Source organism: Quercus lobata, chromosome 4 (genome assembly GCF_001633185.2).
Source record: "Quercus lobata isolate SW786 chromosome 4, ValleyOak3.0 Primary Assembly, whole genome shotgun sequence".
NCBI lineage: Eukaryota > Viridiplantae > Streptophyta > Magnoliopsida > Fagales > Fagaceae > Quercus > Quercus lobata.
The window spans coordinates 85748882-85820970 of NC_044907.1; the positions used below are offsets into that span (position 1 = coordinate 85748882).

At 35.3% G+C, this 72089-nt stretch overlaps 2 protein-coding genes and 1 pseudogene across 2 annotated transcripts in view; all 3 read right to left on the reverse strand.

The window, feature by feature from the left end:
• Positions 1-22214: 22214 nt before the first annotated feature.
• On the reverse strand, positions 22215-31140 carry LOC115986029 (annotated as a pseudogene).
• A 31570-nt stretch (positions 31141-62710) lies between these two features.
• On the reverse strand, positions 62711-63613 carry LOC115987462 (guanine nucleotide exchange factor SPIKE 1-like). Its single transcript, XM_031111005.1, has 2 exons — positions 63219-63613; positions 62711-63029 (listed from the first exon to the last, which is right to left on the reverse strand). The coding sequence occupies exons 1-2, from the start codon at positions 63597-63599 to the stop codon at positions 62775-62777; spliced, it is 636 nt and encodes a 211-aa protein (XP_030966865.1). The 5' UTR covers positions 63600-63613; the 3' UTR covers positions 62711-62774.
• Positions 63614-63643: 30 nt separating this feature from the next.
• The window catches only part of LOC115987463 (guanine nucleotide exchange factor SPIKE 1-like), a 74605-nt gene continuing 66159 nt past the window's right edge, over positions 63644-72089 (reverse strand). The window contains exons 2-5 of the mRNA XM_031111006.1: positions 67704-67877; positions 67280-67566; positions 66875-67207; positions 63644-64587 (exon numbers count right to left, since the gene is read on the reverse strand). Of these exons, the coding sequence (XP_030966866.1) occupies positions 64234-64587; positions 66875-67189 (669 nt within the window). The 5' untranslated portion in view covers positions 67190-67207; positions 67280-67566; positions 67704-67877 and the 3' untranslated portion in view covers positions 63644-64233. The remainder of the gene's footprint in view (positions 64588-66874; positions 67208-67279; positions 67567-67703; positions 67878-72089) is intronic.

Consider the following 72089-nt stretch of genomic DNA (forward strand, 5'->3'; position numbering starts at 1 on the left):
TATAGATTTTTGCATTTTATTATAAAACTACTAAATAAATTTGAATTTGATTGGGAAATATAAAAAGAAAAGATAAACAAAACTCGTCTTTCTTACTTTGCAGATTCAAGGGGATTCTTAGATGAACTCTTTAGCAAGTTCTAGATGTGCATGAATTGTTGGACCCCTTAACACAAATAGATTAACCTAGTTATTTAGCCAAGTGATTACTTAGATAAATTATTCAGATCTAGGTTAACACAATAATATCATATCATGCAAATAATGCGGAAATATAAAGAACACCACGATATGATAATCCAGGAAAACCTTACGGGTAAAAAACTTGCGGAAAATTTAACCTAGCTATCCTCAAAGTAAAACAGATCCACTATGAAAGAATTGAAGTTTTTACAATAAGTTTTTACAATAGAACTTAGACCACTAACATCCTATTGTCACCTCGTGTAGAAAACTTACTACTATGACCACGTGACAACTTCGAGTCCACGGACTACTTCTTTCTTTGATCTACAGCAACCACAAGTTCTCCTACTTGTGACTTTGAGACTCCACTCAAATGTTTCAAATCTTCTTTTAAAATTCTTTATGCAGCAACTGAAGAGATCATCAAGTTCTTGATGTGAATCTTGATCTTGACAACTTTATGTGTGTGTATGAAGGTAAACACCTCTAGATCTCACAGAAGATTCAACACACAACTCTTCACAGACTTCTAAAACATAGATAGGGTTTTTCCTTTTATACTTAAAGTAAAACATTTGACCCTACATGTCATATGGGCTTGGGATGAATTGGAATTCCTGCAGAAAATTAAACCTACATGAGTTTCAATCGATCGAATCTAATATTCGATCGATCGAGCCTTGCAGATTTTGTCCAATAAATCCTGCAATCACTCGATTCCAATTTTACATAAAACCACACTTCGAGCAAGCCTAAACCTAGACTCTATGTTTTGATCATGGTTTACTAACATAATACATATTGAAGTTCTAATACATTAGTTTCTAAAGTCTTAGAACCTAACAATCTCCCCATTTTGCAATCCGTGACAAAACACATTATAAAAATGCAAAATGCTCAAAGTAAAAACAGCTCAATTACAAATTGAAGCCCTAATTACAATTCAACCTAACCACTATCTATCAGTTGCAAAAGTAGACAGCAACCATGACTGAATTAACTTGTAAATTCCTAAAACACGAAACAAACGCATAAATGCATATGTGGAAAATACAAGTAAACCAAAATAAACTTCTTGATCTCACAAAACATAAAATAAAAGAAATATACCATGAATAACCTCATAATATAAATCATAATCAATGTACCATATGTGAAACAAGAAACATAAATAAAACATAAAAGCAAAAAACGCATAATGTCTCCCCCTAACATGTACAACCCATAAGTAAAACAAATACATCAAAGCCAAAAATACATACCATGTGTCTCCTAGATACAATCGACCCAAAAAAAACTCTCCCCCTATCTCTATGTATGAATGCTCTAAAATGTGTGAAAACACAAGAGATATTTAGACCCCCAAATTAAAATTATGGCTTGATAGATTTTACTCTAACTTATACTAAGTGCGGAAAAGAGTAAATGCGAACGTATAAACAAACAAGCTACTCTAACCGATATTCATAATAACACAGCAGTAATATGAAAGGTAAAAGAGTAGGGAAGAAAGATGTAAACACAAGATAACACGCCGGTGTGTTATCAAAGAGGAAACCAAAGAACTCGGTGAAAAACCTCTCCGCCGCCCTCCAAGCGATAATTGATCCAATATACAATCAGTTAGGATACATGGGTTAGCAAGAGACCCTTCAAGCCTAATCTACCCACTGTACCTAAGCCCTCCAAGCTCCTACTCCAACAAGGCTTCTTGGAACCGTGTCTTGTCTAGCTCTCCGGATCCCGCAATACGCCCAATTGCATCTGCCAAAGCCTAGCTTCTTCCAATGCTTCCCAGCAGCACCAAATCCTCACTTGACACTCTGAAAGGGTGTGGTAAGTGTTTTGGTTATCAACCTCTCAATGGTATGGAAATGGATAGGTAGAAGTTAAGGAAAATCCACAAGCAATTGTGTAGAGATATGTGGGTATAACAATCTCTAACTCTCAAGGTTTGTGGCTAGGATTTTCTCTTAGAAGCACTCCTCAACATTTGTGGGTAATGTGGATATATATAGTATGGGTACAAAAAGTGTGTATCAAATTGGACAATCTGGCAAAATAGAATGTTTCGCAAGTGGCTCGCGGGAAGGCCTTACCCGCGAGCTATTCGCGAAACACAACTGTCTCCATCATGTCCTGACTCTTCGCATTCCAGTCATGTGCAGGGCACATGCATCATTTCGTGGGATGCTTAATCGCAAGCTACCCGTGAAAACTCTTCTGTCTTCAATTTGCTTGAGTCTTCACACACTCTCTCTCTCTCACACACAATCCTTACAAGTAAATCCCACAATAAATACAGGATGCAAAAGATTGAATAAAATTACAATCAAATTTGGCACGGAATTAAAGCCAACAAAACAGATAGTTGTAAATTACAAATTTACAATCTCCCCCTTTGGCTATTCCGTGACGAAACTCCTAAAACAGACTCTAAACTTAAACGTGAGTTTGGGAACAGTGGCAAAACTCACTCATACCTAATCTAGAAGCTGTGAAGCACTTGCACATATATACCTGTAACCTAAAACACTCGGACACAAACAAAACTTTCATTAAGTTTATGACAAGTTGAATACATGGTACGTACATGAGCAAGTAAAGTGCGATGAAGTTTGTAAACATTATAAAACATTTAAGCATATCTTGATTAAACAAGGTCAGTCATTAAAGAATGACTACAATGAACATTTAGTAGGTAGATGCTCATCTGGATATGCAATGCAATGAAGACCAATCACAATGATCAATTGCATGTCCAACACACAATCAATGCAAAATACACGAAGTATATGCATTTACTAGGGTACAAGTGTGAGGTACTTAAGATATAATATCAACATCTAAAAGTACTTAAAAAAATGCTACAAAGCATTGAGATAAACACAAATACTGAATATAAAACTGAAATTAAGAACAATGTACTAAAACTTTAAAAGAAAGCAGTAAAAACAACTATCCAAGAGTTATAAACACTAAAACAATTTAAACCAAAACATAAATAATGCTAAACCGTTGTAATGAACCAATGTATGAACCAATGAATCTAAGATCTAAGCTATGCTCCCCCTAAGCTGTGCAAGCTCCCCCTTAAAATTTTCTCCCCCTTTTTGACCGGAATGGCCAAAGAGGCTAGAATTGATCGGACTCTGAATCTGATCCCTAGTCCATGGATCGATCTGTGAGGATAAAGCCGTGATCTAACCCTGGATATAAGCAAACTAGTCCACGATGTGCTGCACATGGGAGTCAAGCATGGTAAACATCTGGTCCATTCTAGCTAGGAGACGATCAAGTCTGTCTGGTCCTCGTGCTGGTGCTAAAGATGATAGCTAAGCTGAAGTCTCTAAAGCAATGGTGAATCTATCAATCTCCTTCTCTATTTCACCACCCTCTTCCTCAACACGATCCCTTGGTATTGAAGACACACCTATTCTGGAGCCTTTGATGTAGGTTGTGCTCTGAGTCACTATATGTGCACCAATGAGATAGTCTCTTTGAACCACAGTGAGACCACTCGAAAGTTTGAGCCTTGACTTTGCAATGAGGCCCATTATGAGTAAGGGGAATGGCATGACTGTTCTGGAGTTCTGCTTCTCAATGCTCTTCTTCAAAAGGTGGAAGATGTGTCCACATATATCAATCTCCTTGTGAGTAAAGAGATCATACAAAAAGATTGTCCTTGGAGCGGACAATGCCGTCAGATTGGTGACCGAATATAAGGTGTGGATCATCACATGTGCAAGGGTCCTCATCTCCAGACTGAATGGAATTGTGTTCATGGAGGTCTTCTTAAGTGTACCACCAAGAGTCATCACCACCTCCTCAATAGAGTCCAAGCGATCCTCATATTGGACTGTGATTAGCTGTGAGGGAGGACGAATCTCCAAATATTCTTGTATGCTTTCCCTTGTAATCAGAAACTCTTTGTGTCTCACCCAGCAATCTATATATCCCCTTCCACATTAGCATTTGAGAAAAATTCCTTTATGATCTCCGAGTATACAACTCCAACTGGATTCAGGAGCTTTGTCCACGTCCTTTCCCTGAACACTACAAGTATGCAAGTGTCCTCAAGGGTATCCAACTTGACAACCTTTTCCATGATAATCATGGCTCTTTTGTAGCAGTCATTTTATTTCAAATCTACCTCAACAGACTTAAAATTATCAGAATTCGTGCGTGCACGCTTTGAGGTTGGTCTCATAGGACCTAAATGTTTGGTAGAAGACATCTACACATAAAAACATAAGACAAAGAAATAGGTGCAAAAACACAAAAATAGAACACAAACATAATTAGCTTCATGTTAGTCCAAAACAAAAGTAAAACAACTTAAAACAGAGCATAACAAACTCAAAATAACATGCTATAAGTGTTAAAACATGTAAACAAAAGCATAATGCAGGAAATAAGTGACTGTGCATGTGTTGTGCATGTGTGTGCAGCAGGTGATGCATAGGGTGTGCCTAGTGGGTGCCTAGGTGGTGCATGCCAAGGCATTGTGAGGCACAACATGAGAAAGTGTGTAAAACACACACTCATTGATCAAAATATGTGAAACATATTCAATCAAAAGTAAACTCAAGCAATGGAACTCATTTGAGTCCAATACACCACAAGAATGTCACATGAACATTCTATCAAACACATAGCATTCAACAGTGAACTACACCAATGAACAATACATGAACATAAGTGAAAATGCCTCAATACATGTTTAGAATGCCACACGGGGCCAACACAAACACACACAAATCAAATGGGACTCAGCCCAATCAAAGATTTGAAAAAAATTTCACAAAATCATGAACCCCAAACCATTTAAAAAAAAAAATCCCCAACTTTTAGAACCCTAACTTAATTTCTGCATAATCTAAGACAAAAATGAAGAAAATGTTTTAGAAAACATACCTTGAAGTTGAAAATGCAAAAAACAAGCTTGAAACTGATGGGGTTTGAGTGAAAAGTGGTCTTGGGTTGAGAGGGGTTCGAGAGAGGCAAGGCGAGGGAAATAGAGAGTTTTTGAAAACCTGTCACATCTGCCTTATAAAACTGAAAACACGCATTTTTCGCAAGTTAGGCACTTGCGAGATTAGTCGCGAAAAGCACCACTAAAGCACAAAAGTTTTCGCGAGAAGCTTCTAGTGGCAAAACAGTCGCGAGACAGTCGTGATAGCCTCTGTATGAAATTGAAAAATTTCCCATTTTTGCCTAAAAAGAATTTCGCGAGAAGGGTTTAGTAGCAAAATACTCGTGAGACAGTAGCGAGACTCTCTATATGAAATCAAAAAAGAAAATTTATTTCCCTTAAACTAGTTTCACGAGAAGCTTTAAGTCGCGAGCTTCTCGCGAAACTAACTCTGAACCAGTTTTTGAAGAAAAACATAAAAATGCATTTTGAACAAAAACTAAAAACACGAAAGTATAAAATTACTTTCAAAAACATATAAAACACTTAAAAATCTTTTTGGGTTTGATCGGCAAGTAATTGTGCATAGACATCACATTTGAACATGTATAATCACACAAATGAGATCAGCATTATTTAAACAAAGTCTTGTGTATTGTGGGTGAGTATCAAATGTGGAATAATCCTTAGACTAGAGTAAAGTTTCAATGATCAATTCAATCAAGTTATACATAACTAGTACTAAGTCAAGTGGTCTATCTCAATTATAGAAATGAACATATATGACCTCCCACAAGAGAATGATTACAAAACTTAGAAGCTTTTTATTTGGCTTCTGCATAAATCATAATATTTGATCCTTTTTGGATAATACATCTCTTTTTAAGATCAGTGCTTGAAATTTTTGGTGTTTCAACATTGAGAGTTAGCCTTTGGCTTTTTGAGCACCATACATTTCAATACAAAAGTCGTTTTCCCTTTTTCCTAGTTAAATACTAGTATGTGTGACAAGCTTTTGCAACTCATAATCTCTTTTTCATTTTGAGATTTACATTTGGTGAGCTCTATTGCAAAAACATAAAAATAAAGGTGGGAAGATATATAAGCACAAGTCTATGCAAGTATCAAGACCATCAAGACTATTAACCAATCATTCATGACAAGCTTGAAGATCTATTTACAACAATTACACATAGTTTTCAAGATATCTCCCATAAAGATATATGTGCATACATAACAAGCTAAGCTCGTAAATGCACTACGCCATTAGTATGAAGGTACTAGGCTAAACTCACATGTGATATACACAACACAAGTGATCAAACTTTTTGAAGATTTTTCAATTTTTTTTGGGTTTTTGAATTTTTGAGCACACTTAAAAAGAGAACAAGTAGAGTAAGATCAACGAAAACAAGTATAAAACAAAACTTGTAAAAGAAACATGCGATAAATCAGAAGCAATGCATGACATGATGCATGAACCTATGACCTAAACATTGGAAGTATTAATGCATGGACATAGGAAGTGATCATGCATGAGTATCCTTCTGCACCCACACTTGACGAGTGTTTTGGGTGAGAGCCTTAGATGGAAGGGTACGACTGACATAACTTTCAAACCTCGGAGTGAAGCTAGCAAGGCATAGAGATATGTTGTTCAGTATTTCCATCACATTGCCAATGAGATGTCCTTCACTATCTCCCTTAGCTTATGCTCCCCTTGGTCTTTTCCTTGAAGTTTCTTGACCATGCATTGAATCAGCCTTTTTAAGTGCATGAAGCTTAAAACAATTTGGCCTTGTGTGTCATTGTGCGCCACAATGATGACACAAATGCTTTACCTGAGGCCCCCTTTGATTTTTGGTTAATGACTTCCCTTTTTCCTTTGGCTTTGCACCAACAGTTCTCTTAACTACAGTAGGGGTCTCAGTCTCAAGCTTCACTTCTTTAAGTTTCTCATCATTCTTGGCTGATACGAATCGTATTTCCTTCTTGGGTTCGCTGCTAGAGCTTCCTTCTCCGATATAGCCCAAATCGGTCTTATCATGTGAAGACTTTTGAGAGGACAGTACATTGTCAAGTTTCTTTATGGAAATGCGTTCAACCTTGACATTAGCTTGGATAATTTCAAGTTCAAGGAACTTGATTTTAGAGTATGCTTCCAGCAACTTTCCCTTGAGTCCTTCTGCTTCACACTTTGCTTCCTTAAGTTGCACAAGTATACCCTTATGCTCTTCTTCAACCTTTTTCATCTTTTCACAGCAAGGTTTGCAACTTTGGCATATTTACCACAATCCTCCAACAAAGAATCATATGCTACTTAAAGATTGTTCTCACCTTCATTTTGGTACACATCTTCATCTTCCGATTCTTCAACCTCCTCATCCTCGGAAATATCACCCAGTTCATCAACCAATTTGTTCAAATCATTCTTTGAGTCAACGGAGGCAATCGTCATGAAGGCTTAGTAGTTTCCCTCACTGTCACACTCTTCTTCCGTGTCTGAATTTGAACTGTCAGAAACACTAAGAGTAGTGGCAAATGCTTTCCCCTTCACTCTCTAGTAGTTAGGACACTCCTTCTTGAGATGCCCATGGCCTTTGCATTCGTAACATACGATTCCTTGAGGGGATTGGATTCCTTTCCATCTTTCTTCTTAAACTCCTTCCTATCACCTTTGGAGGATGAAAACTTTCCTTTGCTAAATGGCATCCCACTGTTTTTCATCTTCAGAAATTTTTGGAAATTCTTTGCAAGGAATGGCACCTCTTTCTACACATTATCTTCTTCGGAAGAATCATCCATTCTCTCGGTGATGGTTTTGAGAGCAAGAGATTTGCTTGACTTATGAGAAGTCAGTCCCAACTCATATGTTTGGAGAGATCCAATGAGTTCTTGGATTCTAATCTCATCCAAATCTTTACTCTCTCCTATAGCTATGACTTTTGCTCTAAAACTCTCCAGTAGAGACGTCAAAATTTTTCTCACCACCTTAGCATCCTCAATCTTCCCACCGAGATTGAGCTTAGCAATTATAATTTCGTTAAGCTTCCCATAGAATGAGTCGAAAGCCTCGTCATCACCCATCTTAAGTTCTTCAAATCTGGTGGTAAGTATTTGAAGTTTTATGTCCTTAACTTTCTTGGTACCCTCATAAGTAGTCTCAAGGATCTTCCAAGCTTCCTTGGCTATCTCCACATGCGATATCTTGTGAAACTCATTAGGGGACACACCACAGAATATAGCATTAATGGCCTTACTATTCGCATTAGCTAAAGCAAGAGCTGCCTTGTCCCATTTGGACTTGGCTGTTGTGGGTTTGACATACCCATTCACAACGGAATCTCATACGGATTCATCTATAGCACACAAGAAAGCCCTCATCCAGACCTTCCAAAAGGCATAATTGCTCCTATCAAAAAATGGTGGGGCATTGAGAGATTATGACTGGTCCATCACAAAGGGTCAAGGATCACACTCAGGTATTTAAACCAAAATAAGTGTACCTGCCATGATACCAATTGAATACTTTAAAATGTGTGAAAACACAAGAGCTATTGAGACCCCCAAATTAAAATTACAGCTCGATAGATTTTACTCTAATTTATACTAAGTGCGGAAAAGAGTAAATGCGAGCGTATAAACAAACAAGCTACTCTAACCCATATTCATAATAACACAACAATAAAATGAAAGGTAAAAGAGTAGGGAAGAAAGATGTAAACACAAGATAACACGCCGATGTGTTATCGAAGAGGAAACCTAAGAACTTAGCAAAAAACCTCTCTGCCGCCTTCCAAGCGGTAATCGATCCACTAGACAATCAGTTAGGATACATAGGTTAGCAAGAGACCCTCCAAGCCTAATCTACCCACTGTACCTAAGCCTTCCAAGCTCCTACTCCAACAAGGCTTATTGGAACCGTGTCTTGTCTAGCTTTCTGGATCCTGTAATACGCCCTATTGCATCCGTTAAATCCTAGCTTCTTCCAATGCTTCCCAGCAACACCAAATCCTTACTTGACACTCTGAAAAGTTGTGGTAAGTGTTTAGGCTATCAACCTCTCAATGGTATGGAAATGGGGAGGTAGGAGTTGAGGAAAATCCACAAGTAATTATGTAGAGATATGTGGGTATAACAATCTCTAGCTCTCAAGGTTTGTGGCTAGGGCTTTCTCTCAGAAGCACTCCTTAACATTTATGAGTAATGTGGGTATATATAGTGTGGGTACAGAAAGTATGTATCATTTGGCAAAACAGAATGTTTCGCGAGTGTCTCGCGAGAAGGCCTTAATCGTGAACTACTCACAAAACACAGCTGTCTCTATCCTGTCCTGACTCTTCGCATTCCAGTCATGTGTAGGGCACATGCATCATTTTGCGGGGTGCTTAGTCACGAGCTACCTGCGAAAACTCTATAGTTGTAAATTACAACTTTACAATGTACTCCCCCTTTTTGTGACTTATTGCCAAAGGGCAATCATGACTCATTAGAGGGTGGAGCAGATGGAGTAGAACCTTTATCATTTTTCAAATCTGCCCGTAAGGTTGCAACCTTATTGAGCAAATCTAACAAAAGTTGTCCATGCGCTGCCTGAACGGTTATAACCTTATCCAACATGGTACGCATAGAAGAGGCGCTCGATGTAGACGATGGAGGATCCACAGCAGTTGTGGGGTCCACATAAGCCTCAGCAGAAGGATCACCTGTAGAAGACTCGACACAAGGGTGCTTAGAGCTTGCTTTCAAATGAGCAGCCCTTTGCCTAAGGAAGGTGGCACCTATAGGATGTACGGGCTCGAATGCTGGAAAGTCATCTAAACCTAAATCTAACAAAATCCTATGAATAAAAACAGGAAAGAACAAACCATGGGATTTGGCACTACTCCTATGAACCTTAACAAGAGAGTGAATGAAAAGGGTGGGTAAACTCATAGGAGCATCAATGATGAGAGTGTAGAGGAATGCACATCTCTCAATAGGAATAGTATGGACATGAGAAATGGGCCAAATACTATGATAGGAAATCCTAAAAAACAAATAATTGAACTCAGAAAGCTCATGGGAGGTAATTCGAGGATCAGTACCCCAACTAATGGAAGTACCGGTAGTGAGGGACATGATATCATCAAGATGAGGAGACTCTGTGTAAGGCTACATAGGCTACTATACCAAAGGTACACCAAAAGCAGATGTCACTACCTCAAGAGTAATGACATACTCTTCACCCCTTATCCAACTCTTCACAAACTGAATGTTAGAAACATCGGAGTGGATAAAGAGGTTCAAATAGAACTCTCTAATCAAACCAACCGGAGGGGGATGCTCAACATCTAAGACAGGTAACCAACCTCTATGCTCAAAATTCCTACGAATCTTGGGATCTACCTCACCTAGGATAACCCTACGCTAAGCCCACACCGGTCTAAACACATTAAGCTTCTCATAATCTTCTCAGTTTTTCCTAAACCTAAAACTATCGCTCTGGAAATTAGAATAGGATGGGGTAGAGGTTTTCTTTGCTCTAGTCTTCCTAACCATGATTCTAAGAGTATAGAAGAAAAGGAAAACAAAAAAACAAAAAAACAAAAACAAAAAACAAAAACCAAGGGCAGACTGCATTGGAGAGGGTTAGAGCACAAAATTTATCAACAAATAACAATCTACATGATGCATGTAATGAATGAAAATTTGATGCATGCTCTAATGCATAAAAATTTGTTCAATTTCTCAACATTTACCAACAATTGACTTGAACAAAGAGTTTTAACCCAAAAACCCCAAATTTTGAAAAATCTAATTTCAAAACCAAATCAAATTGATCAATTAATCATTACACTAGTTAGGAAACATCATATAATGATATAATTTTTCAATTTCACAAGCCAATTTCATCAATTTAAGTCCAATTGAACAAAATCCCCAATTTTCTCAAAATACCAAACCCTAGAATTTCCAATTGTTCTCAAAACCACCAAATTAATCAAATTAATGCATGGGAATCATGTTTATAACATCTAAGAACAAAAACCCAAAGAACAAATATGGTTAAAAACAACTGAAAAATAAAAAATCCCAAGTTTCTTTTGTCAGAAAATTTCAAAGAAAAATGCATGAAAATGCATGAAACATGTAATCAAATTGAAAAGGAAAGGGTATAAAGGTCTTACCAATGCTTAAGGACAAAAACCTTGGAAAAATTTGAGGAAGAATACGACAAAGAGCCTTAGATTGGATCGTGTCGAGGAAGAGAAAGAAGGAAAAGAATAAGAAAAACTTTTGAAAAGTGAAGAACACGTGAGTGAAAAGCTTTTTTTTTTTTAAATTAGACTTCTTTCAAAATTCGATTGGTCGATTACCAATCTGGTACCAATCGAGCCAGGCAGAAGCTATTCCTCAAAAATTTTAAAATTTTCGATCGGTCAAGAATTGGATTCGATTAATCGAGACACAAATTCAATTGATCGAGCACTAATCGAGCATCAATCGAACCAAGCAGATCCAAGCTTTAAAAATTAAGGCATTTTTTATCGGTCAAAGAACACACTCGATCGATCGAAAATCTTGAAAATTTTGAATTTTTGAAAAACAGCAGAAGTTTTATGCGGAAAACACTCAAACCAACTTATTTCATGAATGAAATGCATGAGTATGAGTTTAAAAGTTTTTCAAAATCACTTGATTTCAACCCAGATCTTCCAAAAACAAGATTATGACACATTTTGTCCCCAAAATTCAATCAATGAACATATTTTGCATTAAAATCAAAGAACATATAATCTTGGATGGCCAAACCAATTTCACACACAATTTTATGTACTAAGTTTAGCAAAGAATAACTTGTGTAGTGTGTGCAACTAGTAACAACATGAGATACATGTGAGGTGATATGTAGATAGAAATCAATCACAATTTCTACATTATTCATCACATAAGTTTGAAAGTGGCTATCACCTAAAGAGTTACATCATATAACTCTCACATCTCCTAGTAAACAAGCTTGCAATCATGTAATTAATATTTTTTTTTAAGCCTTATATTGCTCACACCATTTTTATTATATATTTTTTATTCCAAGGCTACACCTTATTTTCTTTTTGTGCATATGCTTCACTTTCTTGAGCACAAAATCTTACGATATGCACTAAGGTGTTCATGATTGGCTAGTAAACAGTGGTGAGATAGTTATTTATGCCCTTCTCTTAGGATTTTTTGCTCCTTACAATCAAAAGCATGTGACTTCAAAATCATGATCATGTGATCAAAAACTATAAACAACTCCTACACAACATGCACTACATAGCTAAAACTAGCCAAGTGCAGAAAAATAAACTCATCCAAGCTAAACAACTTACACAAGCATGTTATATAAAAAATAATATGGCCAACCTTAACTATAAATCCAAGATATGTAATACAAAATACATCCTTCCACATCCCTCTTTCCTTTTTCTTTTTTTGTGTTTTTCCTTTTTTTTTTTTTTTTTAATTTAAAAGAAACAAACAAAAACAACCTAGTGTGAAATGCATGAATGTAATGCAATGCAAATCCTTAAAGCAAAAAGAAACAAAAACTTCAAGAAAAGAATGGTCACAAAGGATTTTGAGATAAAGCACAAGGATCATGTCAGAAAGACTCAATTAGATTGAGCCTTCAACTTCTTAGATGCAACTCTAGTTTTGGAGTTATTGTTCATATTAGAATGATAAGCAACTCCAAGATTGGTATAAAGGTTTAAGGCCTTTACGAATTCCCCAATAAGTACCATAGGATCTTGTGCTTGAGGCACAGGTACTTTTGGCTTATTTGCTCGCTTTGCAACTTGCAACTTAAAGCAGTTTGGGCGAGTGTGCCTAGCCTTTCCACAAAAATGACAAACCCACAAAGGTCTATCATGCTTCTTGTCCTTAGGAAGGTTAGGATTCTTAGGCTTAGACTTTTTAAGATCAACCCTAATCTTCCTAGGAGCAGGAGTAACTTCTACTGGTTTGACAACCTCAATCTTGGGTGGCTCAAAAGAAGGAACAAAATTTGTGGAATGAGTTTTAGGAACAGAGATGCTATCAACAAAACCTAAACCTGTTTTGTCTAAGGGAGACTTCTGAACACTCAGCATGTGATCAAGTTTAGAACTAGCAGATCTATGTGTTTGTTCTCTAGCTACAGATAATTCTAGTTCTAGGTTCTTAATCTTATCATACAACATCATGTTTTCATTCTTCACCTTGTTAACCAATTCATTAGCATCAAGCAAATTCAGCAACAAGTTTTTCTTTTCAAGTTCAAAAGTGGCAATCTTCTTTAGACCTAAGTTTACACTCATTGTATCCTTTGCAGCAACCTTACATAGCTTATTAAAAGCTTCTTGCAAATCAACACACTCAAAGAGTTCTCCATCAGAAGGGTTTTCTTCAACCACAACACTCTCGTCAACTGCAACAGTAGCTGTGAAAGCATAAAAGTTTCCATCTTCATCACTACCAGACTCGTGATCAAAAGCTTCATCATTACTAAGGGTTACAGCCATAGTTTTATCCTTTGACCTCAAGAATGTAAGACATTTAGATTTTACATGACCATACCCTTGACAACCAAAATATTGTTGACCTAGAGAATTACTAGAGGTTTGACCAACTTTTTCTTTTGATTTATTAGCATTATTAACTTTGGTTGGTTCATTTTTCTTAAAATTCCTAGGTTCAGCATTGTTTTTACGTCTTGCCCTTTTGTTGTTGTTCCTAAGAAAGTTTCTAAAGTTCTTGGCAAGATAAGCAATCTATGTACAAGAAAGTTCATCATCAAATCCATTCCCATCAACATCATCAACTGACTTAAGAGCCATTGATTTGGATTTGTTTGTTTTGGGTAGGTCTAGCTCATAGGACTACAGAGATCCTACAAGCTCATCAATAGGGATGGAGTCCACATCCTTGCTTTTAGTAATGGCAGTCACTTTGGGTCTAAAGTCCTCAATCAATGATCTAAAAATCTTCCTAACAATCTTAGGTTAATCATAAATTTCACCCAAATTATAAGCAGAATTAACAATATCATTAAGCTTAGCATAGAATTCATCAAAACACTCATCATCAGACATTCTAATGCTTTCAAATGTAGTTGTTAACTATTGCAACTTATTAATCTTAACTGCCTTTGTGTCTTCATGCACAGTTGGAGAATATTCCATGCAGTATGAGCAACCTCCACATTTGAGATTCTCTTGAATTCCTCCATAAAAACAGCATTAAAAATAGTATTTATAACTTTGCTATTAAAAGCGGCTGCCTTTTTTTGAGATGTTGACCACTCACTAATAGGAGTAGTCGATTTCTCCCATCTGTATTCAACAGAATTTCACACTTTCTTATCAATAAATTTCAGGAAGGCTTTCATCCTTACTTTCCAGTAAGCATAGTTGTTCCCATCAAAGTGAGAAGGGATCACAAGAGAGTGACCATGTTCTATGACAACAAGGGTCAAGGATCAACTCTTAGATCAAAAGATTTAAGCATAAGAGCTAACCCGCTCTGATACCACTTGTACATTTTTAGAACCCTTAACACAAGTAGATTAACCTAGTTATTTAACCAAATGATTAATTAGATAAATTATTCAAATCTAGGTTAACACAATAATATCATATTATGCAAATAATGTGGAAATATAAAGAATACCACGATATGGTAACTCAAGAAAACCTAACGGGTAAAAACCTGGGGAAGATTTAACCTAATTATCCTCAAGGTAAAAACAAATCCACTGTAAAAGAATTGAAGTTTTTACAATAGAATTTAGACCGCTAACATCCTATTGCTACCTCATGTAGAAAACTTACTACCACAACCACGTAACAGCTCCGAGTCCACGGATTGCTTCTTTCTTTGATCTGCAACAGCCACAAGTTCTCCCACTTGTGACTTTGAGACTCCACTCAAATGTTTTAGATCTTCTTTTAAAGTTCTTTATGTAGCAACTAAAGAGATCATCAAGTTCTTGACGTGAATCTTGATCTTGACAACTCTATGTGTGTGTATGAAGGTAAACACCTCTAGATCTCACAGAAAATTCAACACACAACTCTTCACAGACTTCTAAAACGTAGCTAGGGTTTTTTATTTTATACTTGAAGTAAAACACTTAACCCTACACATCATATGGGCTTCGGCTGAATTGGAATTTCAGTAGAAAATTAAATCTGCATGAGTTTCGATTGATCGAGTCTAATTTTCGATTGATCGAGCCTTGTAGATTTGACCAATAAATCCTGCAATCACTCGATTCCAATTTTACATAAAACCACACTTTGAGCAAACTTAAACCTAGACTCTATGTTTTGATCATGGTTTGCCAACATAATACATATTGAAGTTCTAATACATTAGTTCCTAAAGTCTTAGAACCTAACAGGGTTATTTGGAAGCTCCTAATATACATGGAAAAGTTTGGGCTTTAGATGTTTGTAACCAATGGTCTTGAGACCTGTTATTTGATTTCTCCAGATTTCTTGTGAAATCCAATATGTCACTTGAGTTATTAAATTGGGGAATCGGCTTGTTGTTTGGGTATATATTCAATTTTTAGAATTGATGGTCTTTTTCCTCCTTTTCTTTTCTAATATTCTCTTTCTTTGTTCATTTTTCTTATTCTGAAATAGGATTTATTTGTGTGTTGTAAACCTCAAGGTATTAGATTGGTTAAATTAAATCTTTGTTTAATTGACTTTTTGGGGTTGCCTTACTTGACATTAATTTGCCACTTGTGCAAACTCTATAGTTGGTAGTCGCAAGATTTTTTTTTTTTTACAAATTTAAGTATATATATATATATATGTGTGTGTGTGTAAAACTCTCTTTTTAAGATTTGAACCCTGACCTTTGGCCTGCACTTCACAAGTACTTATACTTTTAGAGTGACTATTGCGTCAAGGATGCGTGGTGGTCACTTTTGAGTATGTATATAGAATAGTCATTTCTCTAACCTTTTTTGGAACAATCACATGACATCAGATGACATGGTAGTTAATCCCATGGCGAGTAAAAAATGTGAAAGTTAGTTTATTTATTTATTTATACTAGTTAGGGCAGCATGTGTAAGACACATGCTTGCCGTGGAATAAGAGTGATAATTAAGGTCAATTCTAAATTTCATTTGTATCATAAAACAAAGATATAAATCATTTAATTTTTAAAGTACATAGAGATTTATATTAATCAAAATAGACATTAATTTTAAGAATTTTGATAATTATGTTATAAAAAGTTAACATCATTCGTATAAGATTTTCTTTTGATAATTTTCACATAAGAATTTTGATCACACACAAAGTTAGGGTAGCTATTTAACATATAAATATCTATTATACTATAATAGTTTTTTAGTACCTATTTGCTAAAAGCAATATATCCACTCAATAAAAACATCTAATAATGATAACGAATATCATCATCTTTCAATAATAAGCAACTGAATTTTGCTAAGAAAAGAAAAAAAAATAAATAAAAAGATAACAAAAGGCATGTGTCATCAAATTTTCCATTAAATAATTATATGTTTCGAAAGTTTAAACCTAGAAAGTCAATGTTCTTTAGATAACAAATAAAACACTTTATATCATCATTCTGACTTTTCAATCATTACTACCATCTAAAACTGAAAATACGTGAAGAAAATTTTTTGAATGTCAAAATTTAGTAGTAGTATTTTAAACATTACACAATAAAATATTTTAAGAATCATAAGCTTTCATTAGGGTTTAATTGAGAGAATTACAATATGACATATTTGCTCTTTTCCAAAATATTAAAGGAAAAATAGCTTAATTCTAAAGTTTAAGGAGGAATTGTAAACTACCCCAAACATAAAGGATGAAAAGTGATTTTATCCTAAGTTTTTTTTTTTTTTTGGTAAAACTATGTGTTTTTACATAAAATGGTGTGTAAAGAAAAAAAAAATACAAAAAGTCAACCCAAGAAAATTGTATGTGAAACAGTGAATTTTGGCTCAACAAAGTTGACTAAACCAATAAAAAATTTCTAGAAACACAACAAAATGGCACAACAATTTCGTAATACCTTTATAATTTTGTTATATTTTATTTTGACTTGTAAAGAATTGACAGCTCAGTCGTTTTGAAAATATTGTGACAACAATAAGATGTCTTAACATTTTCACAACAAAAATGTTATATCCACAATATTTTCATAACAAATTATAAATAATAGGTCGTTACAAATTGTTATTGGTGGGAAAAAAAAATTTCATTAGCAAGTTTAAATTAGAACCAATAACAATTTACCACCTATGATTTGTTATGAAAGTGTTGTGAAAAATGTTGTAGATGTAGCATTTTTTTTCCCAATACCTTTATTTTTAGTTGTAGTTGGTTCCAATATGATATTTTATTATTTTATTTTAACCTATAAGAAATTAACACCTCAACAATTGTGAAAATATTGTGCTAATTTGTTATGTTAATATTTTTTATTATTTTGTGAAACATTGCAAATTAAACAAACCAAAAATAATGTAGCAAAACTACTATAGCTTTCACATTCAAATAAATAAATAAAAAAAAAGGTCAGTGAAACAGTACAAATTGAACAAACCAAAAATACTGTTGCAAAGCTACTATAGCTTTAAGGCATTTGCTCTTTTTATATATACTAGTATTGGCTGCACGTGCAAGGCACGTGCTGCCTCTAGTAGTGAGAAAATTAATATAGATTTTTTGTGTGAAATTGTGAATTTTGATTCACCCAATTTGATTATATTAAAAAAGAAGTCTAAGAATACAACAAAATATCACAATATTTTCACAATATCTTTATTTTTAGGATTTAAATAGATTTATTTTTTTTTGAGAGAAATGCTACATTTATAACATTTTTAGAACAAATTGTAAATGACAAGTTATTATTGGTTTTAAACTGATAACATTGTTATTGTTATTCTCAAAACATTTATTTTCAGTTGTGGTTGGTCACAGTCTCATATTTTATTATTTTATTTCGACTTGTAAGAAATTGACCCTTCAATATTTATAAAAATATTGTGAAATTTGTTGTGTCAGTATAACAATATATATGCCAGCTTACATAAATATTTAAAAGAAAAAAAAAAAAAAAAAACCGATTATTGGGAAAAAAAAAAAAAAACTTTAGGCTCGGTAGAAATTAATGTTAAAATGTTGTGGACTTAGCATTTTTTTATTTGATCTATAAGAAACTGAGATCTCAACAATTATGAAAAAATTGTGATAATAATAAGTGTTGTAACACTTTCTCAAAACATTTATTTTCAGTTGTGATTAGTCATAGTCTCATATTTTATTATTTTATTTCAACTTGTAAGAAATTAGCACGTCAATAATTGTGAAATTTGTTGTGTCAGTATAACAATATATATGCCAACTTACATAAATATTTCAAAGAAAAAAAAACACAAACCGATTATTGAAAAAAAAAAAAAAATTAGTGCTATCCATCAATAATAGCTTACCTATATTTGTTGTGAAATTAATGTTAAAATGTTGTGAATTTAGCATTTTTTTTATTTGATATATAAGAAACTGAGATTTCAAAAATTATGAAAATATTGTGATAACAATAAGTGTTGTAACATTTTTTTAAAAACATTTATTTTCAGTTGTGGTTGGCTACAATCTCATATTTTATTATTTTATTTCGACTTGTAAGAAATTGACACATCAATAATTGTGAAAATATTGTGAAATTTGTTGTGACAGTATAACAATATAAATGTTAGCTTATATCAATATTTAAAAAAAAAAAAAAAAAAACAACAACAACAACAATAACAACTTTAGGCACTGTAGCTATAGTGTTTGTTGAATAAACAAAAGGGTTGAAAAAAAATAAAAAAATAAAAAATGGACTCACGAAACCAAAACACTGTTGCAGCTACAGTGTTGCATAGTGCCAACACTTTGGATGCACAATACTTAAGCATTGTAGTGGCAGAGTCACTTTTATTATAAAACACTTATTTTCCATTGTGGTTGGCTACAGATTCATATTTTACTATTTTATTTCGACTTGTAAGAAATTGACAAGTCAATAATTATGAAAATACTGTGAAATTTGTTGTGTCAGTATAACAAAATAAATGTCAGCTTACATCAATATTTAAAAAAAAAAAAAAACACAAACCAATTACTAAAGAAAAAAAAATTTAGGCACTATAGCTATAGTGCCAGTTGAATAAACAAAAGGGATGAATAAAAAAAAAAAAAAAAGATTCACGAAACCAAAGCACTATTGCAACTACAGTGCGCTCACAGTGCAAAGACACTGGATGTACAGTGATATTTATAAAAGGGGAAAAAAGTACAAACAGAAGATTAAAAAAAGAAAAAAGACAAAGTGGCTAACCAAAATGAAACTGTAGATGAACAGTGAAAAACGCTGTATAAACAATGCAAAAATACTGTAGAAAAAAGAGCACAAATCGATGACTGGGAAAAAAAAAAAAAAAAAGCGATGAACAGTACATATTGAACAAACCAAAAGTATCATAGTTTTTACATATTCACCCAATAAGTGTCACAACATTTTCACAAAACATTTATTTTCAGTTGTAGTTAGTCACAGTTTCATATTTTATTGTTTTATTTTGATTTATAAGAAATTAACACCTCAATAATTGTGAAAATATTGTGAAATTTGTTGTGTCAGTATAACAATATATATGCGGGTTCTTATAAATATTTTTTAAAAAACGTACAAACGGAAGATTGAAAAAAAAAAAAAAAAAAAACTATGTAGTTACTGTAGCTACAGTGCCACTTGAACAAATCAAAAGTACGATAATTTTTACACATTCACCTAACAAGTGTCACAATATTTTCACAAAACATTTATTTTCAGTTGTGGTTGGTCACAGTTTCATATTTTATTATTTTATTTTGACTTATAAGAAATTAACACCTCAATAATTGTAAAAATATTGTGAAATTTATTGTGTAATAAAACAATATATATAAAAGGGAAAAAAAATACAAACGGAAGACAAAAAAAAAAAAAAAATGTAACTACTATAGCTACAATGGAACTGTAGCAACTGTTCGAAGAAAAAAAAAAAAAAAAAAAAAAAAAAAAAAGCAAAGTGCCTCACCAAATCACTGTTACTGCTATAGTGCTTGCACACACACGGAGTACACGGTACTGAAGCACTGTAGCGGGCATTGGTGCTTTTTATATATAAGAGATAATATAATATAAAACAAAAACAAACTGGTGTACTTGTGAAAAAAAAAAAAAAAAAAACCTATCTCGCCAGATTGGCCAAATTCCTTGAATAAGTATGAAATTAAAGTTTTTTAGTAGCATTAGAGTGAGTCTAAAAACATAACTAAACCAAAACGCTATTTCTAAAACTATTTTGAAGTCTATTGGCTCTTTTTATATCGTTAATATATTTGTTAAAGAAAAGCTAGTTTTATTGCATTTTTGTAATATAAAAAGTAGGACAAAAAGCAAACGGGTTGGAAAGCTTCTAATTAACAGAACTGACACACGTAACTCATCGAGATAAATTCAGATAACACTAGCATACGGATAACAGTTTCTAAGAGGAAAAAAAAAAAAAAAAAACAGGAAGTCAACAACAACCAACGTGTCTCTACATTTCACCGGAAACCCCAAACTCTTCCTTGAACTCCTTAAGCTTTTCAAGGTCTTTTTTATCAACAGTTGGCTTATGTCTCTCTCTCACTTTCCTAAAATGTTCAAATTCGATCTTTGGTACCTGGATCTGCAAATCATCAATTTCCAGAGACACGAATGAATATGAAAATTCAAAGTGGACGTAGGGGTCTTAAAAAATACTACTACAAACAAACTAGACCAAAAAAAAAAAAAAAATCAGCCTATGTTAATAGAAAGAGAAAATCAACACCAAACATGAATCAATGCAATTGAGTGATACACGCTCTTTTTTCTTTTTCTTTCCAGTATACTAACACCCTCCCCTCTTTTGAGTTTTTCTTCAAATCCTATTTTACATAAGGACTTTTAGGCATTAAAAGTTCCACCCAAGGTAAGTATGTTTGTGTGGCGTGCTTGCTCCAATATTTTACTAACAAAAGAAACTTGCATCGGAGGGAAGTTATGGTTGACCCACGGTGTGAGATTTGCTGTAAAAAAACCAGAGTCTGTTGGCCATCTTTTGTTGGAGTGTCCTTTAGCAAGAAATGTATGGGCGATTTGCCAAGGTAAAATTCATAAATGTCCCAATGATGCTAGGGAATTATTTGCTCTGTTCCGGATGCTTGTTGATCGGCTACCAGAGATGGAGTTGGATAGATGGGCGACAATATCCCGGGCGCTATGGAATGCTAGAAATAAATATTACTTTGAACATGTTCAGCAACATCCTAAAGTAATCCGGGAAGGGGCACTCGGTTTCCTGGCAGGTATCAGAGGTTGCTGGCCGCCATGAATAATTCTTAGTCTCTGTTTTTTGACAGATCTGTATTGTGGTGTTGTTTTTTGAAAGCTGTGTTCTGGTGTGTGGGACTTGGGTTTGTATTGTGGTGCGTGGGACTTGGGCTTCGTTTGTCTTTTGTCTTAGTTTTTTCTCTATCAGTGCTCTAGCATGGTTTTCTCCATATTGTAAGCCTGTGGCGCTGTGATATCTGGGTAGTTTGTCTTTTCTGCATATGGCTTTCTTTCCCTGGTGCTGGTATGCAGCCCAGGTGGTGTACCGTGTACCTCTTATACTTTGTAATAAATAAAATTCTATCTCTTATCTCAAAAAAAAAAAAATATATATATATATATATACATATATTTCTTTTTCGAACTTTTATTGACTTATATGTGCACATTTTGTGTGTCTATAAATGTAAATGTAAACCAAGAATTCTCTCTTTCCCATAAATTTACTAACTACTAAAGTAAAGGCAGTCTACGTATCTTCAAGAATTCTATCCATAATTAAGTTACTTATATTCAGCCAAAAACATGATTTTTTGAAATGATTTCTTGTCTTGAACATCAGTTTCCTAGCTAGTCCATACCTCTGAATTTTGTCCGTCTTTCTCAAGTTTCCTAAGAGTTGGACGAATAGACTGATATAGTGCATCTTTGACCTAAGAGTAAGTAACAGGTTTTAGTCATATAATCACTTTGGAGACATACTGACATCTAATGTCAAATTGACACTTACGTAAGAGGATATATCTGAACCAGAGAAACCTTCTGTCTCTTTAGCTAAACTCTCTAATTCATTTTCAGAGATCTCACTAGGAGTTATCCCAATCCCAATCTGAACCTGCTCAAATAAAAAACTGGAGGATATTAAACAAGACATAAACTACAAAAGCATAAAGTACAGTGAGTTGCTTTGATTCTTCAAATTCATTGCATCACAAGAACTGAAGTACCTCAAATATGCGTTTCCTTGCCTTGTCATTTGGGAGAGGGATATAGATTCGCATTCAAAACGCCTCTGTATGGCCTACGTTAACTTTGCATTAGCCTCAACCCTAAAGCAATCTAGATCATAAAATCTTTTCTATCCATGGCCGTATGTCAGAAGTATTTTATTTTTTACTTACCATATCCAAATCATAAGGAGTATTTGTGGCTGCTAGAATCAGAACATGTTCCGCACCGTCGCATACACCCTGAAATGTATTGAAGAAATTTCCATTTCAAGATTACATGTAAATAAGTAGAAGGAAACAACGTATGATAATGTCATGTATTAACTATTTGAGATTAAATTTTATAAGGATATAGTGTAAAACCATGTTTTACACTTTTCAATATTAATCCCAACATGACACATTAGCTTATAAAATATTAAAGAATAAGTACAATCATACACAATCAATTCTAATATCCATTTGAAAATTCAACCAAATTAAGAGTTTATTAAAATGTTATTAGGTGTGATTGGATGTATTAAATTTTAAGTAAAATCTTATATGGCAGAATCTCTTATTAGATAGTGTAAAACATTGGTTTTACACCATATCCTTACCAAATTCGGACTCTAACTATTTAATAAAACATAAAGTTACTATGAACTGCATTGCAAACTACACTGCCATTAATTTTAAGGCCAACAAGGAAATGGTTGGTCATCTTCTCATCTATTTTATGTTAATAATTCCTTTTTTTAATTAATTAATAAATTTAATCATAAATAATGTACAACTCTAGTACAAGATATATGTTAGAATTATGGTTAAGTGATTAAATTCATTATTTCTTGATAGTTTAAACTTTTTGAACAATCAATAATTAACATGGTATCAGAACAGGAGATCCTAGATTCAATCTCTGTCTTCATTCTACCTCTCAATTAAAATATTAAATTCTCCCTTATTGAGCCTCCACTTTTTACGGGGAATTTAGACCCACAAGTTACGGAAAGTGTTACAGTTATGGTTAAATGATTAAATATATATTTTCCTAATAGTTTAAACTTTTTGGGATAATTGGTAATTAACAGAATGCATACAATAATAATAATAACAACAACAATAAAAAGGCCTTAGTCCTAATTTTTTTGGGGTCGACTATGATCTTCAACAGATTAATCAAGGTCGGCCATATGTATTTTTTTCCTCCATTTTATTTTATTCAAACTCATACTCTCTGTCACTTCCTTAATTGATGTCATTTTTTACTATTTCTATTAACGTTATTTTTGGTCTTCCTCTATTATTTTTCTTTCATTCAACCTGAATTGACCTCACTTTTTCCTACGAGTGCATTAGTTGCTCTCCTTTGAGTATGACCAAATCATCTCAAGTGACTCTCCCTCATCTTTTCAACAATAAAGGTCACCCCTATCTTTTTGTGGATTTCTTCATTTCGAATCCTCTATTTCCACTTATCCATTTTAACCATCTCATTTCAGTTATACTTATTTTATAAATATGTTGCTTCTTAACAACCCAGCATTTAGCCCCATAGAGCATATCTAGTCTTATAACAATCTTATAAAACTTTTCCTTTAACTTTATAAGTATTCTACTATCACAAAATATATATATATATATATATATTAATTTTTTTTTTGTTTCTCTACTTCATCCACAATGCTCTTATCCTATAATTTACATCATCTTCAATCTCTCAATCTTTATGAATTATTTAACCAAGATATCAAGAGCTCTTATTTTTTAGTATCTCTTCATCATTGAATTTTATATCTCCTTCATCTATATTTATACTTTTCTAAACTTACATTCCATATATTATGTTTTAGTTCAACTTAATCGAAAGCATTTAGATTCTAGAGCGTCTCTCCAAATATATAATAATAGGTCATAGTATCTTACTTGTGATGCTTTCACTTAGGATCCGTTTGGATTGAGCTTATTTTTGCTGAAACTGAAAACTGAAACTAAAAACACTGTAGCGAAATATTTTTTAAATATGTGAATAGTACCGTGGGACCCATTTTTAATAAAAAAATTGTGAAAAGTGGAATTTGTGGGTCCGTGAACAGTGCAAAAATGCACTGTTCACACTGGAAAAGTCCACATATACGGCTGCACAGTAATTGATCACTCTTGAAACACGAGAAAAAAAAAAAAAAAAAAAAAAGGGAGGTATTTGCTGTGTTACTGTAGCGTGGGTCCCACACGGAAAACGCAAACGTGCATCAGCAAGAAAACGTCCAGCCCAAACGCCCTCTTATTCTCACACTACATACTTACAGCTCCATCAAACACTTAATCAACTTAATATACTTGGAGGAAAGCCTTTCTTCTCCAAAACCCACCGCATAAACTCTCTAGAGATCATATCATATGTTTTCTCTAGGTCAATAAAGACCGTATGAAGATCTTTACAAGCTTCTATATTTTTCCATTAGATGTCTATGTAAGAAAATAACTTCCATGGTAGATTGTCCTAGCATAAAACCAAATTAATTTTCTAATATTTTTGCTTTATGTCTTAACCTATATTTAATCACTCTTTTCCAAAGTTTCAAAGAGTGACTCATAAGTTTAATTTTACAGTAATTTGTACAGTTTTGAATATCCTCATTGTTCTTGTAGTTGTAGATAGCTATTAAAGTACTTCTCCTCAACTCATTAGACATATATACAAGAATGAAAAACAAAAAGAAAAATTAAAACCTAAAATTCAAAAGAAAAAATAGCCTTTCTTTGGGCCACATACATGATTTGAAGTTACTTAAGCCTAAATACCTTCAGTTAGGTCACCCATACTAAACATTTCAGTTCAATTTTTCATCAAATCCCACAAATTCCATTTTATAAGTATAAAAATGTTCAATAAGATGCCTTTCAACTAATATCATGAAATGTAAAAAATTCTTACTGAACAGAATAGTAATAAACTAAAAGAAGTTATTGGCGAACTACTTGTCCCCGATCTTAATCTAAGCATGTGAATTATAATATATAAAAATTAAGCTTGGAGCAAATCACTCTAAATTTATTTCTAATGAAAACAAAATACCTGCATATGTACAAGAAGTTCTGATTTGATTCGTCGAGATGCTTCATTCTCATTCTTTTTACCTCGTTGGCCACATAAGGAATCAATTTCGTCAATAAAAATAATGGAGGGAGCTTTTTCACGAGCCTCTTGAAAAAGATCTGAGACTTGCTGTTCACTCTCTCCCATCCATTTAGACACAATGTCCGATGGAGAAATACTGTGTATAAACAGTACCCATGTAAATGTGTTGGCAACATTCCATCTATATAAAATGATTGTAAAGCAAACACATCTACATCTATGGGAAATCTGTACATGAACTGTAATAAATGCACCCGAAAATAACTGGTTGGAAGAAGTAGAGAATAAAACAATCGGAAATGGGAATCAATTGAAGCATAATGGCGTAGATGATGAATTCAGAAATTCAACACATTCCAATAATGTGATAATTGCATTTGAAAAGCATATAAAAGGAACCAAAGACCCAACCATATGAAGTAAGGAAACTAAATCAACAATATAAAATATTAAGAACTCAAGTCCACATTTGCTGAAACTCAAATATCTTAGATTTCAACAAGAATATTTAATCTATTAAATCCAAATTTAAAGACTTTTGTTCGTCATCTCAACTAATGGACATTGAAAGCAAGAGATTTGAATGGTGTTCAATGCATCAAAGATAAGAATCATATAGTGTTAGTAAAAGAAGAAAAAAAAAATAAAGAGAGATGGAAAAGTTATTTGATAAACTTTTTAATGTAAAGCAATCTAGATAACCCAATGGAGGATAGAAATTGTACGTTTGTTCAAAGAATCAAGACTCTGAACACCTAGCCAACTTCGTTGCACACCACTTTGGACCCTAGCTAATTCCACTTGTTGGGAAAATAATACCTTAGGGAGTTTCCAATTGAATAGTTAATATAATAATAGGGACACTACTTGGTCCAAAAGGTTTAAGCCTATGAGTTTATGTTAATAAAATGCCTAATGAGTGGAGGCTTCAATTTCTATTTATAAGAACAAGGGGGATATCCAAAACTGTACAAAGTACCATGAAATTAAACTTGAGTGAAACATTGGGAAAGAGTGATTGAACATAGGTTAAGAATGAAGCATTAGTATCAGAAAATCAATTTGGGCTTATGCTAGGACGATCTACCTTGGAAGCTATTCACTTACATAGAAGTCTAATGGAAAAAAAATAGAGAGACCTATGAAGATCTTCATATGGTTTTCATTGATATTGAGAAAACATCTAATAGAGTTCCTAAAGAGGTTATGAGGTGGGTGTTGGCAAAGTAAAGAGTTCCTCTAAAGTATATTAAGTTGATTAAGGATATGTATGACGAAGCTGTAATTAGTGTGTAAACAAGTTAAGGAATCACAAGTGATCACTATAGGTTTGCATTAAGGGTTAACATTAAACCCATATATCTTTGCACTAGTGAGGGGTGAGCTCACTAAATCAATTCAAGAGGAAGTCCCTTGGTGTATGGATTATGCAAATGATATAGGTATAGAGGATGAAACTAGAAGTGGAGTTAATGTAAAGTTCAAAATTTTGCAAGACGCTCTAAATCTAAAGACTTTCATTTAATAGAACTAAAACGGAGTACATGGAATATAAGTTCAATAAAAACAAAAAAAAACATAAACAAATGGATGATAAGACTTGATGGTCAACGGATATTAAAGAGAGAGAACTTTCGATACCTTGGATTAATAATTCATAAAAATAGAGAGATTGAGAGGATGTCAATCATAGGATAAGATTAGGAGGGATGAAGTGGAGAGGCGTATTATGAGTATTATGTAATCAGAGAATAACTATTAAGATAAAGGGAAAATTTTATAAGACTAGTATACAACTAGCTATGCTCTATGGTACTGAATGTTGGATGTTTTTAAAAAGCAACATATCCATAAAATGAGTATAGCAGAAATGAAAATTTTAAGATGGATAAGTGGGAATACAGAAAAAGATAGAATTTGAAATAGGAAATCTGTTTAAAAATTGGAGTAGCTTCTATTGATGAAAAGATGAGGGGGAGTTTAATATGGTTTGGTTATATTTTGGGGAGTGTGAGTAATGAACTGGTAAGTGTAATTAACAACATGTATTGCCATTTACACCTCATTTGGGAGGAGAGAATGGAATGAAAAGAATATTTTTAAAATATTCCTTCCATTCCCTTGTTTGGAAGTTTTAATCAAGGGAATAGAAAATTCATTTTCTTATTTAAAAGTTTAAGTGGGAAATAATGAAATGGATAGAAGACTCATTCCTCTCTAGTCCCTCAAGAGCTCAATTTTTGTTCCCCCAAAATTGGGAGTAATCAAAGGGGATGAAATTAAGTTTAATGAAATTTTAAGTGAAACTTTCAAAATACTCCTATATATTCAATCATTTATTTTAAAATTAGGGTCTAATAGTAATATCATCATAAAATAATTTCATTCATTACTCTCTATATTACTCCCAAATATAGTTGCTTATCTTCCATTCTTTTTCATTTATTTATTTTAAAACATCCAAACAAGATTACTTAATTCCATTATATTCTATTATTTTCCATTCATTTCCTTTATTTAAAAACATTTTCCTTCCATTATTTCCATTTCCATTCCTTTATGAATTCTTAGACAAAGTGTAACACTTGCTAGAAGATGAAAATTAGCTCTTTTATCTCTTTCCATGTATAATTCTTTCATCATCAGTTATTGTAATTCATTTGTTTTCTATGTATTGGCATTGGGTTTGGTAAAAATATAAATAGGAAAGTTATATGTTTAAGTTGCACTTGTTATGTAAATTTACTTTGTAAACACATGAGAGGTTGTAACACATTTGTAAAAAGTGTATAATATTTTCCACTTTTTGTACATATGTACAACAATTTTCACTTTTATGTGTCCATAACATAAGTTTATATTGCAAGTTCAATGTAAACATATAAAGTCCATATAAATATTACCTAGAGAAATGAAAGTTTGCTTCTGCTGCAATTGCCTTTGCTAGAAGGGTCTTCCCTGATCCAGGTGGACCAAATAGTAATACAGACCTCCATGGTTTTCGATTCCCTAAACAGAGGATCAAAACCCAGCCATTCTTATTAGAATTGAAACTTAAGAATATCAAGATAAACTAACTAAAAGCAGAGATTAGAAAACCCAAAAGTTAAATACAATGATGGAGGAGGAACTTACCAGTAAAAAATTGAGGATACTTTTCAGGCCATATGGCAGCTTCTCTCAATACCCGTTTGCAATCCTCAAGTCCACCCACATCACCCAACTTTACATTACTCAACTTCACAAAATGACTCAACTTCGGGGACGAGTCCGTAGGGAAACGCCATAATTGTGCTGTGGCAGTTATAGAGGATCCAGGATTTCGTCCTCTTGCTATATCTTCTGCCCTTTTATAATGGAGCAGATATTGCTTGTCAAATTCCTCTCTATAATGCTTTAACTGCTCAAATGCCTTCTTATAATTTTTAATGGCAATATCGTCTTTGCCTTTCTTATCTGCATCAACTACCTCTTTCAGAGTATTATTAGCTTCTTCGAGGAGGTTCACCAGATGGTCAGACATCTATAACACAAAGAGATATATATGTCAATTAGTTCACTCATACAGTTAATCTGCAATAGATATATGCATGAGCAATAAATCTAATCAGCGTGTATGATTTCCCCTGGCCTCTCTTTATTCCTCTAACGGGTGAGAGGGGTTCGGAGGCCTGGGCCAACGAGCCAATCATCACAATTTATTTGGGTAGTAAATTATTTAGGAGAATAGCCTTGTGATAAAATCGTATTTTGAACATACAATTAATCAAGTTTTACAAACATAATCTCAATGTAAAAAGTTGAAGTGTATGTTATTAAGTGCAATTATACCATTTAAATCAACCACGATCAGCTCAAGCCAACCACGATTTTTACGATGAAGCTGTTCTCCTAAATTATTCTCCCAAAGTGCTATTTTTAATAATAAATAATAAAGTAATATTATTTTTGCAAAAAAGAGGTTTTGAGGGGAGAAATTATTTTAAATCCTTCATAATTTTTTTTTAAAAAAATCTTTTATAATATTTTTAAAGATATAGTCTATTATGAAAATAAGGGTCACGTTGGTAATGGTCACGTTTGGTTTGTTTATGATCTTGGAATAAAAATATGGAACTAATGATCTAGGAGGAGATAAATTAGATAATAAAAAAAATTATGATCAGGATCACGCCTAAATCAAGCACTCAAAGCCCGCTAAAGACCATGAACATAGCTCAAAAATATTAATCAGACCCAGTACCAGCCTTTTCCAAAGTCCAAATTAATTACAATAATAATAATTAAAAAAAAAAAAAAAAGCTGATGATACCTGCAGAACGCTGTCTGTTTTTTCTTCCAAAAGATCGCCGAGCTAAATCAAAGATTCTGACAAAGATATTGTTTGTAATTGTGGTATGAGGGTGGGATTGTTACAAATATGATACTTATAGTAATTTGAGTCGGTGGAATGTATTAGATCTTTTTTTTTTGAGAAAAAAATGTATTAGATCTTTTCTAGCTGTTTAGGTATATTTCCATCCAATGTCCAAGAGTAAAAGTTCATTTTGCTTACTCTTTTAAAAGTAGTTTCCACCTAACTCTGTCTATATTTTTTTCTCTATACTATTTAAATAATATTGAAAAAGTTAATCAATGTCTTAATGATATTAATTTATAGAATATTTTAAAAATTATTTTATGAGAAAAGAAGAAAACAACTTATTTTTTTATAACTTCTTATATTTCTTTAAGAAAGTGATATCAAAAAAAAATTTAAATAGTATATTAATAAATGTCCTAAAGCACCTATAAGGACCAGAGAAACTAGCAGCCCAAGTGCACTTAGAATAATGATTAGAACAGTCCAACCGTGGCCCAAAACAATGAATTTGTAAGAGAGAGAAACCAACAACTAAGGGGGGCTCTGCCCGAGGAGGAAAATAAGGAAGAAAAGGCAAATGTTATTAAATGGAAGAGCTCATTTCTCACTACAAGCTGGCCCGAGGAGGCCACTGTTCTACAATAAATGTTACTATTCACTTTCTTCACTAAGTGTTCTTCTTGTTTCTTTACTATATCTTGATACTTGTATCTGGATCCCTTTTTTTTTTTTTTTTTTTTTTTTTTTTTTTCTTCTGTAAACCCTCTTTTTCTTATATACTCCTCCCTCCCTCACATCTCAACCTTCCATCTTTACCTAACATATCTCCCCTCATGACATTTGTCTCTTTTTACATCTGAAGAAAGTGGTAGAAGAAGTCTGCTTAGTTGTAACTTACACTGTTCAGGTCACTTCCTCATCAATGCAGTTGATAAAGCTGTTGTCCACCATTTAATGCGAAGGCAACAGGTTACTCCAAACCGGAAACTTCCCCTATGATCATTGATTCTCTTTCTTTAGATCCTTCTTCCCACTTAGAGTGCCTCCGAGTCCTTTAACTGACCCCTTCTCCTCCTCGGGAGACCTTCCTCCTCAGGCTCGTGACATCTCCACACCAATATTGCAACTCTTCAACTTCATCCATAGTCCTTAAGCACCCACAATAACCCCCTAAAACTTTTGCTATTAACTTTGAGGTAAAAGCAAAGTTTTAGTTATACAAACAGAATACACACGTGACATACTCATTCCCATGTGGTAACGTCTTTTCACCTGTCTCCAACATGCTCCTGATGCTTCTAAATCCACGATTTCCCATTTATGACATCAGGCGACAGGTGGCTGCTTATCCCTCTACGTTTTATGGCTCGATCAGGATCTTACAGTCCCTATTTTCCCTCATTTATGAGCGGGAAAATTACCACTCACTTTTCACCTCTATATAAAAGAGAGTTTGGGATTGGCTGAAGTTCATTTACTCATTTTGGCAATTTGAGTTAAAGCAACCACCTGAGGAGAACTTTTCCCTTTGCTTATAGGTGTGTTCATCCTCACATTTCTTTTTTGCACAAGTTTATTCTTTTATGCCATAAAACTCCATGGGTAGCTAAACTATGCTAGTAGATACTCTCGAGACTAGAGCTGTCTTTAGGGCACAATATAGGATTCCTGACAGTGTTGAAATCCAACATTGTGAATACGGTGAATGGTTGGTCCTGAACAGACCTCCTGAATCCGTGGTCATTCCTATGATCGCCTTCATTGAAGGCGGGATGGAACTTCCCATGGGAAGGGTCACTAGGTACTATCTAATGAACTATAGGTTGATCCCCACCCAATGCTCCCCAAATGTCTTTAGGGTCCTCGGGTGTGTAGACATGTTAAACCAAAAAATGGGGACCAATTTTACCTGGCACGATGTAAACTGAGTATACAACTGCCAAAAAGTGGAGAAAACCAAATATTACATCAAATGTAAAGTCCCCGCTATTAGGTTAATCTCCTGCCTACCTGACTCAAGCAAAGGTATAGACAAGGACTTCTTCATGGTCTCGGGAGACTGGCACGATGGATTGCATTGTCCCACCTAAGAAGGGGAACTAGGTAGGGTTCCCGAGGACCAAAGACACGTATAGAATACTACCTAACTTTATAAATCTGAAAAATGCCCCTCCCTTTTTCTTTTCGTTTTTACTTACAACTCTCATTCTTTTCATTAGCAGACGAACACCACATCACCCCAACCAAGCACCTGGTGAACTTCACAGACTTGAACTGGATCCTCAGGTTAGAGATCTTCCTGCACAAGGACAGTCAACTCTGAGTTGCTCACATCATCCTCGGATACAAGGCCTCCAAACGTTTTCAGAGCCTGAAAAATGTCATTAAAGCCAAGGACGCTCGGTTGACTTTAATAGACGTAGTTGTCCCAGGCTTCCTATTAATTGAACCTCCTCTCACGGGAACTAAGGACACTCTACTCCTAGCCCCCCTTGTAGCTAGGCTCCTTTACTCACAAGAACCCCCCATCCCCTTGGAAGACGAAGTTAAGGAGCCCACACCAGACCTTATCCAGCAGGAAGTGATAGATAAGGACTTTGAGGTTTTCTACCAGCAAAAAGACCCCGAAAATGCTCCTAACACCTCGCACAGTCCTCAACGCCCCGCCCAAATCAGTTCCAGCCAAGAGGGAACCAACATTCCCGAAGGGATGGGTTTCGAAGAGAAAACCCCAAACCTACTTACCCTGCTCATAGCCCATACTAGGGGCTCTTCCCCAGCCATGGTGGTGGTGCCCCAACCACCCACTCTTGCTACGACGCGCGCATCTTCCGTTGATGTCATGAACAAGAAAAGGAAAAAGGCCCAAAGAGGCAAGGGCACCGAAGGTGCCAAGGAGGGAGAAGTCACCCACTCCTCAAACCAGCCCCCAGCCAAGGAAGCCCGAACAGGTAGAGGCCTACAGAAGAAAAGCGTCTCCACTAGAACCTTCAAAGAGGTGGAGGGAGACCGTCTGCCCAAGCCTTCTGCTTGGAGGCCTATATTCACCCTGAGCTCAGGTAGTCCTGTGCTGAGTGATGCCAATTTAAGGGACCATCAAAAAGGCAGCTCAAGCCTAGTAGCAGAATGTTTAGAGAAAGCTCTATGCTTACTTGAGTACATGAAAAGCTCAAGTCCTTTAAGAAATGCGAAGTTTTCCTGTTTTTGAAAAAAGGACCTTGCAAAGGTATGTACTATCCTTCTTTCCTTATACATTTATACCATTCATGCACGAAAGCAAACTGGTACCAATCTTGCAGTTTGTCCAAGTCGCCTTCATAGCTAAGGAGTGGGTGGATCACGTACTGGACCAGGCCAAGCAAGCTGATAATAGCTGAAAAAGCCTATGCAGAGGTGGACAAGAAGCTGAAGGAGTCTCTTGCCCACCTGGTTGAGGCTGAAAGGGCTAAGAAAAAGGCCAAGGTTGCCCTAGCCAGCTACGAGAAATAAGATGCTAAGTGCCTAGAGGCCCAGGGGAAAGTTGAGAATAAACTAGCACTCAATATGGTGGAGATGAAGCAACTGCAAAAGCAGTTAGAGACCAAGGATGCTGAGAAGGCAAAGGCCAAGCAGGTGGCTTGTGATGTAGGCATGACTAAGATGGCTAAAAGTCTTACTGCCCAGTTCAGGGACGTCGCTCGGGCCTTCTGCCTAGAAGTATGGGGTCCAGCCCTAACTGCGGCTGGGGTCAGCAATGAGTTAAAGCTTAGGGCTCTTGACAAGGAGTACTACCCTCATGCCCTATGTCTAGCCCCTAACCCCTCCCAACCTTCCTCGAACCCTAGCTTCGCACCCACCTCCTTTTCAGCCCAGCCCACTTCTACTCCGCCTGGTGCCCTAACTAAAGATAAAGAGAAAGAGTAGCCCCCTCCAACCGAAGTGGTGGAGATGGAGATGGAGGAGGCAACAAAAGTGGCCTAACCGAAGAGGAAGAAGAAATAGAAGGAGCAGGAGAAAAAGGGAGGAAAAGAAAAAGAAGTCTCGACATAGCTCAACCTTAGGCTAGGAAATAGATAGCCAATTTTGTAATTAGGCTTAAATATAGCTAGTGCCTTCTTTTTCTTTCCATTGTACTCTTTAAACATTATTGAAAAAAGTTAAAGTTCATTTTGTACTTTTTCAACTGTTTAACTTATACTTGTCAGTTTATACCTTACGTTATTCTCTTTTCTTGGTAACAAATACAACATATTATCCTGTGACTCACTCATTAAATACTTCTTATCACTTCATACAATCTGGAATGACTTGTGATACAATTAATTGACTGGCTCATAGAACTTAAGAAAAATTCTAGTTAAGACTTACCTTAAATTGGACTGAGAATCTTAAGGCAAACCCATTGGCACTGATCCTGAAATCCGAGGAAGTACTCAGGGCTCTTAGCTTCACTATTCACTTAGACAACCTCTTGCATAAATCAACTTGTTCCCCATCTGTGACCCAAGGAGCCACATCAGGCCTAAATTCTAGCCAATACTTAGAATTTCTCACACAATGTTAATTTATCCTAGGCTTGTGACCCGAGGAGCCGAACAAGGCCTAGTTTCTATTTAACACTTAGAATTTTTCATGCGATGTTAATTTACCCTAGGCTTGTGACCCAAGGAGCCAAACAAGGCCTAGGTTCTGTTTAACACTTAGAATTTTTCATGCAATGTTAAGTTACCCTAAGCTTGTGACCCGAGGAGCCGAACAAGGCCTAGGTTCTGTTTAACACTTAAAATTTTTCATGCAATGTTAATTTACCATAGGCTTGTGACCCAATGAGCTGAACAAGGCCTAGGTTCTGTTTAACACTTAGAATTTTTCATGCAATGTTAATTTACCCTAGGCTTGTGACCCGAGAAGCCGAACAAGGCCTAGGTTCTGTTTAACATTTAGAATTTTTTATGCAATTTTAATTTACCCTAGGCTTATGATCCGAGGAGCCGACCTAGGCTTAGGTTCCGTTTAACACTTAGAATTTTTCATGCAATGTTAATTTACCCTAGGCTTGTGACCCAATGAGCTGAACAAGTCCTAAGTTCTATTTAACACTTAGAATTTTTCATGCACACTAATTACTTCAACAAATACATCCACAGTAAAACACAACTAATCAAGATATGAGTGGCAAAGGTGTTCATAGCATTAGTAATAATTGTAAGGTTGAATTTATTCAATCATTAGTTGGCTTTATTCCGTGCCAAATTTTCTTGTAATTCAGCATTTAGAAACCCTGTATTTAGGTGGGAATTATGTAAAGATAGTGTGTTAAAGAGTGTGAAGAAAAGCTCAAGAGTGTGCACTCAAAAAGAGTCTCGCGATTGGTTCTCGCGACTAGCGAGTTGCTAGATAGGCATACGTGTGAAGCATGCAGGAGGAGCTAAAGAGTCATGCCAGCTATCGCACTACAAGACAAAACTTCTAGTCTGGCCAGGCCATTAGCTCGCAACTCAAACTCGTGACTCGTTCCAGTCGCAAGCTCGAGTCGCCAGATTGCCCTGTTTGGTTGTAACTGACTCTTCGCATTTCATACACACCCTACTATAAATACCCTTATATCCACAAAATGTAGAGAGCTTCCAGAGAGAATTTTGAGAGAAAAAACCTAGAGAAAAACAAGATTGACTCATCCACAATCTTCATCTTTTGATTCTTCAAATTCCTCTACTCTCACTCTCTCCATTGATACATCCTTGAGAGGTATATTAGCCAAATCCTTATCTCACCATACCCATATCTGTAAGAAGGCTTTTTGGTGCTTGGAAAGCAGTTAGAAAGTGACCAATTCATTTTGGTTGATGCAATGGACAATTACGGGATCCGATAAGCTAAAGAAGACAAGGTTCAGCGTAACCCTGTTGGAGCAAGAAGCTTAGCGGGCTTAGATGCACTGGATAGATTAGGCTTGGAGGGTCTTTTACTATTCATGTATCCCAACTTTATTCTCTAGTGGATTATTAACCGCTTGGAGGGTGATGGAGAGGTTTTACGCCAAGGTCTTCGATTTCCTCTTCAATAACACATTGTTGTGTTGTCTTTGTGTTTGCATCTCTCTTCTCTTAATCTTTGCCTTTTAATTACTGCTGTGGTTGTGATTAATTTGGGTTTAGATTGTTTTACCAGTTCTGATTTAGCTTATTTTCATATTCCACACATACATTATTTGATTATAAGCTTATATTGGTAATTTGTAAATTGGGGGTCTAAACGTTCATAGATGTTTTACACACTATTTGAACATTTAATAATAACGTCATAGATTGTTTACATTCCAAGGGCGAGGAATTACATTTTTATCCAAATATTCTAAGTAATAAGCCCCAATACCTGCAGTGGAGGTTATCCTATATGGCCCCTCCCAGTTAGGACCTAACTTTCCCCAGGCAAGGTTCTTCGCCATCCCCACCACTTTTCTCAAGACCAAATCTCCCGAAAATAACAGCCTCAACTTCACACCTTTATCATACCCTTGTTAAGTCTCTACTGATAATGTGCTAGTTTTACTACGGCCACCTCTCTCCTTTCCTCGGCCACATCTTAGCTGTCTGAGAACAAATGGTTATTTTTTTCAACACTGAGCTAATCCGTTCTTAAGGTTGGGAATCCTGATTCAAGAGGAATTATTGCTTCTGCCCCATAAGTCATTGAAAAAGGAGTTTCCCCTGTTGATCTTCGGGGTGTAGTATGATAAGTCCACAGTTCATAAGGCAGTTCATCTACCCATTTACCTTTAGCATCATCTAACCTTTTTTCAGCCCCGACACTATAACCTTATTGGTGGCCTCGGCCTAACCATTCCCTTGAGGATAAGCAGGTGTGGAATACCTGTTCCTAATCCCCAACTTCCCACAATATCTTCGAAAGGCTTTACTATCAAATTGAAGTCCATTATCCGAGATCATTGTGTGAGGAACTCCAAATCTTGTGACAATATTCCTCCAAATGAACCTTTTAGCATCCACATCCCTGATGTTAGCAAGTGGCTCAACTTCTACACACTTAGTAAGCTAATTCATGTCGACGAGGAGCCACCTTCAGTTCCCTATAGCATGGGGAAATGGTCCCACTATATCCAAGTCCCACTAAGCAAATGGCCAAGGGCTGGATAGTGGATTTAGGAGTCCCCCTAGCTAATGAATATTTGGGGCATATCTCTGACATTGATCACATTTCTGCGCATAATCCTAGGAGGTTCTCCGTATGCTCAGCCACCAATATCCTTGGGTAAGGGCTCTATAAGCCAAAGACCTACCCCTTGTGTGACTTCCACATATGCCCTCATGTAACTCTTCCAACAAGGGTTCCACTGCTTCAGGATGCACACATAACAAATATGACCCTGAGTAAGAGCGTTTGTATAACTTCTACTCTTCAAACAGCCAATAACGAGGAGCACTCCTGTGCACCTTCTCTGCCTCACCCTTGTCCCCAAGTAGCAATCCCTATTTCAAAAAAGTTATTATAGGGTCTATCCAGCTTGGCCCCACTTGGATGCTATATACCCCAACCAAGGGTCCCTTTGTAAGACTAAAGCTATCCATATCTTCGACAATAACAACCCGAGGAAGATTTGACCCAAGAAAGGTGGCTAGCATTGCCAGAGAGTCTGCATGGGAGTTCTGTACCCTAGGGATTTACTTTAAAACAAAGCTCCTAAACTGAGCCCGAGCATATTGCATTTTAGCAAGGTACCCTTGCATCCTCTCATCTAGGGCCTCAAACTCTCCATTAACCTGGCCCACTACCAACCGAGAATCTAAATACACCTCCACCACATCTCCTCCTAATTGGCTAACCATAGTCACTCCAGCTAACATAGCCTTGTGCTCGGCCTCATTATTGGTAGCTAGGAAACCTAGTCGCAACGATTTCTCCATTATCAGCTTTTCGGGAGTGATTAACATAATCTCTATCCCTGCTCCTTTACATTTAGCTGTTCCATTAGTGTAAACTTCCCAGGGGAGAACACAAATGGCCGAGGTGTTCATAACCCCTAATACCCTTTCTTCCTCGCCAATTATATCCTTGGTGAATTCCGCCACAAAATCTACTAAGACTTGCCCTTTTATAGCAGTCTGAGGCATGTTCCCCACTTAGCAATTCTACCTGTATAGTCTGATTTTTGCAGAAGAGCTTGCAAAGGGAGCTGGGTGAGCACCACCATAATGTGAGCCTGAAAATAATAGGAAAGCCTTCTAATGGCATGCATAATGGCCAACACTGCTTTCTCCATGGGTAAACAACGCGTCTCGGCCTCCTATAAGGACTTGTTGACATAGTAGACAGGCCTTTAGATCCCATCCTCATTTCTGACCAAGACGAGACTAACAGCATAATATGTAACTGCCAGGTATGCATACAGCACTTCCTCCTTCTCGGACCTAGAGAGGATTGGAGGGTTTGACAAATACTGCTTGAGCTCCTCAAAAGCTGTTGCACACTCCTTAGTCCACTGAAAATCCTTCCACTTGTAAAAAAGCTGAAAAAAAGGATGACACCTATCCGCAAACTGAGAGATGAACCTATTCAGAGCTGCCACCATACCAGTCAACTTTTGCACCTTCTTGGGATTCTGGGGAGGGTGCAAGTTGTTGATAACCCTAATCTACTCAAGTTTGACCTCAATTCCCCGATGGGTGATCATGTAGCCCAGAAATTTACACGAGCTAACCCTAAAAGAACACTTACAAGCATTCAAGCATAACTTATACTTTCTCAAAACCAAGAATACCTCCCCCAAAGCTACCAAATGCTCTTCTACTTGCCTGCTCTTTATTCCTCCCAATTTGTGACTCAAACATCCGCGTCACCATTCTTTGGTACGTGGATCCTACATTCTTAAGGCCAAAGGGCATCACCCAATAATGGTAGTTTCCAGTAGAAGCACGAAAATTCGTTTTCTCCTGATCAGGCAATGACAGGGGTATCTGATCGTAACCTTGGAAAGCATCCAAAAAACTCATCCATGGGTGTCCCACTATTGCATCCACCAACTGGTTAATCCTAGGGATGGGAAAGGGGTCTTTTGGGCAAACTTTATTCAAATCAATGAAATCCACATAAACACGTCACTTCCCATTCTTCTTCTTGACTACCACAGTGTTGGCCAACCACTCGGGATAGAAGATCTCCTTAATGGCTCCAACTTGCTTCAACATGTTTACCTCTATCCTTACTGCCTCAGCGTGATCTTTGGATGACCGCCAAGGAGGCTGCTTACATGGTGTAGCCTCGGGATTAACATTCAATTGGTGACATATAAACCCAGGGTCAATCCCTAACACGTCATAAGTACTCCATGCAAAGACATCAATGTTGGCCTCCAGAAATTTCACCAACTCTGCATTTTCTAAATGTGGCAACTGGGATCCCACTTGGAAGTATTGCACCTGATCCTACCCTATCACCACCTTCTCCAGTGTTAGGACATATGTGATTCATTTGGTAGGAATATATGTCACTATTTTATATAATTGGCTAATCTTTTGACAAAACGCATTTTACTTGTAATTGGGTAGATCTAGAATGTGTTTAATATTTCAAGAGACTTTGTTTCAAGTTCAAGTGTTGAAGCCATGCAAGTCTGTCCAAGATTCAAGCTAAGAAAGTGTCTGTCATTAAAGCTCGACAGCTAGCATCTATTAAGCTTTAAGAGCTATTCCAGCCCCGTGGCTCGACAGTAGCTCGACAGATAGCCATCTTTTGAGGTTTAAGAAAAATAGATTTTTCTATTCTGTTTTCTTTCAATCCGTGATTATGTGTTTGGGCTTTCTTTTCTCACAACCCTAAACATATAAAAGGATTATTTTCAGGGCCGTCAAATATGACACAAGTTACACAAGTGTTGAGCAAAGTTTGTTTAAGTAAATTGTGATCAGAGACAGAATTTGCCCTAGTTCATCATTCTTGTGAAGAAATTGTTGTGTTTGTGCACCGTTGGGTTTTGTGACCAAACATCTTCTTAATCTTCATCATCTGGATGAATTGAAGAACTTTACAACCAACAACCTTCTATAGTTGGTAATTGAAGTCGCGTACTGGGATCCGCGCAATTCGTTAATCACGTACTGAGAGTCATGCATTGAAAATGAGAGATTGTCACTACAAAACAAGTCCAATTGTGTATTGGGGTAAGAGTTCAACTATAGGTTGGTATAAGGTACTGGGATTCCTTTATTTGTAACTACTTGTTGTGATAATAGTGGATTCTCGAGAGTGGTGACCTTAAAATCAACCGGTGGGGTTTTTGCCGTGTTGGTTTTCCCCATTTATAAACAAATCACCGTGTCAATTTATTTTCCACTACATACTTTAGTTAATCGGTGATTTGTTTGTGCCACTACGTGTTTACATGTTAATTTGATTAATTAATAAAATTGGCTATTTAATCAATTAATTCATCATAAGGGGTCAATTCATTTTTAGCCTATCAAGTGGTATCAGAGTAGGAACACTCTGATTAGGTTTTAATCTTTTCTGTGTGATCCATTGATCCTTGTTGTCATGGCTGTAACCGGCTTGAAAAGATCTTTGTTTTCAAATACATCTTGTTTTTCTAATCTCTACTTGTTTAAGTGTATCAGAAAATACAAGTCTAAAAGTTATTTGAATTCTATTATGATGACTATTGGAAAAGATCTCAATTTGACTAAGAAGAAACTAGACTATCTTAGAATGAAAATGTGCAAAGGAGTTCGTCTGAGAAGAGTGAAAATTAAAGGTTTAGCTCGTAAAAGGCATATGAGAGAAAGCACCATTCTCACTAATCTCTCATCTAAGCATGAAGTGTGTTTTATGATAAAGTCCACATTTAAGGTTATGGACATGTGTTTCTGGTACCTTAACAGCGGTTGCTCAAGACACATGACTGGAGACCGATCTCTCTTCAAGGTTTTTGAGTCTAAGAAAGGTGGCAATGTCACTTTTGGTGATGGGAGCAAATCACAGATTAAAGGAAAGGGAATTACCTCTCTACTTGGACAACCGAACATTACAAATGTTCTATATGTAGAAGGTTTTAGAGTGAACCTATTGAGCATAAGTCAGATATGTGATCAAGACTTCATGGTGCTATTCTCAAAAGGAAAGTGTCTTGTCATGGATGAGTCTAGAAAGAAACTCATAAGTGGTGTTTGCACTCTAGACAATTGTTATGGATTGGTTCCTGATGCTGATATTGTGTGCAATAACATTCATTTGCCAAATGAAGATCTATGGCACCAACAGATGGGACATGCTAGTTACAAACATCTTTCAATTGTATCTAAGCATGAATTAGTCTTGGGAATCCCAAAGCTTAGTAGAGTGAGCAATGTGGTGTGCGGACCATGTCAGCTTGGGAAACAAACAAAAGCTAAATATCCGGGCACTTAGACATCTGTTACATCTAGACCGTTGGAGCTTCTACATCTGGATCTTATGGGTCCAACTAGAACCGAGTCTCTTGGTGGTAAGAGATACATCATGGTTGTGGTAGACGACTTCACTAGGTACACCTGGGTCATTCTCCTTCAATCTAAGTCTGATGCTCCTGAGAACATTGAAACCTTGTGCACAAGACTGCAGAATGAAAAGAGCCTAAAGATTGATCGAATTTGAAGTAATCATGGTAAAGAATTTCAGAACTCATATATGGAGACCTTTTGCACAAGATCAAGTATATCTCAAGAATTTTCTGCTCCTATTACTCCTCAGCAGAATGGCATAGTAGAAAGAAAGAACAGGGTTATTGAGGAGATGGCTAGAGCCATGTTGCACAAAAAGGATGTGACTAGAAACTTGCGAGGAGAAGCCGTTAACACTGCATGTCATACGGTTAATAGGGTGTACTTTAGACCCGACACTAAGAAGACTCCATATGAGTTATGGAAAGGAAGAAAGCCAAAAGTGAAGTATTTCAGAATATTTGGAAGTGCTTGTTCCATTCTTAAGGATAGAGAGAATGTGGGAAAATTTGATTCTCGAAGCGATGAAGGAGTATTTCTAGGATACTCCTTCACAAGCAAGGCTTATCGAGTATACAACAAAGGAACCATGAAGGTAATAGAAACAGTGAATGTTGTTATTGATGAGTCTTCAGATTCTGGTTCTGAGAAGGTTAGTGAGGAATTCCCTAAAGAAATTCTTCCTCCTGAGCCAAAGAAGTTCTAGAAATTGTTGAACAAAAGCTCACATTTCCAAGTACTCCTGGTACTCCTAGTGTTGTGGAAGATTCTGCAGATATACCCACATCACCAGATTCTGAATCCCATGAAGAGAAAGGACCATCTTCCAAGATTAAATTAAATCATCCTCCTGAAGTTATTGTGGGAAACATGAATGAACTCACATTAAGAAAACGAACAGTTGATAAATGTGTTGCTAACTTTGTGTCTTATTCTTGTTATTTGTCATAGGTTGAATCCACTAAAGTTGAGGAAGCCCTTTAGGATGAAAGCTGGGTTGAGGCAATGCATGATGAACTACTTTAGTTTCAGAGGAATGATGTCTAGACTCTAGTACCTAAACTGGAGGGTGAGCACATTGTTGGCACAAAGTGGATATTCTGTAATAAGACTAATGAGAAAGGCAATGTGATCCACAACAAGGTTCGTCTTATAGCTTAAGGATACTCACAAATGGAAGGAGTAGACTATGATGAAACATTTGCCCCAGTTGCCCGTATGGAGTCCATCAAAATTCTACTTGCCCTAGCATGTCACTTAAAGTTCAAGCTTTATCAGATGGATGTAAACATTGCTTTCTTGAATGGGCTACTTAAAGAAGATGTCTATGTGGCTCAACCAAAAGGTTTCATTGATCCACACTTTCCAGATCATGTGTTATACCTCAAGAAAGCACTTTATGGCTTAAAGCAAGCCCTTAGAGCTTGGTATGATCAACTCACACAATACTTGGTGTCACATAGGTTCACAAGAGGAAAAGCTGATCAGACACTCTTCATCAAAAGGGAAGATGGCAAGTTGATAGTTGCTCAAGTCTATGTTGATGATATCATCTTTGGGTCAACTAAGGATTAACTTGCTCATGACTTCTCAAAACTCATGTAAGCCAAGTTCGAGTTGAGCATGATTAGAGAGCTGACTCACTTCCTTGGATTGTAGATTCGTTAACAAGATTTAGCTATATTCCTTTCTCGATCTAAATATGCTAAAAATCTTGTGAAAAAGTTTTGTTTAGAATATGCTAGTTCTGTCAGAACCCCTGTGAGTCCAAAAGTTAAACTCACTGTTGACTTGTTAGATAAAAGTGTTGATTCATCTCTTTATAGAAACATGATAAGTAGCCTTCTTTACCTTACTACTAGTAGAACTGACATTAGTTACCGTGTGAGAATGTATGCTAGATATCAAGCTAATCTCAAAGAGTCTCATATGATTTCTTTGAAAAGAATCATAAAGTATGTCAAAACCACTGCCGACTTTGGTGTGTGGTATAGCAAGGACACAAATGATGTCTTAGCTGGATATTCTGACGCTGATTGGGTTGGGAATGCTGATGATAGAAAGAGTACATCGGGAGGTTGTTTTTATGTGGGTAATAATCTTGTCTCCTGGATAAGCAAGAAATAGAATTCCATCTCATTATCCACTACAGAAGTTGTTGCACCCAACTCTTATGAATGCAAAAACTCCTCCATGATTATGGTATTTGTCAAAAGCATCTCACTATTTATTGTGACAATACCAATGCCATCAACATCTCTAAGAATCCGATTCAACATTCTCGAACCAAACACATTGAGATTCGACATCATTTCATTAGGGAGCTTGTCGAAGATGGTTCTCTCACTCCTGAGTTTATTCACACCAATGATCAAAAGGCTGACTTGTTTACCAAACCTCTTGACAGCAAACATTTTGAATTCCTTAGTCAAAACATTAGTGTTATCTCCATGGATTGATCTCTTTCTCTCCTCCTTCTTCCTCATGCATTTGCATCTAGTTTTTATGCTTTGCTTTGTTTAACATGTTTTTGCTTGTTTTCAGTTTTGTTTATTTTGTTTTTGATATAAAAATTTTATAAAAAAATTTTATAAAAAAATTTTGAAAAATCAGAAAAAAAAAAAAAAAAATACAAAAACAGTGTGTATTTTGTGTACATGGGTACTTGTGTACCTTGGATGGCCATTGAAACAAAATTTTCTAAATTTTGTATCGTTTGTAGCTTAGATGGGCATCTCTATGCACAACTAAACAAGTGAGCTTTGTGGCTTATGTTTGTGATGAGTAAAATTAAGTTATTTATTGTACTTAACACTCTTATCACTCTTTTTGACGGGAAGGACTAGAAAATCCTAAGAGAAAGACATAAATAACTATCTTACCACTGTTGCCCACCAATCATGAATGACATTTGTGTGCTTCGGCATAGCAAAATTGGAATGTCAAATGCTTAACATAATTGGGTATTTCTTTTCTATCTCTTATATGTCCATGCATGGTTTGCTCAAAAGAAAAATATGCAAAGAAAAACAAAAAGAAAAAAAGATCAAAATGCTTTTAAATATGATTGCAAGCGTGTATTCTAGGAGATGTGGGAGTTATAGGATGTACCTCAAAAGTGATAGTCCCCATCAAACAGTTATGATTGTGTGTGAGTTAAAGTTATTTTCTCATATCTTAAATCGTCATAACATATATACACTTATGCAATCTTGCGATATTTTTCACACACAACACGCAATATTCTTTGCTACTCTTGATACATGTGTAGGTACATTGTGATTTGGCCATCACAAGGCTTACATGTGTTAATATATGTTCACTAAACTATCTTAACATGTTTTTAAAATATAAAATTGATTAGACTTGTTTAGTGTGTGTGTGTGTGTGTGTGTGTGTGTGTGTGTGTGTGTGTGTGTGTGTGTTTTGGGATCTATGTGCTTAACATTTTTTCTTGTTAAGAGATGTTTTTGAGAGTTTAAAATGTTGATTAGATCCTTGGTTGAGTTGCATGCTTGATTGCATTCATATCTGTGTTTTTCCCTTCTTGAAAAACTATTTTTAAGCAATCTCGACACCTCCTCAACACCTCTCGACACCTGGCTTATCTATCGAGCTCTTCAACTGATTTTTATCGTAATCTCGATATCTCCTTGACAGCTAGGTGGATTGATCGACATATCTTCTGGATCCTCAATAGCTTCTCGACAGCTAGGTGGACCGATCAAGCTTCTTTATAAATTTTTCTGTTGAATTGTTCCTCGATAGATCCTCGATAGGTGGCTCGATAGCTAGGACATACGTTTAAACCTCAACAGCTCCTCGACACATCCCGATCGATCGAGCTTTAAAAGGTTCCTATTTAAGCGCTGTTCACGATTTCTTTCTCACTTTCCTCTATCTCTCTCAACAAATCCATCTCCTCACCTCCTAAACACTCACTTCTCTCTCAAAACCTTCAAACCCATGTGATTTTCGGCCTTTCCTTGCTTTAAATCACTTGGTATGATCTCTTTTTCTCTCATTATTCATGCATTTCATGCATTTAGATCTAGGTTTTGGGTTTTTTTTTTTTTTTTTTTTTTTTTAAAATTTTTGGGGTTTTTCAAAATTGTTGAGTTTTGTTGAAATTTTGGGATGGGTTTTAAAGATTTGATCTTAAAAACTTTTTTTTTTTTTTTTTTTTTTTTTGAAAAATTTTGGGGTTTTTCAAAATTGTTGAGTTTTGTTGAAATTTTGGGATGGGTTTTAAAGATTTGATCTTAAAAACTTCATGCATTACATCTCATGAGCATTATAATAGTATTATCATGCATTTAACTGTATGCAACTGATTGTGTGTTAGTAGGATTGGATTGGGCTGAGCCCATGATGCTTTTTATATTGCATGTCACATGTTCATGCATTCTCATGCATATGTTCTTTCTCTTCAATATATCTTGATATACTGTGAATTGTTTTGGGACTTTTCTGATTGTCTCTCTCTCTCTCCCTCTCTCTTCTATTTGCGTTAGTCTGTGTCTATGGCACCCAAACGCAAGTCTACTCCGTCCTTGAACCTTCTTCATTCCGGGACATCTATTTCGTCTGATCCTACTCCTTCATCTGTTTGGTTCCATGATAAGGATGCCCAAAAGGCCTTCTCGGAGAACTTTTCTCGACGAGGCATTCATTTTAAATGCCAAGTCATCTAGGCAGACTTCGCCAACACTAACCTACCCACTGTTATTCACAGTCGGGGTTGGGAGTCACTATGTCACGTCCCGGTCACATATCCATCCGTGTTGATTCAGGAGTTCTACTCCAACATGCATGGATTTGATTATTCAGTACCTCATTTCATCACTTGCATTCGAGGTACGCGCATTGCTGTCACACCGCAGATTGTTACGGATGTGCTCCGTGTCCCTAGGGTAGAGTTTCCTGACTACCCTGGTTGTGATCGTCTGAGGACAGTGTCTAAAGACAAGCTCATTTTTGCTTTTTGTGAGCGCCTTCTAAGTGGGGTGACCGTCAGTTCATTTACTGTTTGGGCTTTGCAAAAGGCCCTCAATATTTGAACATGGTCATGACTTTTGTTCTTCACCCTCTTTCTCACTACTCTATCACAAAGTCTCGTGCTCAATTTTTTGTTGTCCCTTCTTGAGCATCTTATTATAGATTTTCCTTCTCACTTTATTTTTTCTATCATAGATGTTCATAGGGATTCAATGACTCGTGATAAGCTTATCTTTCCTTCGGCTATCTTGAAGATTTTATGCCACTTTTCTGTTCCCTTTCCAGCATCCGACCACTTTACCTACATGTGTGCCATAGACACCGCTACCATTAAACGGAGAAAGGCACAATTTAGGTCAAGGCAGTCTGGATCAGCAGCTCCTCCCACCCGTTCGGCTCCATCCCAATCTGCTCCATCCATATCCGCTCCCTCCTCTTCTACGAGCGATGTGACTCTCGGGGACATCATGGCGCAACTTCAGCATATGGATGCTCGCATTGATACACTCTCTACTGAGCTATATCAGGTGAACATCTGTGTCAGCCGTATTGCACGACGACAGGTGGTCATGGGTGGGTTCGTTTCTGAGACTTCTCCTCCACCTACTCTAGAGGCTTTTGAGGCTGAGGATGAGGATGAGGATGATGATGATGATGCTACTGCTTCTGAGGATGAGGATGATGGAGATGCTAGCTCTTCTGGTACAGATGAGATGTCTACTTAACACTCTTACCATTTGTCACTCGTGACAAAAAGGAGAAGTAGTTTTGGATATGAGAGTAGTCATACTTAGGAGGAGAGTTAATATAGGACCATTTTGTTAGGGGGAGTGTTGATATTTGAAGAATGTAATGAGGATTACTTGTATCTTTTTCTTTTCTCTAATTTAGATACATTTATTCTTGTACATGGGTCTTGTGACCATTATTGACATACATTGTACTTATTTTCTTTATATGTTGATGTATATTTCTTTCACCTACCCCTACATGTGTTGTTTCTTTTCTCTCTTTATGCACGTGCTTCTTATTACTTGTATGTAATCTATTATTTCTGTTTCACACAAAGATGCCTTGATGAGTTTTGTTTGAAGTATTTCAAAAATACAGGTTGTCAAAGTCTACTTGCCATAAACTCTCTTCTTGTAAAATTTTTCAAGAATTTGTGTTAGGATAGATTTTATTGTATTCAACAAGTGAATATGAGTTGAGTGATTTATGACTTCTCTCATATGTTCATTTATTTATTGTGATTTTGTCACAGATTGCCAAAGGGGGAGATTGTTAGGACATATGTAATTCATTTGTTAGGAACATATGTCACTATTTTATGTAATCGGCTAATTCTTTGACAAAACGCACTTTACTTGTAATTTGGTAGATCTAGGATATATTTAATACTTCAAGAAACTTTGTTTCAAGTTCAAGTGTTGAAGCCATAAAAGTCTGTCCAAGATTCAAGCTGAGAAAGTGTCTATCATTAAAACTCGACAGCTAACATCTATAGCTATTCCAGCCTTGCGGCTCGACAGCAGCTCGATAGATAGCTATCTATCGAGGCTTAAGAAAAATAGATTTTTCTATTATGTTTTCTTCCAATCCATGATTATGTGTTCGGATTTTCTTTTCTCACAACTCTAGACATATAAAAGGATTATTTTAAGGGCCGTCAAAGGTGACACAAGTTTCACAAGTGTTGAGCAAAGTTTGTTCAAGCAAATTGTGACCGGAGACAGAATTTGCCCTAGTTCATCATTCTTGTGAAGAAGTTGCTGTGTTTGTGCACCGTTGGGTTTTGTGATCAAGCATCTTCTTGATCTTCATCGTCTGGATGAACTGAAGAACTTTGTGCCAATAACCTTCTCTAGTTGGTGATTGAAGTCGCATACTGAAATCCACGCAATTGGTTAGTCACGTACTGAGAGTCGTGTATTGAAAATGAGAGATTGTCACTACAAAACAAGTCCAATTGGGTATTGGGGTAAGGGTTCAATTGTAGGTTGGTATAAGGTACTGGGATTCCTTTACTTGTAACTGCTTGTTATGATAATAGTGGATTCTCGAGAGTGGTAACCTTAAAATCACCCGGTGGGGTTTTTGCAGCGTTGGTTTTCCCCGTAAACAAATCACCGTGTCAATTTATTTTCCGCTGTATATTTTAGTTAATTGGTGATTTGTTTGTGCTACCATGAGTTTGCATGTTAATTTAATTAATTAATAAAATTGGCTATTTAATCAATTAATTCATCATAAGGGTTCAATTTGTTTTTGGCCTATTATCCAGCTCCTCGAACAACTCCCCAGATGCCCCGGTCTACTACCCCCCTGTAAGGCCCTTTAGTTGCTATGGGACTGGATCTTTAATCACCGCAGCAGGATCTAAAGGCTGCCATGTAATTGCTGACACCAAGCACTGCCTAGTCATGACCTGGCTACCCACCAACTCTCCCATTCTCACCTGAGTTGGATATTTAACCTTCAAATGTAGGGTTAAGGACACGGCACCCATAGCATGAAGCCAGGGTTTGGCTAGGATAGCTGTGTAAGGGGAAAATGCTTCTACTGCAATGAAGTTACCCTGCACCTCCTCATCCCCAACTTGTACGGGTAACCTTATCATTCCTCGAGGGACCACCATCCTACTATCAAAACCCATCAACGGTGAATCATATCTTTCTAGGTCCTCAGGCTTTAAGTTTAGCCCCTTGTACAAATCAAGATACATAATCTCTGCTCTGCTTCCTGGTCAACTAGCACCCTCTTTACATCATAACCCCTAATCCTAATGGTAACTACCAAAGCGTCATCATGTGGCTGGAGAGTTCCCTTCTTATCCTCCTCAGAGAAACCCAGGGTAGGGGTGATCATCCACCTAGCTCTTTTAGGAGCTTGATCACCGGCCTCCAAGTCACAAGCTCTACCTACAGACATAACCCTAGTACCCGAGCTCCCACTATTCCTTGGCTTGGCAAAGATCACATTGATAGTACCCAATATTGGCCGAGGAGTGCTATCCCTATAAACTCAGTTCCTGAGTGACTGAACTATCCTGTTGGCTAATATAAAAATCGATTGAACTTCCCTGCCTTCACCAATTGGTTCAAGTGATCTCACAGGGTTCTACAATCCTCTGTAGTATGTCCTCTGTCCTGATGGTAGTGGCAATAGAGGCTTTGGTTTCTCCTAGACGAGTCCCCACCCATCTTATTGGGCCACTTGAAATAAGGTTCGTTCTTTATTTTCTCCAGTATCTGATACATTGGCTCTTTAAACAACGAATTGACCAATTAAGACCCCGTGGATGACGTTTAACTAGAAAAATCCCTCCTGGGGCAATTACCCTGGTGTCCTTCTCCCCAAGGAACCCTTTTCTCTAGGAGCATTTTAGCCTTACCCTTTCCCTATATCTGGTCCTTCTCTACCCACTTATACTTATCTATGCGATCCATAAGTTGGCACATGTTCAAAGCAGACTTCATCGTTAATGACTTCCTTAATTAATGCTCGGCAAGGAGCCCAACCTTAAAGGTTCTCATGGCCACATCCTCAAAATTCGCATCTATCTCATTGTATGTTTCTCAATACCTATCTGAATATGTCTTAAGGTTCTCCTCTTCTCTCATTGCCATAGACAACAAGGAATCTACCGGCTTGGTGACTTTACTGCACGTTATGAATCTTGCCCCAAAAGCTCTTGTCAGCTCCTCGAAAAACCTAACTGACCCCTCCTCCAAGGTGTCAAACTAACACATAGCTACCGATCCAAGGCTGGAGGGGAACACTTTGCACATAAGGGCTTCATTATTGGCGTGAACTGCCATCTTCTGAATAAAGTGGCTTACGTGCTTCATGGGAACAGCCCTTCCATTATAAATGGTGAACGTTGGCTGAGAAAAACAATGAGGGAGCTTGGCCTTGTTAATCCTCCTGGCGAAAGGTGACTTAGAAATTTGCTGTAAGGCTCTACTCATTGCATCGTTCCCCATGCCATGGTGGGAGAACCTTCTCTCACGCTTATTACTTCTTTTCTCCAACTTATGCTGACACGAAAAAGCTGAATAGGACTCACTAGGTGGAGTTCTAGACCTATGCCGATATGAGCGATCCCTGCTTCCCTTTGAACCATCACTTGATAGGGAAGATGGACTCCTTCTATCAAGCTCCCTGCGACTCAACTTCCTGCGCAGGCAATCTACTTCTTGTTGCAACTTCCGTGTCTCTTGATCATGTGAAATATAACTCCTAGTCCTTGAGTGACTTCGCTCGATACGCTCAATGTGGTAAGACTCCACCGTAACGCTTGGAGTATGTTACCTATTCCTTCTTCGCTCCAAGTTAACAAACTAGTTCTCCCTTTGTGAGCTCACCGATTGTTCCCTATCCAGGCCCACAACACCTTTTTGATTTCTACAGATGGTGCCAATTGTAAGGACCTGAAAAACTAGCAGCCCAAGCCCACTTAGAATAGTGGTTGGAACAGTCCAACCGTGGCCTAAAACAATGAATTTATAAGAGAGGGAAACCAATAACTAAGGCGGGGCTCTGCTCGAGGAGAAAAATAAGGAAGTAAAGGCAAATGTTATTAAATGGATGAGCTCATTTCTCACTACAAGCTGGCCCGAGAAGGCCACTATTCTTCAAGAAATGTTACTATTCACCCTCTTCTCTCAGTGTTCTTCTTGTTTCTTTTCTATATCTTGATACTTGTGTCTGGATCCCTTTTTTTTCTGTAAACTCTCTTTTTCTTATATACTCCTCCCTCCCTCACATCTCAACCTTCCATTTTTACCTAACAAATCTCCCCTCATGACATTTGTCTCTTTTTACATCTGAAGAAGGTGGTGGAAGGAGTCTGCATAGCAGTGACTTACACTGTTCAAGTCACTTCCTCATCAATGCAGCTGATAAAACTGTTATCCACCATTTAATGCAGAGGCAATAGGTTACTCCAAACTGGAAACTTCCCCTACGACCACTGATTCTCTTTCTTTAGATCCTTCTTCCCACTTAGAGCGCCTCAGAGTCCTTTAACTCACCCCTTCTCCTCCTCAGGCCCGTGACATCCCCACACCAATACTGCAACTCTTCAACTTCATCCTCGATCCTCGGGCACCCACAGCACCCACTAACAAGCATCTTCAAATAATTATTTCTTCATTATTTATTTATTCTTACTTTAATCTTCCTACATTCAATTTTTTAATCTTCCTAACTTATATTTTTATATTTTGATTTCATCAATTTTTTATTTTTTCTTTTGCTAATAAATAGTAACTCTTCAAACCAAGAAACTAACTATTCATGGTCTTTTTTTTTTTTTCTTTTTTTCTTTTTTTTTTTTGTATTTTCAAGAGACCGTTGAAGTTGTATTAATGATTAACTCTTTAAAATAGAGATAATTTTGGTTTTAGTTAAGCTATTGGATAGCGGGAGCTCTAGGAAATTTTTCTAGGATATTTATTAAGAAACTTAAATTATACAAAATATAACCGCATATCTTTTATGTGATGGTCATTCTATAAGTATAAGTGCTTGTGAGATGTGGGGGGGGGGGGATAAAGACTGAGATTCAAGTCTCTAGGAGGGAGTTTCACACACATATACACTTAGATTATGCTAGAATAGAATTTCTATCTTGTATAAAAAAAGAACTTTAATATATCAACATAAATAAATATATAAATAACACAAAAATACATAAGATTTTACAATTTCCTTATACTAACAAAATTAAAAAGCAAAAAGAATCTAATGATACATAAAGTAAGAACTGAGAATACTGAGATAAGAATAATAAAGTAATAGAGATATGAAATGATGAGAGAGACAGAGCAACGGATGATAACTACTATGAGTGCGAGTTACGAATATGAATGATTAGGAGTTTTATTTTTTATTTTTGAATAAGTTTATTGTTGAATGTTTTGTTCATTTGTTGTTGTTTGGGTTATTTTTACTGTTATTTGAGCTAGTTTTTTGTTCTTATTTGGGTTATTTTTTATATTTTTTAGGGATTGAGGATTATGTTTTGGGAACCCAAATTACTTTTATAGGTAATGCTAGAGACACAACATTTCTAAATTAGCATAGCAAAAAAATTAAATTAGAGATTATGGTGGATCCATGTGTGAGTTGGCAAGTTAGTTTTAAAAAGTTATGATATTTTATTATGTCCATGTCATTACTCTTTTTTTAATTATTGATCCCAAATTTTTGCAATTTTCAAGTGAGAGTGTTCAAATTATATTTTTTGTTAATGTAAACAAAACAAATTAATTTAAAAATAATTATGTATATCAATATATTTTAATATCTATATATATATATATATATATATATATATAAATTTTTGCCCCCAAGTCAGCCAAGGTGTTCATACAAACGTTATGACTTTACTTTACGTCAACCCGCCAGTGCAGTGTTGGAGAGCAATTTCCTTGTTGAACAAAAAGCGATAAACCAAGTCCTACTTATTTTCCTCGCAAGAAGACCTGATCCTTATGTTTTCTTTTTGGAAGGGAAGCACTGATTTGCGGGAATTTGCAGTGGAATTGATATGAATGAGAATGATACTTGTAGAAATTTGAGTGTTCCATGAGTCCTACTTATTTTCCAAGCAGCAAGTAGCCAACCTTATTCTATTATTATTTGGGGAGCACGCTTCGAAAGTAAGTAGCCGACCTCATTTTTCAATTTGGGTTGTGGGGAAAGGAACTTACTCATTGATATACTAGGGGGTGGGGAGGAGGGGGAATCCACTCATTCGAAAGAAACTTACTCATTGATATACTTTTTTTTGGGGGGGGGGGGGGGGGGGACATCGTGGAGTGGAATCCACTCATTCAAAAGGAACTTACTCATTGATATACTAGGTAAACTGTGTTATGCACCGATAAAATTGTTGGAAAAATAGTATTGAGTAAATAAGAAATTGACGTTTAATTTGTTCACTTGAAGATGTTATTTAAAGTGATAAAAATCATGTGTCCCACATAGAAAAGGAAAGAGATAATATATGAGTTTATATGCTCATGGGCTGGACATTGGGTTAGGCTTTGGCTTATGTGGACTGGGCCCTCTTGTCCGAATAATAATTTTTATTATTTTATTTTTTGAGTCAATCAGTTTGTGCACAGTCGTTTTTCTTTGAACAGTGTGTCTGTTCACTAACGTATATAAATTCATAGTCCCTCATTCATGAAAACTAACTTTTAGAAAAACTCTCATTGAGAGAATTTTTTGTGCATTCATTTGAATCAAAGAGAGAGAAAGAGACATAGAGTAGTTCGCAGAGCATGGACCTTGTGTGCTTCTTCTCTGTGTTGTAGATCATTTTATCCTGGGACGCAGAAATTTGTAAGTCTCAAAGCACCATAGATTGTGCGAGGGGCGAAATCTATTTTAAGGAGATTGTATCAAGCACAAGACTTGATCTGAATCATTTATCCTTCACGCATTTGGTATGTAAGTTTTTAATTATTTACAGATTTCTTCTTATATATACAGTATCATTTTATTACTTTTTCCTATCACATCTATTTGTGTTATTGCTTATATTTAGATCTGTATAATGTTTTTTTTGTTAATCACAAAAATAAATTGTTGAAATATATCCAACATAAATTTTATAAAAAATTATACCTCCTAAACTTTGTCAAAATTATTCAAACTTAGAATCTAATTAGCATATCTCATAGATTCATTTTTTTTTTTTTTCTTAAGAAACAAACATGCACACACAAGGGAGAGAGGAAAATGGTTCTAACACAATCGCACACCACAACTCCACTCAAAAGTCATGGTAATTTTTAAGAGAGAGTGTGACAAGTTATACTACACACAACACACACTCTTAAGTAATGTGAGACAATTACCCATTCTTTTTTTTTTGAAAAACAAATAAACAAACACACACACACACACGAGAGATGGAAAATGGTTCTAATATAACGACACACCACAACTCTAACTCCACTCAAAAGTCATGGTAACTTTTAAGAAAGGATGGGACAAGTTATACTCATACAACACACTCTCTTAAGCAATGTGGAAAAATTACTCTTTCTTATTAAAATTAAATAAACAGACTAGATTAAATAAGCATGATCTATGACTAAGATTTAAGTGGGTATCGTAAAAAAATAAAAAATAATTAGAGGTACAGTAAAATGACCCCTAATTAGCATATCTTTAAGTAGCCGACCTCATTTTTCAATTTGAGTGGGAAGCACTCACCCACTAATTTGGATATATACAGCAAAAGGAACTTTCTCATTTTTAAGTTATATAATAAATATATTAGTAGTTAAACCCATACAACGTGCAGGCAAAGTTATCGGAATCATTATATTTGAGTTGGAGTAGTTGACATTGTTTAGCTCACTTTTTATGTTATATAATAATTTTTTTTTTTTTTGATGAATTATGTTATATAATAAATATATTAGAGTAAAAGTTACTTTTTCATTTTGTTTAGCTTACTTTTTCAAAAGTAGTTTTCACTAACTCCCTGTACATTTTGTCTCTATTCGACCTCTTCTTAATGATACGATCTAAAAAAGGGTCATGGACTCCTTTTTAGAGTAGGATCCCCTTTCTACGTCCAATTATTTATTGAGTCATGTTACACATTCATTATTGGCCTGGCTGCTGGTCTAGCGATCCCTCTCAGCCGCCGCCTAGAGTGCTTCACATATATATATATATATATATATGAGAAGTTGACCGTTGCCTGCAGAACCTAGTACCAGCTTTTTCTACAGTCAGTCCAAATTAATTATAATAATAATAATTAATTAATAAAAAACACCGAGCTAAATCAAAGGTTCTGACAAAGATATTGTTTGTGATTGTGGTATGGAGGTGGGATTGTTACAAATATTATACTTATACAGTAATTTGAGTCGGTGGAATATTAGATCGTTTCCAGCTGTTTAGGAATATTTCCATCCAATTTCCAAGAGTAAAAGTTCATTTCGCTTATTCTTTCTAAAGTAGTTTCCACCAAATTCTGTGTCCTTTTTTTTTTTTCCTACTATTCTATTTAAATATTGAAAAAATTAATTGATGTCTTAAAGGTATTAATTTATAAAATATTTTTAAACAAATTTTATAAGAAATTAATTACTTCTTATATTTCGCTATAAAAATGTTATAAAAAATTTCTTAAAATAATTAATTAATAAATGTCTTAAAAGCACTCATTGTGGGGGCCTTTTTGTATTGATAGGCCTTAACCCCCTCTGCTGCACATTGACTAGTTAATTTGGAGTAAGAAAGTTGGGACTGACCTTACTAGGACTGGGTTTCAAGCCAACTTGTGCACAAGTTAAGCTTATCCAATGTAGACACGTCCTGATATGAGCGTTGTGAGCTAAACACAAGGTGTGGTCACAGCAGTAATTGTTACAGATATCACAGCAGGAATATATTAAAGTAGGATAACTAATAATAAATAAATAAAAAAGTGCTAAATAAAGTTAACACCATGAACAAAATTAGCAGCACTTCCCCAAAGTAAACAAGCTTGTTTCTCAAAATAATAATAATTAATTAATTAATTAATTAATTAATTCACCATATACGCATGGCTAGAGATCGATGTCAGGTTAAAGAGAGGATTATAATTTTTAAAATAGAAAAATGTGATTTTTCAATTAATATGATCACACAGCTCAACCAGTGAGGATTATTTTTTTGAGATAACCATGAGGATTATTAATTTCCTTGGAAGATTTTTTTATTTTTTTATTTTTTATTTTTTTATTTGAGAATGTCCTTGGAAGAGTTTGTGGAAACCAAAAATCCCTTCATTGCCGGTTTGTTAGAGGCTAGAGTGGTGTGGTTCGGCGCACACCCCTCAGGATACACACCATGTTGCTACCCAATTGTTGAAGAGATCTTTGGGCTTGAAATAAAAAAAAAAAACTAGTCAAGCAAAGACACATAGAGTAGTTCGCAGAGCACAGACCTTGTGTGCTTCTTCTCAGTGTTATAGATCATTTTATCTTGGGACACAGAAATTCGTAAGTCTCAAAGCACCATAGATTGTGTGAGAGGTGAAATCTATTTTAAGAAGATTGTGTCAAGCACAAGACTTGATCTGAATCATTCATCCTTCACGCATTTGGTATGTAAGTTTTTAATTATTTGCAGATTTCTTCTTATATATACAGTATCTTTTTATTATTTTTTCCTATCACTTCTATTTGTGTTATTGCTTATATTTAGATCTGTATATTGGTTCTTTTTGTTAATCACAAAAATAAATTGTTGAAATATATCCAACACAAATTTTATAAAAAATTATACCACCTAAACTTTGTCAAAATTATTCAAACTTAGAATCTAATTAGTATATCCCATAGATTCTTTTTTTTTTTTTCTTTTTCTTTTCTTAAGAAACAAACATGCACACACAAGGGAGAGAGGAAAATGGTTCTAACACAATCGCACACCACAACTCCACTCAAAAGTCATGGTAACTTTTAAAAAAGAGTGTGACAAGTTATACTACACACAACACACACTCTTAAGTAATGAGGGACAATTACCCTTTTTTTTTTTTTTGAAAAACAAATTAACAAACACACACACACAAGGGAGATGGAAAATGGTTCTAACATAAAGACACACCACAACTCCAATTCCACTCAAAAGTCATGGTAACTTTTAAGGAAGAATGGGACAAGTTATACTCATACAAAACACTCTCTTAAGCAATGTGGAAAAATTACTCTTTCTTATTAAAATTAAATAAACGGACTAGATTAAATAAGCAAGATCTATGACTAAGATTTAAGTGGGTATCGTAAAAAAAAAAAAAATAGAGATACAGTAAAATGACCCCTAATTAGCATATCTTTAAGTAGCCGACCTCATTTTTCAATTTGAGTGGGAAGCACTCACCCACTCATTTGGATGTACACATCAAAAGGAACTTTCTCATTTTTAAGTTATATAATAAGTATATTAGTAGTTAAACCCATACAACGTGCAGGTAAAGTTATCGGAATCATTATATTTGAGTTGTAGTAGTTAACATTGTTTAACTCACTTTTTACGTTATATAATAATTTTTTTTTTTGATGAATTATGTTATATAATAAATATATTAGAGTAAAAGTTACTTTTTCATTTTGTTTAGCTTACTTTTTCAAAAGTAGTTTTCACCTAACTCCCTGTACATTTTTTCTCTATTCGACCTCTGCTTATGATACGATCTAAAAAGGGGTCATGGACTCCATATTAGTTTAGGATCCCTTTTCTACGTTCAATTATTTATTGAGTCACGTTAGACATTCATGGTTGGTCTGGCCGCTGGTCTAGCGATCCCTCTCAGCCGCCGCCTAGAGTGCTTCATATATATATATATATATATATATATATATATATATATATTATATATGAGAAGTTGACCGTTGCCTGCAGAACCTAGTACCAGCTTTTTCTATAGTCAGTCCAAATTAATTATAATAACTAGTCGTTAATCCGTGCAATGCACGTAAAATGTATTGAGTACAATATATAATTTAATCTTTGTTTATTTTACTACAACACCAAAATTGAATTTGTAAAATAAAATCATATAACTAAAACATTTGTTAACAGCTATACGTTTCAGACATTTATTAAACTATATTATTATTAAACAGTTTGATGAATAAATATATTACAATCTATAATATAAGCCAAGAAATAAACTTTGAAACCAATATGAACAAAATCCACGTCAAACAAAACCATTTCGATCATTAAGAATATGACTTACTAAAATCATGAAAAACACAGGATTCATTACTAAAAAAAAAAAAAAAAAAAAAAAGCATCTTTAGTCTTTATAGATTTTGCCTGAGTACCCAGATACGATGACACATACTCACACAAAAAGAGACATAAACACGGACAATTAAAGAAAAAATAAGAAAAACAAAGAGACGTAAACACGAACAATTAAAGAAAAAATATAGGAAAAAAAAAGTTGGAATAGAAATATAAGATAAAGATGGGTTACCCTCAAAAAGAATAATCCATGGATATTCATTGAAAATCTTCTAGATAATTTCTGATAATAGAAAAAATAAAACCCAAAAGTTATGATCTTAAAACTTCCAAAAGGCCAAAAAAAAAAAAAAAAATCAGAAGATTCAAAGTTTCAAAAGTATTGAAATAAAACAATATATATATATATATATATATATAATTACGCAATAGAGAAATACAATAGAAAGAAGGGAATCCATGATTATAGCTTTTCCACTTATGTATTGGACTCCTCTCCTTCTTCAGTCAATGCATCAAGGTTAGGATTATTTGATTTGTTCAATAAAAATTTGAAAATTTAATTAAAAGATTCAGGCCTAGCAATTAAATAAACAAAAAACAATTGACAAACTTATAAGAAAAAACAACAAATCTATAATTTTTATTGAACAAATCAAATAACCCTAACCTTGATGCATTGAAACCAATAATAAGTTTTAAGGAGAAAATTGTGTTGCGGCAAAAATAAGTTTTTGGGGCTTAGGTTTTCTACGCAAGCAATTCTTAAATAGGAGAGAGTAGAGGCGGTGGGAGAGTGTCCTTATTTGGCTAGAAGTCTAATTTGCATTGAAAAAAGAAAATAGTGATGAGGTGGAAAATTTAATTTAATTTAAATATTGTGCTGACGTGAAAAATTGTGGGAGTTTCAAAAACTTCGGTTTTATATATATATATATATATATATAGATAATAATAATAATTAATTAATAAAAAACACCGAGCTAAATCAAAGGCTCTGACAAAGATATTGTTTGTAATTGTGGTATGGGGGTGGGATTGTTACAAATATTATACTTACACAGTAATTTGAGTCGGTGGAATATTAGATCGTTTCCAGCTGTTTAGGAATATTTCCATCCAATTTCCAAGAGTAAAAGTTCATTTCGCTTATTCTTTCTAAAGTAGTTTCCACCAAATTCTGTGTCCATTTTTTTTCCTACTATTCTATTTAAATATTGAAAAAGTTAATTGATGTCTTAAAGGTATTAATTTATAAAATATTTTTAAACAAATTTTATAAGAAATTAATTACTTCTTATATTTCGCTATAAAAGTGGTATCAAATTTTTTTTAAAATAGTCAATTAATAAATGTCTTAAAAACACCCATTGTGAGGGCCTTTTTGTATTGATAGGCCTTAACCCCTTCTGTTGCGCATTGACTAGTTAATTTGGAGTAAGAAAGTTGGGACTGACCTTACTAAGACTGGGTTTCAAGATAGCTTGTGCACAAGTTAAGCTTATCCAATGTAGACACATCCTGATATGAGCGTTGTGAACTAAACACAAGGTGTGGTCACAGCAGTAATTGTTACAGATATCACAGCAGGAATATACTAAAGTAGGATAACTAATAATAAAAAAAATAAAAAATAAAAAAGTGCTAAATAAAGTTAACACCATGAACAAAATTAGTAGCACTTCGGCAAAGTAAACAGGCTTGTTTCTCAAAAAAAAAAAAATAATTAATTAATTCACCATACACGCATGGCTAGAGATCGATGTCAGGTTAAAGAGAGGATTATAATTTTTAAACTAGAAAAATGTGATTTTCCAATTAATATGATCACACAGCTCAACCAGTGAGGATTATTAATTTCCTTGGAAGATTTTTTTTATTTTTTTATTTTTTTTATTATTTTTTTTTTTTTGAGAATGTCCTTGGAAGAGTTTGTGGAAACCAAAAATCCCTTCATTGCCAGTTTGTTAGAGGCTAGAGTGGTGTGGTTCGGCGCACACCCCTGAGGATACACACCATGTTGCTACCCAATTGTTGAAGAGATCTTTGGGCTTGAAATAAAAAAAAAAAACTAGTCAAGCAAATACAAAGACCCACAAATGGATGTGAAGTCCCAAAAATGAGTGCAAAAAGCTATAAATGTAAAGGCCCATATAAGAGGCCACAATAGAGCCGAAAGGAACTCATGAATGGGTGTAAAGGTCCATAAAGTGCTTAATTTCCAAAAGCAGGGTGGAAACATTTACAATTTTACCGAAAAGGGCTGCAAATTACAAAATACCTATCCTATTCCTAACTGGACTTATTTGGGACCTTAATTTAAGCTTAATGAAAAAATATCTACCTCTAAATTCTTCGGAAATAGTTTCTTTAAATTGAAAAAAGTATCGACACACAAGCCAAGACACGCACGCATATGTGTATATATATATATATATATATATATTAGTTTTAGGCATCCTCTGAAGCCTCTATTGCTAAAGATGATAATCCATATTATTCCTCTCATTAGACTCTTTTTGGGCATGACTCAGTTGCAACTCCATCCTTAATTGAAAATTGATTTCCTATTTCAACTCCATAATTCCAAAAGATGATATCATCGGCACATATCAACGAAATTGCTAAAGCCACTTCTTACATCACTACTGTCGGCACATTCCAACAAAGCTATTGAAGACCTGCTGTGAATAGAAAAAAAAGTTAAATTGACTATTAACAATTCACAATTCACTATTCTATTAGTGTCCAATTTTGCCTATAAAAGGCTGCTTCCCTTTTGTTGTAATTAGAACTCAATTTTCTAAGCTTTTATATTCTCCCTAGATTCTGCTTGCCTTCCCAGTTTTTAATCTTGTAACCTTAGTCCATTCCTACCTAGAAAAACTTGCTTCTACTTATATTTGCTGTTAAGTTTTTATTTAAATAACTTGTGACGTCCTACTATGTTTAATTATAGATAGTATCAAGATGTTTTCATCTCTAAAGTTATACTTTGCAATGATAGTCTTAAACCCTATTGGAAATAAAATTTCATTGATGGTCTGCCTCATCTTTTTGCTCATGAACATTCACAGCAGATGTGCCAAATGTGCCAAATGTCAAATATTTGGCACATTTGACACACCAAACACCAAAAAAACCCCTTTATGAGATGTTTCAAATCTCATAATTTTTGCCACATGTAAACAGTATCGTTCCAGTTTGGAACGGTACGGCTAAAAAAAAAAGAAAGTTTTTATTCATTTCTCTCATCCTTTTTGACTTTCTCTCTTCTCTCTCTTTCATTTCTCTGCCGCTGTTGTTGTTGTGTTTGATGATGATGATGGTGGGAGGAGTTAATATATTATTTTAATGTATAGTAAATATTATTTTAATGTATAGAATTGAATTATAAAACATCTAATAAATGAGATGTTGTAAAATGATACAGTAAAATAATAAAGTAGACTTTTGATGTGTAAAAATGGTATTTTTTATAGAACATTTGCTGTGGATGCTCTAAGGTATAAAGAATAATTAATGAATATAGCTGGTATAATTAATTATGAAATATTGATGACGTCCTTCTCTACTCAGTCTATTGATGAACATTGAAAGAATTTGTATTTGTTTCTTGATTTTATTAAATATAATGGTCTCGTTGTTTCTGCTAAGATAATCAAGCTATTTCAAACAAAAATTCGTTTCCTTGGTTATGAGAAGGACAAATCCGCCCTAGTGATAGAGCCATCCCATTTGCTGATAAATTTTCTGATTATATCACAAATAAAACACAAATATATATATATATAGACACATATCCACAATCAATTGCTGTTGGTAGTATACCACTACAATCAATGTTTTCCCAAATGAAAATTAGACGATATTCATACATCTAATTCTACTCTAAAGTCTTAAAACAAATAAAATATAAAATTGAAAATCATTGATGATGAAAATGATAAGAGTATCAACATCGCTAGGCGATCTCCTGAACAAGAAGTGACATTAACTTACCCACAAACTCAAATCCCATGATCAAAGAGGAAGTGAACAAAGTAGCAACCTTAAGAGTTTGAAAAATAATCCAAGTCTTTCCGAGCTATGCTTTGCTGCCACGGCCGAGTGATGCATCATCAAGTGACGCAGTATAATCAAAAATAGATTCAAGAGGAAGGTTTACTCAGTACGACAAAAATAACGAAGGAAGAGGCAATGTGTGCGAGATAAAATTGCACATAAATAGTAATATAGAGAAATATCTAATTGCAACTTTTGCACTTCAATTTTTTATTATAAGCTTTCTTTTTTTACTCAATCCTCCAAACTATGATATCGGCAAAAATTATGGCTGCAATTTTACTATCCCACCAAATGGGAATTTTTGGTAGAGAGAGAGAGAGAGAGAAGCAATTTTCATTTTCTGAACTTCACCTACTAAAGTTAGTATACACATATTTGTACATCATTGAAAATAATAATAAGAAAACAAATAATATGGACAAATCAAGCAGAACCAAAAACAAATTATGCTACAACATTGTCAAAGCTCTGAGAGAATGGCAGGGATGTAATGAGATAACTCTGCAGTGAGGGACTGAAATCCATTCACAAGCTGTGTGTGGAATTCCTGGTCTTCTTCTCCAATCAATCTGAAGTGTACCCGAATGGCCCGCTTGCAAACAGCCATGAATTCAAGGAGTGCAGCAATGAGTTGCTGCAATTCCCGTGAACGCAGCCTCGTTGCAGGCTCACCAGACAGGAAGGCCGTACACACACTTAGGACTCCACTGTTCACCTGCACATGTAGTTGGCCAAGAGCAATTAGAAAATAATAAGCGACGCCATAAGTTTGATTACAGCGCATTTTCAAAAAGAATGGGCACAAGGTAATTCTAATTACTCAGAATCTGGAAGTAAGCAATATATATTGTTAAAACTGACAATACAGAAAACAGAAATTAAAAACCGGAACTTAACAACTTACTTGAACAGCAACACTGCCTTGAAGAATTCTCTGTAGACTCTGGAGACGAGGGAGTTGATCACCTTCAGAACTGCGAGGCTCTTCAAGCTCATTTCGTAGTGCAGCTGTCCGAGTTTCAATCATTCCAATTGCATTTTCTACTGGGGAGAACTCAAGAGATTCAGATTTAATTACCAAGAGCCTATTCACATGGGCAGGGAAGGAGCCCTCAGTCTGAAGCACACTTCGCCTCTTCCATTGGTCTTCCAATCCACCCTGGGTCTTGCCATTTTTCGTAAATGGGGTATCAAACAAAAAGCGGTCAAACACACGTGCACGGACACTTCCAGTGGAAAGTGAAAAGATCCTTTCCCTTCTACTTCCCAAATCTTCATCCTCCATTACTGCATCAACAGCAGTTAATCTGCAGGTAGCAGACTCCAGGCTGTAATTCATCTGCCTTCACTTGTCTTGAATCTTGAATAATGTGTAAAGTGTGATTGCCGTCCATCCTAGACTCATATATATGACTAAGTTTCTCCGTTATGTCACCTAGCTGAATGTCACGGGGCTCCCGGTATACATTCTCCTTTCTATCAAGCTTCCCAAATCTATCACCATAGAATCCCACCCGATAGTATGTGGCATCAGTGAATGGAATTGGGCTTGATTCCTGCTCAAGAATTGATTCATAGATAGTAGTGAGTAATGTGTGACATTTAGCCAGCTGCCCATATGCCCTCCTGCTTTTATAAACTGGAATTACAAGCTCAAGAATGCTGGCACAGAAGTGATAAGAGCTCAGCTTGAGAGAAAAGCTTATTAGCAAGCTGAAGGTACGTCACTGCAGAGTCAACTGTGAGCATTGAAGCACCATATCCCTCTACCTCAGCAGCAGAAGCCTCTGATGTGATCTCATTGCTCACCATTGGGCAAATTTTATGAAGAGCAGTTACATGATCCTTGCTCCAAACGACATCATTTCTAGCCACAAGGGCCTGCAGTAAATTTAATTAGACATATGAGCAGATGGCAGTTAATTTTTACGCAACAGTAAGCAAATCATGAAGTCAATTTTACAGCTCTGCACTGTACAAGGTGAGAAAATGGGGAAATAGTTAGGCAGATTTTCTAAGGTCAACTTTCCATATAAGGACTGAGGGTGGTTGAACCACAAGCCCCAATAACAGTTTACTAATTGCATCAGCATCACAACACCAGCAACAGCCACAGGACACTGGGCAGCTTCAGCCCAAGACTGCATTTCCTGATGTGCATCACATAAATGTAGCAACCACATTATGTGAAGATCTGGGACGGGCGCAAATGCCATTGCAAGTTTGTAGAAACTTTCAGCAGCTGCATATCTATCCATAGTCATCACAGATCCCTGTGAGAGAAGGGAGAAAATGATAGTATTATTTTTGCTAGTTCAATGACATTTACTCATCAGGACAAGAAAGTAGGAAAGTAATGACCACATTCAAAATTGGAAAAATTCCTTCAATCGCATTTGTCAAATACGCACAAACTTCCTTAAGATTAATGGTAACAAAGATATGTCTCTGTGTGTATGAAGCTCCTCTCTTTCTAATCAACCCAATATCCCACAGCATCCACTCCATGGCAGTAGGCAAATGCAATTGTATTTTTAATAATAACTTACCTCGTGTGTAACAAAATAGAAATGAAGGAAGAAAAAGATGTGTGAACACACAGGAAGAAAAGAGAGAGAAATTGAGAGAAAAGATAAGAAACTTTCTCTAATTCTTATATTGAATGAATCTGTACACTTATTAGGCTTATATACATCTCTGAACCTAAATACCCAAAACAGAGTGTAACGGAATAACAGAAACTAAGGGGCTGTTTGGATTGAGTTTTTTGATAACTCAATTCTCTGTTTCCATAACTCATAACTCAAAAATGGTGGGACCCATAGTAAAAAGGTTGTTTGGCCAAACGATAACTCTGTTTCCATAACTCTGTTTCCATCACTCAATTCTCTGATTTTTGAGTTATGAGTTATGGAAACTGAAAACAACAAAAGGCTGTTTTCAGTTTCCATAACTCATAACTCAATGGCATTTCCGTAAATAAACACATATGAGGGACACACAGCCGCAACTTTTGACCACTTTTTGACTTTTTTTTTTTTTTTGGGTGGCGTTGCCTGTTTGTTTTTTTTTTTTTTTTCTTTTTCTTTTCTTTTTCTGGGTTGGCCGTTCAGGTTTTTTTTTTTTTTTTTTTTTTTTTTTTTTTTTTTTTTTTTTCTGGGTTGCGTTGTTCTTTTTTTTTTTTTCTTTTCTTTTCTTTTCCTTTTCCTTTTCCTGGGTTGGCTGTTCGGTTTCTGGTGGTGTTTTTTTTTTTTTTTTGTTTTGGCGTTGTTTCTTTTTTTTTCTTTTTCTTTTCTTTTCCTGGGTTGGCTGTTCGGTTTGTTTTTTTATTTTTTATTTTTTTTATTATATATATAGCTTCGGTGAGTTGGTGCTAAAAAAAAAAAAAAAAAAAACTACTGTACTGGCTGACAGGTGTGGGACCCATGAATAGTGTGAAAAAATTGAGTGATTGAATGAAAATAAAAGTGATGTTGCCAAATGAGTGTGAAAAAATGAGTGATGAGTGATGAGTGATGAGTGATGAGTTATGAGTGATGAGTGATGAGTGATGGAAATTGAGTGACGGAAATTGAGTGATGAAAAACCCTTACCCAAACAGGCCCTAAGGGAGCTAAGGGAGTTAGTTACAGCACGTGTAGGAATTAGTTACAACACACGTGTGATATAATCTGAGTTAAATAAACAACTAAGACTACATGTCGTTTAGCTGCTCTTCTAAGTAGACTTGTAGCTTAGCTTGTTTGTGGTGTCGTTTTACTCTTCTTTTCTTTCTTCTTATTCTCTGATCCTTTCTTCTTACTTGTCTGATATCGTGTTTCAAAAACACTCTATCAAACATCCACATAAATTTGACTAAACGCTATTGGGTTGGCACTGCAAAGACCCTACCTTGACCTTAACCCTATTCCCAAAATCTATATCAGCCACTTGCCCAAATAAAATCCCATCCCTGTGCCAATAGGGAGTAGAAAATCAGGTCACCTCATTAAATTGATCCCTCGCCATTTCAGCATACCTGGCACAGGCCTATTTTAAGGTGGGAAGTGCGGGGTAAGGAGTGGCGAGGGAAGGGGCTCCCTATCAGTTTATAGAAATGAATTTTACGAATATTTAAGTTTGTCTCAAGTACATGTAAATTGTCAAAGTTCCTAGTACTTATAGGAAATGTGTCCTTTTAAGTGTCCAACTTTACATGTGTCTGTAGGTTACTTTACTTTGATGAAAGAAGACATAACTCTGCCAAAGCAAAAATACTTGTACTATAACCTACTGATAAAATTACAAACCCAGATAAAGTAATATATGGAAATAAGCAGCTCTATAAGACTTATCTCCCACCATGAATTAGAAGCAATGTTAAATGTCCACACAAGATGTGCCAGTTACAATGAAAGCAAGAATGTAAAACAGAAGTTTAAAAAAGAGGGATCAACCCTTAACCCTGATTAGTGCAACATTCTCATCCAAATAGGGTCAAGGCATAGTGTTTGTTAATTGAGTAATTATTCTTACTGTTTCTCAAACTCAAAGCTGATGCAAATATTGCTAAAAACTTACCAATAGTGCATGCTCCAAGCTTCCATCAAGGGCAAGAAGAAGACTGTCAGAGAGATATTTCACCTCTGAACAGGACCACCTGTTCTCTTCCGACCTTTCCGGAATTGTTACCAGAGCACTATCAGAGAGTCCACACTCCCTCAATAGGTTGGGGCTTTTAGCTTCATCTGACATTTCCTCCAAAGATTTTCTAAGCCGTCGTGCTTCACCACTTTCCTCTAGCGTTCCGTCCGGCTTCATCTGAGTCACTTGCACATCGTACATCAGCTCCGATAATGTGATAATCAGCATGACCCTTAACCTTGCTGTCTGCATGAAGCAATAGAAGGAACTCTGCAAAACATACAAATAAAATAGTGTATGTTAAGAACAAAAGCAGCAATCTATGAACTTCAAAGGGCATACCTTCACAGTCGAAGTAGATGGAAAGTCACTTGCTTTAAGAAACGATCATTCTCCCTTGCCATTAGAGTTCCTCCATGAAGATCAAAGACATTGTTGAAGACAGAAAACAAAGCTTTCCAGAAAGACAGAGGTTGATTTCGGGAAAAGAAGCTCATTAATATGGCTGTGATACAATCAAGTTTTCCATAGTCAGTAGAGATGCTATGGGAGGCAGCCATCATGGAAAATCTGTGTTATTTCCAAAACCTGGAGATTGACAGAAGCACTCAAGTTTTCTGCCAAAGCTCCTGGAGTGAATGTGAAATTATCAGTGGCCTAAAATAGCTACAATAAATGTAAAACAAAAATAATAGTCATTTCTTGGAGTAAATGGTGCTGTTGCAGCAATCAAACCAGCAATCGATTTTTCTATCCAAAACTGTACCAATTTTTGTCTCAATATCGGGTGCAAAGATTCTCGAAGTGCTTGTGCAGAAGCTCCAATCCTAGAAGACTGTGCCTGAGCCAGAGCTTCTCTCAAGGAATATGGCTGGCTAGGGGAGCTTAATTGGGAATTCACTCTCTGCCATAAATAACCATTTTCAGGTGTTCCCTGAGGCTGAATTAGAGTTTCAAGGCGTATTGAGGATACAATGAATATGTTCTATGCCATGAATATTTTCAACTTCAAAAATATTTTGTTCATGAAAGAGACAATAAAGTACATAATTTCCAAAAGCATTTACCACAGGGTAGAAACAGTTACGATTTTACCAAAAAGGGATTCAAAATACCTGTTCTATGTGGACTTCTTTGAGACCCAAAGTTTAAGCTTAATGAAAAACATCTACCCTAAGTTTTTAAAATTGGAAAAAGTAGCAACACACAAGCCAGGAGGATATATATATAAATGTCCACACAGTCAATTGCTGTTAGTAGTCGACCACTACAATTTGTTGGAAGTAAATCTATTATCTTCAATGTTTTGCCTTAATGAAATCAGACAATATTCATACTTCTAATTTAACTTTAAAGTCTTTAAACAAATAAAATATAGACTTAAATAAAAAAATTAAAAATCAACGATGATGGAAATGATAAGAGTATCAATGTTGCTATGCGATCACCAAAACAAGAAGTAAAATTAACTGACAAAAAAAAATCAAATCACATCATCAAAGAGGAAGTAAAGTTTTGAACAAAGTAGCAACCTCAAAAAGAATTAAGCATTCCTCCAAGAGTTTGAAAAATAATCTACTCCGAGCGATGCTTTGTTGCCACGCTTTTACAAGTGATGCATCTTCAAGATTGCGCACAATTTGCAAAATAACAATTAAAACTTCACGCTTTTCAACGGCATTTAGGTTGTAAAAGACAAGCATTTCATCTACGATCTGCATATGAGATCATTTAGGGTGTGTTTGAATATCGCTTATTTTGTTGAAACTAAAAACTTATTGCTTAAAGTACTGTAAATAAATGTAATAGTTAGTTGGAATAGTACAATGGGACTCATGAAAAGTACCAAAAAGTGCAGTGAAACTCATGAATAGTAGCAAAAATAAGCTAAATAGTAAAATTGTTAGGTTCTAAATATTTAGAACAATTGGCAAATCGTGAACACAAACTTATCTAGATATTTGCTCTGTATTAGGAACACCCTCAATCACAAAATTAGAAACACCCACAAATTAAATATATATATATATATATATATATATATCTGTATATATTAAGAGGATTCTTATTTTTTTTTTCTCTATCAAAAATACCCCTAAATTAATTAATCAACAACTTAAAAATTGGGTTAAAATAGTAAATTAGAAAAAGAAAGTTAGTTATTGCTTTATTTACTGTCAAAAATACCTCTACCTAAAACTTAAAAATGGGATTAAAATAGTAAATTGACAAAAATAATAAATTCTTACTTCTACGTTAAAATGCCTTCCTACTTCTAATAAACTTCTACTTTTACGTTGATTTAAATTCCTACTTATACTCACTAACTCTCTACAAAATATGATTACTCTTTTGTTAGTTTTAAAACTCCTCCAATCTACAAAACTCACTTCACGTATTCATTTTTTTTTTTTTTTTTTACTTCATCACAATGTTTTTGTTTCTTTTGTCCTCTTTTAAAAAAAATAATAATAAAATTAAAAAAAAAATTCATTACACCCTTAGGGTTTTTTTTTTTGGTTATTGGAAAAAGTAGAAATCCCAAATTATAATAAATGCAAATTATTATAATTTGAGATTTCTATTTTTTCTAATCTAAAAAAAAAAAAAAAAAGACAAAAGAAACAAATACATTGTGATGAAGTAAAAAATAATAATAATAGTATGTGGGGTGCGTTTTGTAGATTGGAGTTTTAAAACTAACAAAAGAGTAATCCTATTTTGTAGGAAGTTAGTGAGTAGAAGTAGGAATTTAAATCGTCCTAAAAGTAGGAGTTTATTAGAAGGTATTTCAATGTAGGAGTAGGAATTTATTTTTTTTTTTTCAATTTACTATTTTAACCCCATTTTTAAGTTTTAGGTAGGGGTATTTTTTATAATAAAAAAAGCAAAACTAACTTTCTTTTTCCAGTTTACTATTTTAACCCCATTTTTAATTTGTTGGTTAATTAATTTAGGGGTATTCCACTTTCAAGCAAAAAAAAAAAAAAAAAAAAAGCCCAAAAAAAATAATTTTGAACTAAAATCTGAAGAAAAAAAAATTGTAACAGAGCCAAACCCATGGCAAGCCCAAGAGATTATAGAGGTAGCAAACCCATGGATTCTCAAAAAAAAAAAAAAAAAAAAAAAACCAAACCCCAATATAGAGCAAATCAAATTAGAAATCACTAAAGGCCTAAAACAAGCAAACCTAAAGAGTAAAGACAGAGCAAGCAACGCCTCAGTCCCTTAGAGCAATGCCTCACTGCCTCATGCTCAAGCCAACTGCCAACAAACGAAGTCACGGAGACCGGATCAATCACGTCACTCACAGTAGCCAATTTTCTTGATTTAAACTTGAGTTACTCCTCTTCTTTTTGACTGAAATTATTCTTTGCTTATCAAAGAAAGGGTATATAATTAGATTCCTTTCCCTGTTTGATTTGCAGGGCATAATGTACTAGCATATTCATGCTTGGAATGAATTTTAGCCTATTTTTTGGTTTGTAGCAATTGCCTTAAATAGTTTGAACCAAAATCATGGTCATTTCTCATTTCTCCTATTCTCCTATACTTTGTGGAATTTATTGTATTTTTCTTTCCTCTAATTTATCCACTTATTTGTTTTTTTGTTGGGAGCTTACAAACTCAGACTTTCAGTTACAATGATGAGGGTTTGCTTCTTCTCACAATAAAAGTTTGAATGTTTGAAGCACAAAGTTTGTAAGCAATGACTACAAACTTTTACTAAAAAGTTAATATGGTTACATATTTTGAAAATCTTACCGTTGGATTGCATGTTCTTTATACTTTTAGAGCACTCTCATCAGGTGTGCCAAATATTAAATATTTGGCATTTGGCACACCAAACATCAAAAATAGACCCTCATGAGGTGTGCCAAATGCCAAAAAATTTGGCACACCGCTACAGTACCGTCTCAAATATGAGCCAGTACGGACACAAATGCTATAATTTTTTTCTTATTTTATTCGCTTTTCTCTCTCCTCGCAACACATCTCTCTCCGTCTGCAACACAATTCTCTCTCTCTCTCTCCTCTCTAGTCTTCATCTTTCCGTTGCTCCCTATTTCTTTCTCAGTTTCATTTCTTTTTATCTCTCCATCTCTCCGTCTCTGCCCCTCTTTCTCTCTCTTTTTTTTTTTTCCTAAGAAGGCGATTCCGATTTGAAGCAGAGCTCACCGATTGAAGCTCGCCAATTTGAACCTCTGCTCACCGATCTGAAGCTCTGCTCGCCTAGGGGTGGTCGTCAATCTTTGCTCGTTGTCCTCCACAGTCGCCGATCTTTGCTCGTCGTCCTCTACAGTCGCCGTTCTTTGCTCGTCGTCCTCCACAGTCACCGTTCTTTGCTCATCATCCTCCACAACTCTCATTGTCAATCTCGTCGTCGATGGTTGGTCGAGTTTGGTCATTGATTGATCTATTGGGTTGGGGCTTTGTTGAAGATTTTGAGTTTTTTTTTTTTTTTTTTTTTTTTTTTTGGTTGAGGTTTTTGGATGTGGAATTTGTTGGAGGATCCGGTGATTGTGGTTGTAGTTTGTAGCGGTGGTTGTTGTTGTGGCGGTGGTTGTAACGGTGGCTGTTGGACCCGGTGGCAACTGGGCTGTGTATTTATATATTTGCTGTGTTTTGGTTAAATATATTATTTTAATGTGTAGGAAATATTATTTTAATGTATGGAATTGAAGTATAGAACATCTGATAAATGGTATGTTATAAAATGATGTACTAAAATGATAAAGTGGGTTTTTGATGTGTCAAAATGACATTTTTTTTATAGAGCTGATGAGAATGCACTTAATATGCATATCAAATTTCATTCAAATCAGATGTTATTTACTATTCAATTTATAAACTTACTTTCAGTTACAATGATGAGGGTTTGCTTCTTCTCACAATAAAAGTTTGAATGTTTGAAGCACAAATTTTGTAGGCAATGACTACAAACTTTTACTAAAAAGTTAATATGATTACATATTTTGAAAATTTGACTGTTGGATTGGATGTTCTTTATACTTTTAATATGTATATCAAATTTCGTTCAAATCAGATGTTATTTACTATTCAATTTATAAACTTATTTTTTATACATAGTTTGAGACTACAAAAACATGAAATTTAAATATTTGATCACTGATAGGACAAAATTTAGTTA

Coding starts and splice junctions, on each gene's coding strand:
- LOC115987462 (XM_031111005.1), bottom strand. CDS start 63,599: ATGGAGGATGAAGATTTGGGAAGTAGAAGGGAAAGGATCTTTTCACTT. Junction 63,030..63,218: donor AAGGCAGTGTTGCTGTTCAA/GTAAGTTGTTAA, acceptor CTACATGTGCAG/GTGAACAGTGGAGTCCTAAG.